At 41.9% G+C, this 72,089-nt stretch overlaps 1 long non-coding RNA gene across 1 annotated transcript; it reads left to right on the plus strand.

Moving 5' to 3' along the window:
- The first annotated feature begins 8,176 nt into the window (after positions 1–8,176).
- LOC134294084 (uncharacterized) lies at positions 8,177–56,103 on the plus strand. Its single transcript, XR_010001067.1, has 4 exons — positions 8,177–8,893; positions 11,585–11,644; positions 48,745–48,988; positions 50,104–56,103. It is a non-coding gene; the product is annotated as an uncharacterized LOC134294084 (long non-coding RNA).
- Positions 56,104–72,089: the final 15,986 nt, after the last annotated feature.

Below are 72,089 nucleotides of genomic sequence, written 5' to 3' on the forward strand. Positions count from 1 at the left end.
GAAGGCAGCTATTATTCATTGTTTTCTCAAATTTTTAGTAATTGCTTATTGTTTGTTTATTCAACACTGACTCATTAGTATTGTGCCCTTTTTGTTATATATTATTTTTAAAAAACTTTAAGGATCCCACCTTTTTCTAAATGACCCTCAAAAAACATTTTAGAAACCGTTATATGATATCTGCAAAAACAAAAAAGAATGGGTGTTGTGTGATTTCCAGGCTGTATAGCCTGGTTCTAACAGTATTTTCTCCTGATATTTCACCTACAACTGTGGTTGGCATCTTCATGTGAAACATCAGGAGAAAATGCAGCTAGAAGACAGCCATACAGCCTGGAAACTACAGAACACCCCAGTAATTCCTGCTGTGAAAGTCTTTGACAATACAAGAAAAAAGATAATCAGTCAGACTCATATATACTACATCAATGTCTCATATTATGCATAGATGTCACATCTTAAGTATAGTTGCCAGTAGAGTTACGTTCCATTTCCACCTGCAATTCCTATAATGCATAGCAATGTTGGATAACAAATACATATTTGAAAACAGTGTTCATGGCTGCCATTGTGTAATACAATGGTCATTTGCACACTATTTTTAGTAATACCACAGTGTAGCTGTATGTACAATGATTCTGTCTATAGAACTGAGTTTGTTACTGTCAGCTGAATCATTGCACATTTCACTCCAGAAAAAATCCCACATTGGTAGCACATCTTATGCCTGTGTGTTATAGATGTACCATACGTGCAAACTGACCTCAAGTATAGGTCCAGGAAAGGACTGGAGGTCAATATTATGGATTTTTATGGGGCATATGGCTCCTCCAAGATGACAAGATGGCAGCAGTCTTGGACATCAGTGGCTCCCAAAGTGACCTGTTTAAGGTGGAATCAGGTGTCAAACAGGGATGTGTTATCGCCCCAAACTTATTTTTCATCTTCATTGCTATGATACTTCATCTTGTTGATGGGAAGCTTCCCACCAGAGTGAAAATCATCTATCGGACAGATGACAAGCTATTTAACCTCAGCAGACTGAAAGCCAAAACCAAGGTCACAATAACTACTGTTATAGAATTCCAATATGCTGATGATAATGTTGTCTGTCCGCATTCAGGAGAAGACCTAAAAGCCACTCTAAACACCTTTGCAGAAGCATATGAGAAGCTCGGTCTCTCATTGAACATGGAGAAAGCTAAAGTGTTCTTCCAGCAGTCGTCAGCCAATCCCTCTGTAATGCCAGGAATACAGCTTATTGGTGTAACATTAGAAAATGTTGATCCTTTTCGCTACCTTGGCAGCCACCTCTCCACATTGATGCTGAAATACAACACTCCCTGAGCTCTGCGAGTGCAGCATTTCTCTGAATGAAGCAGAGAGTGTTTGAGGATTGGGACATCTGTAGGGTTACCAAGGTGCTTGTTTATAAAGCTGTTGTCCTCCCAACCCTGCTCTACGCCTGTGAAACATGGACTGTCTACAGACGTCACACTCAACTCCTGGAAAGATTCCATCAGTGTTGCCTCCAAAATAAATGCATCAAATCTCCTGGGAAGACAGGCAGACAAATGTCAGAATACTAGAAGAAGCAAAGACCACCAGCACTGAAGTGATACTCCTATGCCATCAACTCCATTGGACTGGCGATGTTGTCCGAATGCCTGATTGCCCATCTCCCAAAGCAGTTACTATATTCCCAAGAACGGGAAACACAATGTTGGTGGACAGGAAAAGAGATTTAAAGATGGGCTTAAAGCTAACCTTAAAAACTGTGGCATAGACACCGAGAACTAGGAAGTCCTGGCCCTTGAGTGCTCTAACTGGAGGTCAGCTGTTACCAACAGTGCTGCAGAATTCGAAGAGGCACAAATGGAGGGCTTAAGGGAGGAATGTGCCAAGAGGAAGGCGCATCAAGCCAACCCTGGCCAGGACCGCCTTCCATCTGGAAACCAATGTCTTCACTGCGGAAGAACATGCGGTTCAAGAATAGGTCTCCCCAGCCACCTATGCATCCACCACCAAGACACTACACTTGGAGGACCATCATCCTTGAGCTACAAGGGATCGCCTAAGTAAGTAATGTGGTATGTGAATAAGTTAAGGGTCATTCTGCAAAGATTGTGCCAGTGCTGCCACAGGGAACCAGACATCTCTAGCATTTGGTACAACCATTTTCCTGCTCATTCAGACATTCATTTTTACCATTTTACTTGGAGGTGATGGTAGTGGTGATTCCTTTTTGATAAAAATATAGGTACAGTAGTCACTTTTACCAGAAAGGGACCATATCCTTCTCTGAATAGAACAGTAAAAGGTGAGAACTTAGTCCATTCCAGGACACCTTAAAAGAAGCACTGATTTCTTCCCTACTCCCTTAAAGCCCCTTTGAGAGGATGCACAGTAGAGTCACTGCCACAAGGGGATAGTTTGCATGGAAAACAGCAATTTGGGGCAGAAAACTACCTCTCTGTGTGAATATTATTTTTATTTTATTTTCTCTGCATGAAAAGTTGTTTTCAGTGTAAATCAATCACATGTCAACTGCAATATTTTCTTTGTAGCAAACAGATTTCTTTCTGCTTAGGAAAAATATTTTCTGTGCAGAATACACTGGGATGTGATTCAGGGTAAACTTGGTTAAGATTCCACCATGAATTGAAATATTTTCCTGCTGGAAACATTGCTCTTTGCCTCTGTAGCACAACTGATTGGCCAGGAGAGTGAATGTCTATGGTATATGCCTACCTATGCAGATCTCAGAAGCAAGCTATGGCAGTATATCCGTTTTCATCCATCTGGTTAGTTTAATTGCTTGAGATTTACTAATACTGTACTTAGGAATAGAGCTATTGCAAATACAGCAATTTAAAAGAACTGTGATTTATGGCCTAGAGGTTAAGAAACACCCACTTTGTTCTATACTGTCAAATTCAGATCCTTAAAAATTGTATGTCTGTAGCTTAAATTTAATCAGTAATTTGATCAGGGTGATTAATCAGTTTTACCACAGGTTCACAGATGTATACTCCAGTTAATTGAGAAGGCTATAAGGAAGGTTTCCCAAGCATGCCTTCTTCCTTCCTCTGGCATTTCTTTCTATTTCCCAAACAATGTAGTAATTATCTTGCCTTTCATAATAAGCTCAGTTTCACTGTAAATTTCAAAGATTTTTTTAAAAATTCTAAAGCCACAACACTCAGTCAAATCACTTTTGATGGATATGCCTATCCTCTTTCAAATGTGCAGTAGGCATAATGGTATGGCCCATCACTTATTATAGTTATTTCTTCCATGAACTCAAGGCAGCATACATAGTTCTTGTCCTCTGTATTTTATCCTCGCAATTACTCTCTGTAGTAGGTCAAAGAGAACAGGGATACAATTGCTTCCAGAGCAAGGGGAGATAAACCTGGATCTTTCAAGTTCTTGCCCAGTTTTTAAAACACTTTAACTACTGGCACTGAGGTGCAAAGTAAACATGCAAAGAGGGGAAAGTCAATGAATGCAAATACTTCTAAATGTCTTGTGGTATTTTACTATGACACAGTGGTTTGAACATTAGATTATGACAGAGTTTGATTCCCTAAGTGACTTGAAGGTACACTAAAGTAAAAGTAAAAGTTTCCCCTGACGTTAATGTCTGACTCTGGGGGTTGGTGCTCATCTCCATTTCTAAGCCGAACAGCCGCCGTTGTACACTACATAACAACAAAAATCTACTGAGATCTGTCTGTTTTCCCTATTTCTCTGTAGAAATAGTTTAGAGATGATAGTATAAAAGACAGTCAGACAGACAGACGGACAGATAGATAATCAATAGATAGTAGACATATGTGATCCATAAAAAATGATTCTAAAGTACGAGGGTTGAATGAAAAGTAATCCCTCCACCTTTGTTACTTGGGTTTGGATGAGAATATTTTAATAAATCAAATGCAGAAATAATACTTAGAATGTGCTCTTTAACTACCACTATTCACTGTTCCACATAATCACCAGACAATTGGATACATTTCTGCCAACAATGAACAAGTTTTCTGAAGCCATCCCGGAGGAAGTCGACACTCTGTTTCCTCAACCAGCGTCTCACAGTTCTCTCAACGTCTTCATCAGAAGCATAATGATGTCCCCGCAGATCTTCTTTCATTATCGGGAACAGATGGAAGTCAGATGGTGCTAAATCTGGACTGTATGGAGGATGCTGTATGGTGGTGATATCTAGTCTCTGAAGTTCTGCTGTTGTGGCATGTGAAGTGTGTGATCTGGCATTGTCATGCTGCAGGAAATCATTTCCCTTTTCCTTTCAGACCCTTGTTAGCCATCGTTTCAAAGTTTGCAGCGTTGTGATGTAACACTCTGAATTTATTGTTGTTCCACATTCAAGAAAATCAACAAGGATAACACCATCTGCATCCCAGAAATCTGTTTCCATGATTTTTCCAGCTGAGGGTGTGCCTTGAATTTCTTTTTCTGGGACGAGTCTTTGTGTCAATATTTCATAGACTGACACTTCATCTCTGGGTCATAATGGTGTACCCACATTTCGTCTCCTGTCACAATTGAATGGAGAAAGGCATCACCTTCATTCTTGTAATATGAGAGGAGTTCCTAGAAAATTTCAAGTCTGTGCACTTTCATTTCAGGCATCAGCATCCTGGGTACCCATCGTGCACAGATCTTGCTATAGCCAAGCAAAGCAATAATGTGACCCACATGTTCTTGTGAAATGCCAATTATTCTTGAAATTTCTCTCTGAGTGATACAACAATCATCCTGAATCAATCTGTCAACCTTTTGCTTGTGAAACTTGGTGGTTGCTGTCACAGGACGTCCAGCTCTTTGTCACACAAGTCAGTTGTTTCCACCTCAGCATCTTTAAACTTACTCGCCCAACGATGCACAGTACTCACATCAACACTATCACCATAAACAACTTGCATTCTGTGATGATCTCCTTTGGGGTGACACTTTCTGCTGCTTAAGTTGCATTGACCAACCGTCTGTGCAAGGTTCCATACTTTGCACTTTGACAACACAATCATTCAATGCTAAGACTTCCCACCAAATGGAACTGTAGAGGAGAGTCTACTGAACAAGCCAGTAACTGCCGTATACCAGTACTGCCATCTGTTGAGGAGTTACGAAAGTGGAGGCATTCAACCCTCATACTTACAAAACTAGGGGGTACTGGTACTTCATTTCTAAAGTGTTTCTGAATTTTGGGTAGTGAAAATTTCAGAATTCTAACAAAACCTACAAATCTTCGTAGTTACTTCATTAATGGCGGTTGCGAATGCGCAATAGGGAAAATATCACCGTTAGTGGGGAAACTTGAGGGGCTTCTCTCTTCCTCATTTTTTGAGCTATCCTGATGAAACTTTCTACAGTGGTAGAACACATTCACCACTGTTAACCCACTAAATTTCAGAACATTTGATCTATCCACAGAGTTTTGTCAAATTTTACTGCTATAAGAACCAGCATGGTATAGTACTTTGAACATTGGACTATGACACTGGTGACCAGGGTTTTAATCACCCTGCTTGGCCATGTTAACTCACTTGGTGACCTTGGGCAAATCAAACTTTTTCAGCCTCAAAGGAAGGCAAAGGAAAACCCATTAAACAAATATTGCTAATAAAACCCTATGATAGGTTTGCCTTATAGTAATAAGAAGTCAGGAATTACTTGAAGGTGCACAACAATGATATAATCGTATAAAGGAGAATCATTACATTGGTCAATGTTTCTATTCTCTGTTGGTGAGCAGAAATGGAGTTACATCTCCAGTATGGTAGTGCAAACAGAACCAACAATTGAGTCATAGATCCTGTTTCACAGTGGGTATTAGAGTGCTATGGAGCTTGTCGCACAATGGAACTTTCATTGTCCCACAGGACATTGCACAGAATGCTCCATTCAATTTGTTAGAATTTCTCAAAAGGGTTGGTGTTCTCTCAGGGACAGAGATCTGGCATCATAAAATTAGAAACCATAGCCTATAGCACAGGGCCTTAGCCAAGAAAAGCTTCTATATCTATAAGGGTTCTCCATTTCAGGACCCTGAAAAAACACAGTTTTGAACTGTGAGAAGAACTTCTGCTGATACAAGATATTCTCCTCTTCATATGCCTTGCTTTTGATTAAATAAAGCAACAATTGTGAAGGCCAAGACTACTGAGTTCCTCTCCTTATATGTTTTTGTAATCCAAAAAAGAATAACAACTGTTTAACTTTTTTTAGACACTAGCAATCAAATTCTTTCTCTCTTCTTCTAAACAAAGAAAAGGAGGACAGGAATCCATATGCTCTCATCCAGAAATCTTTTCACAAAGGAAAATGACACATTTTTAGAACGTGTGACTCATTGAACCAGAACATTTAATTTGATTTACAACATACGTTTTATATGTTTGTGTCATTCCAAAAATTCTCAAATTTGAGATCAGTTCTCCACTACAAAATCACGATTTAGCTAGATTCTGTCACACACTCAGCCTGAATATTGTGTCATATTTGATGGATTAGGTTTTTCATAGTCATTCCAGTGAAACCTATTGTTATACCCAGCCAGCCATGGCTTCAGAGCCTGATCAGGAGCTGAACTCTGACACAGATGAGGCTTATTATGACTTTTCACCCAGTTCGGAAAACCCTTTGCAGCTCCAGGTGCCTGGAGAAATCAGCCAGGAAGAGCAGTTAATTGGAAGGGAGTTTCCCTTGTCTGGGCCAGATGTTCCCAGTTCGCCTAAGAATGAGGGTTTTAATCGGAGAGAATTTTTGAATTGTGAGAGGAGTGTTAAACAAAATCTTTGTAGAAGTCAACGTCTGGCCTCCCGAGGGGGTAATGGTTAGAGTTCCCATGGGAACTTTTTGGGAGTATTGCTCTCCCTACTTGGGATTCAGTTTAGGATTCTTAAAAGCGTTTTGCACTGTAGAGTCTTTGCGGTGTCAATGTTGCTTTATTCGAGTGAGGTAACTCCATCTAGCTCCAGTTTCCAAGCCAAGTTTTTCCAGTTCCAGTTACAGTCGGGCCAAGCTGTGCCGCGACCCTCGAGAAGACCTTGATTTTACTCTGGTTGTTATTTACTTGTTCCTGTTTTGAGATTACCTCTGCTTTGACAACTTTGCTGCCTTGATCACTATGAGGATTGGACTCTGTTTTCTGTCAGCCTTGTTTCCTTGTTGCCATTCATGGACTTTGATTGCTTGGGAGAGCTAATGAGTTCTCGTTGTGGATTATAGTATTGGACCTTTCCTTTCACCCATCTAGGATCATATTTGACTTTTCAGAAAGAAGTATTTCCTCCTCAAACTCTTTAACTACTTTCTTTTGGATTTATATTTGCTTTAATAAAGATATTATATGTTATATTGATTCCTGTCTGGTTTTCGAGTGCTCACGCTGCCTTGGGGTGTAACACCTATTCACATGGGCCACTAATAATGTTATCTTATTCTGGCAGAACCACAATTAAAGAAACCTCCAATCCAATAATATAAGAAAAACTGTTAATCATTCCCTGAAATGAGTTTAATCTTAATCTAACCACCAATTGTACTGCAATGATAACAGAGATAAATGTCATTCAGTTTAATGGCAACAAGTTTTTTGGAAGGAATTTTCCTTTAGAGCAGTGGTTCTCAATCTTTTTTTGACCAGGGGCCACTCTGATTTTTCTTTTTTGTTATTGTTGTTAGCCGGGACCACAAGGTTCATGAATAATAAACTGTGTTAATCTAAAAATAAAATTTAATCAAAACTTTTAACATATTCATTACACTTAATAGTAACATGAATTAAGAGTGCTATTATAATATAAAAATACTATTTTAAATAAAAAATTACATTCAGTTTGCATCAATGTGGTTTTTGAGCTTGCATCTTCTTTACAAGTTGGGTAATCCTGGAGCTAATATTATTGCTCAAGCTACACACATATAGTCATTTACTTTAGATAAATACATTTGAAGGCTGTTGACTGTGGAGGAACCTGTACATTTGATGTAGACAAAACAGAAAATTCAATGAATATCTCATGATTCCTCATAGGGGTCAAAATATCCTGAGAAATAATCTGCCAGTTCCATTTTCATATAAAATTTCTTTCTCTCCATAGTGTTTTGCCCCTATTCCTCACATTCATTGTCATGGCTTTCTTTAACCATTGCCTAAATGTAAACTATTATGGCAGATAGTTTAGCGTGGTTCCTCATAAATTAAGCTATTTTCTTTAAAGTTTCAAGTTAAAATTTTGCCTCTGTCATGAAATGCCTAGGAAGCCTTAAAAACCTATGTCTTTCCCCTTCCTGTAGTGTGCAAAATAATAATGCTGACTTATTTCACAATGGCACAGTGTGTTAAAGTGCTGAGCTGCTGAACTTGCAGACCAAAAGATTGCAGGTTTGAATCCAGGGAACGGAATGAGTGTCCACTGTTAGCCCCAGCTTCTGCCAACTTAGCAGTTCAAAAAACATCCAAATGTGAGTAGATCAATAGATACCACTCCAGCGGGAAGGTAACGGCGCTCCATGTAGTCATGCCGGCCACATGACCTTGGAGGTGACTACAGACAATGCCGGCTCTTCGGCTTAGAAATTGAGATGAGCACCAACCTTTACCTTTACCTATCTCACAATACTGGACAAAGTACTGTCATGGTTAAAGATATCACTGAAGGCATTATGACATCACTGAAGGCATTGTGAGATCTACATCTGTAGAAAGAAAGAGAGTAAACTAAATGAATAAGCAAGCAGAAACAACAAACAACCTAAAACTAAAGCTACAGTAAGACCCCTGTAGCCACGTAACCCATATCTGCAGTTTCACTAACCTGCACCGGGAAGAAAAATGATCTCTATAGAAATGTACTAGATAAACCAGGTAATTCTACCTTATACTTCTCCCAGAAACAGAAAAATCTGGCAAATTCCTAGAGCAAATACATTTCTAGGTATTTCTAGGTCATCCAGTACAACTCTATGGTATTGGAAGTGAGGTTATTTAATGTGTATGTATGTAGTCATATCCTTGGTTTCTCATAACCTTAACCACAGTCTGGATAGGAATGTATCCCTTGTGGATATGAAGGTTTTACTGTAGTTTAATACTGACAAAAATATCTCATGATCAAGTAATGAATAATTTTTGTATCAGATAAAATTGGTATGTATTATCAGTCACTGTTTAAGTTGTCATTAGGTTGCTGTGAGTTTGACAACACATTAAGTTATCATTGTTTTCCATTCAGCTTCCCTGGACTGTTATCCTATGGCTAAAAGACCAACATTCTACCTTCTGCTCGATCCACACTGAGATACATACAAGGAATTTTAGTACATGCAAGCTTCCCTCATTCACTTTGGTGGAAAGAACAGCTCTTCATCACATTCAATAATGCATGCTGTTTTTACATCCAATAAAGTGAAATTCCAGTTCTATATGGTATACTATTATTGATAAGGGGCCACTGTTGAAGTCAGGGATGGGAGCGGGATGTGGTCCCCAAGATGCTGATGGATTCCAGTATTCTCTATTTTTGTAGTCTCTCAACAGAGCCATAGCCAGAGGGGAGAGTTCCCCCCCCCACCCCCCCCCCCCACCCCCAAAATGTGTCAGGTTAAAGAAAACTTGGTTTACTCATTGTAACGAAGTGTGAATTTTTTAGTTTACAGATGTCATGTTTAATTGTGTTTTAAAAGTCATGTTTAACTGTGTTTAAAAAAGGGTTAATATTTCAGTTACTGTGCACCATGAGTTGGTTGCCATGGAGAAGGGGGCAGAGCCAACTGGGTTAGCTGAAGAGAGAGCAGAATTTGGAGGGAAAACTCAGTCAGTCAGTCAGTATCTGTGGTCAGAGAACTACAGGGAAGGTCTGATTCTCAGTTGGAGGATCAGGGTGGCTCAAATGTGGGATTTGAGTCAATTCTAAAATAAGTTTGGTGACTTATTTTAGGTAGTCTGTGCCCTGATAAGGTACAGAGAAGTCTGATTCTCAGTTGAGAGGATCAGGGAGGCTCAAGAGCTTATTTGAGTCAATTCTAAAATAAGTTTGGTGACTTATTTTAGGTAGTCTGGGCTCTGTTGAAGCTCAGGGAAGGCTGATCCTGAGTTAGGGGATCAGGGATAAAATAAGTTTGGTGGCTTATTTTAGGGTAGTCTGTTAGTGGAAAAGGAACTGACATTTTAAGAAGTTTGGAACACCTCAACATAGCTTTGCAACCATTATCTACGTGCCTTTAAAGAAGTTACTGTAATCATCAAGCTTGTGCCTAAATAAATGTGATTTTTATTCCTTCAGATATCTCAGTCTCTGTCATACATACACACATCAAGAATAAACAAGAAGAAGAAAAATAAAAGTCTCCTCTCTAAGTAGCTAGTGGCTATGTATTCCTATAGTGGTGGCAAGAATTGATGATCCCCTTTGTAATTTGGTGGCAGCATTATAAAACCTCTATAATTTGGTGGCAGCTTTTAAATAAAAATATCTTTAATAACTGGTGGCAGCGGATATAAAATATATAATAATAACATCTTTACACTCATAAATTGGTTCACCCTTGAACCCTTAACCCCCCCCCCCCCCGGGCTATGGCCCTGCCTGGCAATATCTGAAAGGGACCCACAATCCCTATCCCTGTTTTAAGTTGTACCTCCTGCATGCAAATGTCATGGTTTAAAAGAAGTTTTGATGTTCTTGTAGCTTAGAGTGACCCTTTAGACCTAGCTCTTGAAGTGCAGTTTTCCAATGACTGAATTTCATTCTGGTGTTGCTGAGTAAAAATCAGAAAAGGGCTCCTATCCTGTAATGGTTGAGTGGAAGAAGAGATTTCAGCAAATAGAGTTTGTGTGACAAGCATAATCCCTAAAAGTCCTGCTTCTGCATCAGTATTAAAAATATAAGAACCTGGTCTGGTATTGTGCAGTGCAACCCTAGCCTCCAGGCAGTTTACTCCTTCTGCTTAATGGTGGTCCTGGTTATCTGGATTTGTAGGCCTTAATCCCTTACAGGCACCAAATTCTGTCTGATCTTGGAAGATAAGCAGGATCAATCCTGGTTAGTACTTGTGAGACACCAGCAAGGAATACTAGGTGCTGTAGGATATATTTCATAAGAAGAAACTGGCAGAACCACATCTGAGTATTCTTTGACCAAAATAACCCTATGAAATTAATGGGGTCACCATAAGTCAAAAGATAACCTGAAGGCACATATATACACACACAATTATTTCACTTACACTGCCTTCCACTGTCAGACATTTGATGAAGAACAAGGGTTTGATTATACTTAATCACACCTCTGGTGTTCCAGCCAAAATGAAATTGGCTTGGCTTCAGTTAGCTATTTCTGTTCTTCTATGTATTGCCAAGTGATAAGAACATGTCTCAACAATACAGGCAGGCAGGCAAATATTCTTATCCTCTTGCATCACAGAGGAAATTCACATTGGAAAGAGCCAATACGGCTCTGGAATCAGCATGATGTTAATTAAGTCCAGCCAAGAGATTTTCTGCCTGTTTGAACCCACCTGCCGTAATCTTTTCCTTGCCTTCTCCTTTCTTTTCCAGCACATGACTCAGACAGGTCGATTAGCAATGGACATGGATGACACAAAATCTCACAATGAGGTATTCACTTTATATTTTTTCTCATTCCAGACAATCTCTTTTAATTACTAGCAGGAAAAAAAATTGACGCTGTTATTTTCAGCGTGGGCAAGCAGACATGACTGATGACTGATGAAACTACCAAAAAGGGGTTTTAAGAATTTCTCCTCTTAATGATTTCAGCATGGATTTGATGGATGTCTGAATGAGTAGATAATAGGAACAAGTATGGTGGATGAGAACCAGTATGATGCAGTGATTTAAACATCAAACTACATCTCTAGAGACCGTTGCTAACAGATTTGATTGATTGGAAGGCAAACAGCAACAACAACAACAACAACAACAACAACAACAGCAGCAGCAGCAGCAGCAGCAGCAGCGGAATATTTATATTTGTAACTTTCAGTGCCTTGAATTTGTAATGTCATTTTGATTACTTCTTTAAAAATCCTAGGATTTCCTCCAGAATTCTGAGGCCTTTCTGTTTCCCATGGCTTTCTTTTACAACCTTTTCTCCTAATCTCTCTCCCATCACCTATTTTCATATCTGTGAATTTATCATAGAATCATAGTATCATAGAGTTGGGAGAGACCACTTGGTCCATCTAGTCCAACTCCCTTCTGCCAATTGCTCTGGTGCCACAGCCGACAGATATTAGCCATGTTGTGCCTAGTGGCTGCCACTATGATGAGAACAGGAAAGTGGCTCCTGGAGCACTAAATCAGGCTTAGCAACACTAGATAGTCAGGATTCCTTCCCACCTCCCCAATGGCCTAAGAGCTGATGCTCTAAAACATCCTGTGGCTGATCCAGATTGTAATACTCCAAACTGGCCCTGGGGTAAGGTGTTCATGGAGCCCCTTGTGGCACAGTAGATTAAACTGCTGAGCTGCTGAGCTTGTTGTCCAAAATGTCAGTGGTTTGAATCTGGGGAATGAGGTGAGCTCCTGCTGTTAGTCCCAGCTTCTGCTAACCTAGTAGTTTAAAAATATGCAAATGTGAGTAGATCAATAGGTACCCGCTTCAGTGGGAAGGTAACGGTGCTCCATGCAGTCATGCCAACCACATAACCTTGGAGGCGTCTATGCAAACGGCGGCTTTTCAGCTTAGACATGGAGATGAGCACCAACCTCCAGAGTTGAACACGATTAGACGTAATGTCAGGGGAAAACCTTTACCTTTACCTTAAAACCACTACACGTATCTGTAAACCGATTTTTTAATTTTTTTTTTAAATCAAGATATAGTGGGTGAATGGAATGGTCCTTGTTCACTTTGAAAGAGGGGGAGAACTTCACTTGATTTTTTAATCTTTCTTCAGAAGCAGGTTTATGTTTTCACATCTCACATGTGCTCAATAGAAAGATAAATTATGGAGCTCTTTGTTCTGCTTGCAGAAGACTTATTGAAAACAATAACAGAAGTGTATCTGTGATCAGAAGAGTTTTGCTTATTTCATTAAATGTTAAACTGGCTTTAAATTGAAGCACTCTTACTTCACAAACTGTCACCTGAACAAAGGAAATTTGACATATTTCCCTTTCAGAAGCATATGTAATAATAATAATAATAATAATAATAATAATAATAATAATAATAATAATAATAACAACAACAACTTTATTTTTATACCCCCGCCCCATCTCCCCGAAGGGACTCGGGGCGGCTTACATGGGGCCTTGCCCGACACAACAGTATAATAACAATGTATGTAGTCATGCCAGCCACATGACCTTGGAGGTGTCTATGGATAATACGGGCTCTTCTAGTTTTAAGACACCAATTCTAATAATGTAATCTAAAATAGTAATATGATAATAATAATTTTATTTTTATACCTCGCCGCCATCTCCCCAGAGGGACTCGGGGCGGCTCACAGATATAAAACAAGCATACAATGGTATCAAATACAAAAAACACACAAATAAAATTAAAAGACATAAAATAAAATCACAGTCATTATAAAACACATGATAAAACACAGCAATAAAATCATACAATGGACTGGGCAAAGTGCACTGAGTGAAACTTGTAAGAGAACACTCTTTTTCCTTTAAGAGGTGTGTTTTGTTCAAGATGGTTAAATTAATTTATGAAACAAGATGTTCTATGTAACCTGGAGTACTTAAAATATGTGCAACAAAAATATCACCTGGCAAAGCAGAAATGGAACAAAAAAGGTCTGAATGCAAAAGAAAAACTTTGACATTTCCAAAAGGTATGGAAAATTTGGGTTAGAAATGCAAAGTTTTCAGATTGAAAATTCTGGTTTCCTAACTTTTAAGGAGATCTGATTTGATTTTAATTCAAGATTTGAATGGAATGAAGAAATGAACATTATCTTTTATCGGGAGGAGAATGTGAATGACAAATGTCTCATTTCGGTGAAAAGTAGCAATCAAAATCTGATGTAAAAATTACATGCTTCCACACAGATGTCTATCATTCTGGTATAAATAACATTTCTGATAATAGTGGAAAGGTTATACCTGTATCAATTCCTTGCCATGGGAGTGACTGAAAGATCATGTAACTTTCTCACCCCAATTCAAAGCTCTGGAATCCTGGGAGTAATCATTTTACAAGGTCTTTATTCTTCTCTGCCTCACCAAATTACAAATTCCAGGATTCCAGAGCACTGAGTTTGGTAGTTACTATGTTGTCAGTGCAATTATTCTAAGTTTAGATGCCTCCAGATATTTTGGACAATGAGCACATCTACACTGCCCACCTGATGTGGAATGAAGGCATCTTGACATGGTGTTTTAATGACACATGGCAAGAACACACCCGGGAGCACATGTAAGAGGGCTTAAATTGGGATAAGCAAAATTGTGGGGTATTCTGAAATAATCTCTGTAATATGTATCAGTGCATGTAGGTAATCAGATTGCATGGCAAAAGCAATTAAGGGACAGGTGCTCTGGTGATCCACACATGCATACTGGAGTGGGGGGCATGGGTGAGGGATCAGAATCCTCCATGGCTGTGGTCAGCCTCACGTCAATACCAGACAAGATTCTGGAAAAGATCATTAAGGAAGTGGTCTGCAAACACTTAGAAATGAATGCAGTCATTGCTAATAGTCAACACGGATTTACCAAAAACAAGTCATGCCAGACTAATCTGATCTCTTTTTTCGATAGAGTTACGAGTTGGGGCGATACAGGGAATGCCATGGATTTCATGGATACCTGGATTTCAGTAAGGTCTTCGACAAAGTCCCTCACGACCTTCTGGCAAATAAACTAGTAAAATGTGGGCTAGACAAAACTACGGTTAGGTGGATCTGTAATTGGCTAAGCAAACGAACCCAAAGGGTGCTCACCAATGCGTCGTCTTCATCTTGGAAAGAAGTCACGAGTGGAGTGCTGCAGGGCTCCGTCCTGGGCCGTTCTGTTCAACATCTTTATTAATGACTTAGACGAAGGGTTAGAAGGTACGATCATCAAGTTTGCAGACGACACCAAACTGGGAGGGATAGCCAACACTCCAGAAGAAAGGAGCAGAATTCAAAACGATCTTGACAGACTAGAGAGATGGGCCGAAACTAACAAAATGAAGTTCAACAGGGATAAATGCAAGATACTTCACTTCGGCAGAAAAAATGGAATGCAAAGATACAGAATGGAGGATGCCTGGTTAGACAGCAGTACATGTGAAAAAGATCTTGGAGTCCTTGTGGACAACAAGTTAAACATGAGCCTACAATGTGATGTGGCTGCTAAGAAAGCCAACGGGATTCTGGCCTGCATCAATAGGGGTATAGCGTCTAGATCCAGGGAAGTCATGCTCCCCCTCTATTCTGCCTTGGTCAGACCACACCTGGAATACTGTGTCCAATTCTGGGCACCGCAGTTAAAGGGAGATGTTGACAAGCTGGAATGTGTCCAGAGGAGAGCAACTAAAATGATCAATGATTGTCTGGAGAACAAGCCCTATGAGGAACGGCTTAAAGAACTGGGCATGTTTAGTAGGCTTGCTCAAATAATTCGTTTTCCCCGTTTACCGTTATTGATTCGTTATTTTCGGATTTTTTGAAGCAATATTGAATCTTGGCTGTCCACACGCCTGGATATCGCGGTTTCGAACCGCGATTGGCCGTTTTCCGTAATGGCGCCTTTTTTTTCGTTTTTAAAAAATGCTTTGTCAAATCATCCAAACTTTTTTAAGTCCACTGGGGCAATCTAGTGTGTTGTTTGCACCTTGTAGCCAATCAGAGAGCACGTTTAACCAGGGGGAGGGGCTGGTAGGACGTGCTTAATGAAAACAGCGTGCACACGCCTCGTGGCTCAGTCGCACTGGGACTTTTGGAGAGGGTGGAAGGGTAGATTGGTGCAGGCAGGCAGGAAACATTGCTGCGTCACAGCATGGCTGTGTGAAGACCAGGGACAGGAGAAAAGGTGGGGTGGTCTGTGGCTGAGTTTGGTGGTGTGGGTCTTAGGTCTTTCTATTTCTTTTGTTGTTGCAAACTTGCAAAGGGCTGTCCTGTGGGTGTTTTTCCTGTTCAAAATACAACTCCTTCGGGGAAAATAAAAGCTTGCCTTTGTGCCTTGCCTTCCCCTGGGCTACGTGTGTGTGTGTGTCTGCCAGGGACGCTTTGGGAAAGAGTTGCATATCCCATCCTGTTCAAAATACAACTCCTTTTGGGGAAAGAAAAGGTTCCCTTTGTGCCTTGCCTTGTGTGTGTGTCTGCCAGGAACGCTTTGGGAAAGAGTTGCATATCCCATCCTGTTCAAAATACAACTCCTTTCGGGAAAATAAAAGCTTGCCTTTGTGCCTTGCCTTCCCCTGGGCTACGGGTGTGTGTGTGTCTGCCAGGGACGCTTTGGGAAAGAGTTGCATATCCCATCCTGTTCAAAATACAACTCCTTTCGGGAAAATAAAAGCTTGCCTTTGTGCCTTGCCTTCCCCTGGGCTACGGGTGTGTGTGTGTCTGCCAGGGACGCTTTGGGAAAGAGTTGCATATCCCATCCTGTTCAAAATACAACTCCTTTCGGGAAAATAAAAGCTTGCCTTTGTGCCTTGCCTTCCCCTGGGCTACGGGTGTGTGTGTGTCTGCCAGGGACGCTTTGGGAAAGAGTTGCATATCCCATCCTGTTCAAAATACAACTCCTTCGGGGAAAATAAAAGCTTGCCTTTGTGCCTTGCCTTCCCCTGGGCTACGGGTGTGTGTGTGTCTGCCAGGGACGCTTTGGGAAAGAGTTGCATATCCCATCCTGTTCAAAATACAACTCCTTTTGGGGAAAGAAAAGGTTCCCTTTGTGCCTTGCCTTGTGTGTGTGTCTGCCAGGAACGCTTTGGGAAAGAGTTGCATATCCCATCCTGTTCAAAATACAACTCCTTTTGGGGAAAGAAAAGGTTCCCTTTGTGCCTTGCCTTGTGTGTGTGTCTGCCAGGAACGCTTTGGGAAAGAGTTGCATATCCCATCCTGTTCAAAATACAACTCCTTTCGGGGAAAGAAAAGGTTCCCTTTGTGCCTTGCCTTGTGTGTGTGTCTGCCAGGAACGCTTTGGGAAAGAGTTGCATATCCCATCCTGTTCAAAATACAACTCCTTTTGGGGAAAGAAAAGGTTCCCTTTGTGCCTTGCCTTGTGTGTGTGTCTGCCAGGAACGCTTTGGGAAAGAGTTGCATATCCCATCCTGTTCAAAATACAACTCCTTTCGGGGAAAGAAAAGGTTCCCTTTGTGCCTTGCCTTGTGTGTGTGTCTGCCAGGAACGCTTTGGGAAAGAGTTGCATATCCCATCCTGTTCAAAATACAACTCCTTTTGGGGAAAGAAAAGGTTCCCTTTGTGCCTTGCCTTGTGTGTGTGTCTGCCAGGAACGCTTTGGGAAAGAGTTGCATATCCCATCCTGTTCAAAATACAACTCCTTTTGGGGAAAGAAAAGGTTCCCTTTGTGCCTTGCCTTGTGTGTGTGTCTGCCAGGAACGCTTTGGGAAAGAGTTGCATATCCCATCCTGTTCAAAATACAACTCCTTTCGGGGAAAGAAAAGGTTCCCTTTGTGCCTTGCCTTGTGTGTGTGTCTGCCAGGAACGCTTTGGGAAAGAGTTGCATATCCCATCCTGTTCAAAATACAACTCCTTTCGGGGAAAGAAAAGGTTCCCTTTGTGCCTTGCCTTGTGTGTGTGTCTGCCAGGAACGCTTTGGGAAAGAGTTGCATATCCCATCCTGTTCAAAATACAACTCCTTTTGGGGAAAGAAAAGGTTCCCTTTGTGCCTTGCCTTGTGTGTGTGTCTGCCAGGGACGCTTTGGGAAAGAGTTGCATATCCCATCCTGTTCAAAATACAACTCCTTTTGGGGAAAGAAAAGGTTCCCTTTGTGCCTTGCCTTGTGTGTGTGTCTGCCAGGGACGCTTTGGGAAAGAGTTGCATATCCCATCCTGTTCAAAATACAACTCCTTTGGGGAAAATAAAAGCTTGCCTTTGTGCCTTGCCTTCCCCTGGGCTACGGGTGTGTGTGTGTCTGCCAGGGACGCTTTGGGAAAGAGTTGCATATCCCATCCTGTTCAAAATACAACTCCTTTGGGGAAAATAAAAGCTTGCCTTTGTGCCTTGCCTTCCCCTGGGCTACGGGTGTGTGTGTGTCTGCCAGGGACGCTTTGGGAAAGAGTTGCATATCCCATCCTGTTCAAAATACAACTCCTTTCGGGAAAATAAAAGCTTGCCTTTGTGCCTTGCCTTCCCCTGGGCTACGGGTGTGTGTGTGTCTGCCAGGGACGCTTTGGGAAAGAGTTGCATATCCCATCCTGTTCAAAATACAACTCCTTCGGGGAAAATAAAAGCTTGCCTTTGTGCCTTGCCTTCCCCTGGGCTACGGGTGTGTGTGTGTCTGCCAGGGACGCTTTGGGAAAGAGTTGCATATCCCATCCTGTTCAAAATACAACTCCTTTTGGGGAAAGAAAAGGTTCCCTTTGTGCCTTGCCTTGTGTGTGTGTCTGCCAGGAACGCTTTGGGAAAGAGTTGCATATCCCATCCTGTTCAAAATACAACTCCTTTTGGGGAAAGAAAAGGTTCCCTTTGTGCCTTGCCTTGTGTGTGTGTCTGCCAGGAACGCTTTGGGAAAGAGTTGCATATCCCATCCTGTTCAAAATACAACTCCTTTTGGGGAAAGAAAAGGTTCCCTTTGTGCCTTGCCTTGTGTGTGTGTCTGCCAGGAACGCTTTGGGAAAGAGTTGCATATCCCATCCTGTTCAAAATACAACTCCTTTTGGGGAAAGAAAAGGTTCCCTTTGTGCCTTGCCTTGTGTGTGTGTCTGCCAGGGACGCTTTGGGAAAGAGTTGCATATCCCATCCTGTTCAAAATACAACTCCTTTTGGGGAAAGAAAAGGTTCCCTTTGTGCCTTGCCTTGTGTGTGTGTCTGCCAGGAACGCTTTGGGAAAGAGTTGCATATCCCATCCTGTTCAAAATACAACTCCTTTCGGGAAAATAAAAGCTTGCCTTTGTGCCTTGCCTTCCCCTGGGCTACGGGTGTGTGTGTGTCTGCCAGGGACGCTTTGGGAAAGAGTTGCATATCCCATCCTGTTCAAAATACAACTCCTTTCGGGAAAATAAAAGCTTGCCTTTGTGCCTTGCCTTCCCCTGGGCTACGGGTGTGTGTGTGTCTGCCAGGGACGCTTTGGGAAAGAGTTGCATATCCCATCCTGTTCAAAATACAACTCCTTTCGGGAAAATAAAAGCTTGCCTTTGTGCCTTGCCTTCCCCTGGGCTACGGGTGTGTGTGTGTCTGCCAGGGACGCTTTGGGAAAGAGTTGCATATCCCATCCTGTTCAAAATACAACTCCTTTCGGGAAAATAAAAGCTTGCCTTTGTGCCTTGCCTTTCCCAGTCTCAAACACCTCCAGGGCTGCGTGGGTGTGTGTCTGCCAGGGACGCTTCCTGATTTTCCCAAGCCAACTTTGGGAAAGAGTTGCATATCCCATACTTTCCTGTAGAACTGGAAAGTACAGGTATCCCCTTGTAAATAAATAAAACTAACTAAATGTTATAGACTACGCTTTTGCAACAGTAAATTGGCCAGAATATAACACGTTGCCAATCAAGATTCAACAAATATTTCCCACCAGTAACACAACACCTTACCATCATCCCTTCTGTTACCTGAAAACACTCCCCTTGACATGAAGCGCTCAGCTGTACGCGGGTCTGGGGGAGCAAGTCCTAGTAGTGGTCAAGCCACGGCCAGGACACTGTGGGGGGCCAAAAAAGTTAAGGTGGGTCCCATACGTCTGGAACGCCGAACTATGGGAGTGGGTGGACTTGATGAAGAACCAGGCTGTTCTAATGCAGACAGTTCACAGGCATCCACCCGGAGCCGGCTGTCGCATGGAGCTGAGACAACTGGACGATCATTGGAACATACAGGTGTTGCCGTCCTGGAACTACAGGTGGTGGATAGTGAGGATATAGATAACCCCACCCCTCCCCCAGCTACTGACAGTGAGGAGGAGGTAGAGGAGGTACTACCATCAAAACGTAGACTTTCTCATGCTGCTGAAAGGGTGCCCACGACTCCCATCTCTGAGGGCGTCGCCACAGTGGCTGTGGGGAGGCCAAGGTCATTTATTTGGGACCATTTCCATGTCCACTCTCAGAGTTCTACTTTGGCAGTTTGTAGACACTGTGGGGCAAATATCAGCAGAGGCAGAGACACGAGACATCTTGCGACCTCGGGGTTGAGCTCTCACATGAAGCGACACCATCCCTCCATTTCGCTGGGAGGGGGAACTGCAAGCCCTTCCAGTGGCAGCCTTAGCACGCAAAGTTCACCAGGTGAAGATAGTGGAAGGCGGACACAGTCCACCTTGGAGGATTGGGCCATTCCATTACACAGAAAGAAAACGGGGGAAACATTGCTCACACCCCAGCAGATAACCCAAACTGTGGGAGAGATGATTGCCCTAGATCACCATCCCTTCCGCCTGGTAGAACAAGAAGGCTTTGTACGCCTTATGAAACGACTGTGCCCCCGCTACAAAATCCCCTCCCGTCACACCTTTTCCAGAAAAGTAATCCCCGGCTTGTACGAGGGCTGTAAGGAACGCATTATCCAGATGTTGCGTACCGCCATGGGAGGACACATCCATTTTACCTCTGATATTTGGTCAAGCTTGGGAGGAGGCCACTCCTACCTCTCTCTCACGGCACATTGGTGGGAGAAGGAAGGCACTGTGGATACATCCCATCGTTGGGCACTCCTCGCATTGGAGGTAGTTGATCGTGATCACAAGGCAGAGACCATCTGCAACTATCTGGAAAACATGATGGGGGAATGGATGCAGTGTAGGCCGGAAGAAATGAGGAGGGGCTTTATGGTGACGGACGCAGGGAAAAATATGATCAAAGCGGTTGAAAGTGCCGGGTTTCAGAATGTGTCCTGCATGGCCCACTTGCTTCACAATACCGTCAAGGAAGGTTTAAAGAGCCAGGAAGAGCAGTCGGGCAGCAACACAAACATCTCCCTGCTGATCGAGCGCTGTAGAAAGATCGCGGGCTACTTCCACCGGAGCATCAAGGCAGCCCGGCAGCTGAGAGACAGGCAGAGCCTTGAAGGCCTCCCGCAGCACAAGCTGCTCCAGGACGTCTCGACTCGGTGGAATTCAACCTTAAAAATGCTCGAACGCATGGTCGAGCAGCAGAAGGCGGTACACGGCATCTCCCTCACTTTGGTTGCGCCTGTTAGCAAGCTTGTTCCAACTAAGCAAGAGTGGGACACCATCTCCCAGCTAGTAGACGTACTAAAGCCATTCAAACATGCCACTGAGACACTTTCGGAATCAAAAGCTCTTCTGAGCCAGGCAGTGCCCATGGTCTTGAGGCTAAGGAGGCACCTAGAAAGGCTTGGGGCCGGTCGAACAATGGACTCCCTGGCTGGACCGCTGACACCGCCGGTCCAGGAGGTGGTGAGGAGGTTGTCCTTTGCTGTACGGAAACGGCTAGAGCCACTTCTTTCCAGCAAGGTCCATATGCTGGCGGCCTTGTGTGATCCACGGCTAAAGTACAACGTCTGCCCAAAAGACTTTACCATGTGGAAGGCCCAACTTGTTGACCTTGTGAGGGAGGTCTTTGCTGCCAGGGTGGAGGAAACGGGCACAGCGGCCCCTCTTCCAGAACTGCCTGTCACCCCAAGCACTAGCGCTAGTGGCGAGACGGAAAGTCCCGCGGAGCCGGTAGGGGGTTGCCGTAGGGATACGGATCTCCAGCCGCGAACAGGAAACGTTTTCTTTGCAGAGACGGTGGCCATACTTGCCTGCTCTGAAGAATCCTCTTTGCTGGCTTCTGCTCAAAAGGTAGACTCGGCCGAATGCTCGGTCAACAGGTACTTTGAGGAGCCTCCTGAGATAATTTCTTGTGATCCATTGTCCTATTGGGCTTCACGCGAACACATGTGGCCGGATCTGTCGCACGTAGCCCGCCAGTTCCTCAGCTGTCCTCCCACCAGCGTCCAGAGCGAAAGGGTCTTCAGCCTAGCGGGAGATGTAGTCACGCCCCACCGCAGCTTGCTGGACCCTCAAACAGTTGAGAAACTTGTTTTCCTGAAGGCCAACCTTCCTGTGTTGAATTTCCCAGATTTGGATTTTGAGACCGACTGCTCCTAGAGCAACAGTTCTCCTCCTTTAACCAACTCTGCTTCAGAGTAACTTTGGCCAATTTTTTGGGCGTCCGGGCGGGGGGGTGGCCCCTTTGGACTCTGTCCAACAACTCTCTCCTCTATCCTACAATGCTTTCCTCTCTCTTTTCCCTTCCTTTCTCCTCTTTTTCATCACTCAACGTTGCCCCACTCAACGTTGCCCCACTGACGTTTTTGGGTTCATCCATCTCAAGGGGCCGTTTCACGAATCATGTAATCATGGAATCATAGAAAAGTAGAGTTGGAATAGAACTCATGGGCCATCGAGTTCTCCCCCAAGAAAGACGCAGGAAGTATCATTCAAAGCATCCCCGACAGATGGCCATCGAGCCTATGCTTAAAAGCTTCAAAAGAAGGGGCCTCCAACACAGTCCGGGGGAGACAGTTCCACTCCCGAACAACCATCGCGGAGAGAAGTACTATCTTTCATTTGTCCCTGTTGAACTTAATATACTTTTGGCCCATCTCTGTATTCGGAAGTTACAAAACGTTTTCTCTCATGTAATACTGGCTCTGTAGAGGTTGAAGGATATTCTGTCGAAAATTAGACCATAAAAGCCAAGGTAGATAATGCTTCCTCTTTGTGTTCTGTTCGGATTTCATTCAATTCCCTTTTTATTTGGGGGGGGGGGGGAAATATTACCATCACGAGCCATGACTGTTTGGTCTTCTACAGATCCTCGCAGCTCCTGTACAGAAAGAGCACTGTTATATTTGATGTGGATACTTCAGATAATCATTTCAGGTGTAGGAATACGCCAGACTCTCACTTTACAGAGGTATACTATCTGTCCATCTGAACCTTTGAGGATGTCTTTATCCACTGGAATTACTACACCTCGACTTGGGACAGAACTTCTCTAAATTGTCATCTTTCAGTGTCCCATTGTCTAGAGCGGGTGTGGTTGCCGCAGTGGTCATGGGACGGCCGCCTTTGGGTCCCCTAGCCCTCTGCCCGCTTACGCGGAGGGTGCCTTTATAACTCGGAGGGGGGAATCATCAAAGACAGTGGTACTCCTCCGCCTTTGCCAGCATTTCTCCAAATGGTTGTCTAGTGTCCCTTCTCCTTTATATGCCGTGGTCTACGCTGTGGTCGTTAAACGGCCGCTTTTGGGTCCCCTCCCCCTTTGACCTGGCACGCAGAGGGTGCCGTTCCCCCTTCAGGACGTGTGCCTTGCGGCTGCTTTAGATGTTTGGGCGCAGGTTACGCCGAGTGGGAATTGCCTTTTGCTGGCTTGTTGGGAAAATGATAGAAGAGGTACACGGCCTTCCCCTTGGGTGGTGGGGTGTTGCTGTGGGTTGAGGCTTAAGTCGCAAAAACAAAAAACTTTGTGGGAGGGCCGTGCCGAATTCTCCGGGATGCATGCCGGCCAACTGTGGCCGGCTGGCTCAGGGTGGGGTCTTTGCTGCCCTTTGTTTTTTTCCCTTTCTTTTCTTTTCTTTTTGCTGCCTCTCGGACTACGTGACGCCACACTCTAGAGGTATATGCCCTTCCCCCTTCAGGGCGTGTTCCTTTGCGGCTGCTTGCAATGTGTGGGCGCAGGTTACCCAGAGTGGGAACTGCCTTTTGCTGGCTTGTTGGCAGGACGATAGAAGAGGTACACGGCCTTCCCCTGGGGTGGTGGAGTGTTGCTGTGGGTAGAGGCTTAAGTCGCAAAAACAAAAAACTTTGTGGGAGGGCCGTGCCGAATTCTCCGGGATGCATGCCGGCCAACTGTGGCCGGCTGGCTCAGGGTGGGGTCTTTGCTGCCCTTTGTTTTTTTCCCTTACTTTTCTTTTCTTTTTGCTGCCTCTCGGACTACGTGACGCCACACTCTACAGGTATATGTCCTTCCCCCTTCAGGGCGTGTTCCTTTGCGGCTGCTTGCAATGTGTGGGCGCAGGTTACCCAGAGTGGGAACTGCCTTTTGCTGGCTTGTTGGCAGGACGATAGAAGAGGTACACGGCCTTCCCCTGGGGTGGTGGAGTGTTGCTGTGGGTAGAGGCTTAAGTCGCAAAAACAAAAAACTTTGTGGGAGGGCCGTGCCGAATTCTCCGGGATGCATGCCGGCCAACTGTGGCCGGCTGGCTCAGGGTGGGGTCTTTGCTGCCCTTTGTTTTTTTCCCTTACTTTTCTTTTCTTTTTGCTGCCTCTCGGACTACGTGACGCCACACTCTACAGGTATATGCCCTTCCCCCTTCAGGGCGTGTTCCTTTGCGGCTGCTTGCAATGTGTGGGCGCAGGTTACCCAGAGTGGGAACTGCCTTTTGCTGGCTTGTTGGCAGGACGATAGAAGAGGTACACGGCCTTCCCCTGGGGTGGTGGAGTGTTGCTGTGGGTAGAGGCTTAAGTCGCAAAAACAAAAAACTTTGTGGGAGGGCCGTGCCGAATTCTCCGGGATGCATGCCGGCCAACTGTGGCCGGCTGGCTCAGGGTGGGGTCTTTGCTGCCCTTTGTTTTTTTCCCTTTCTTTTCTTTTCTTTTTGCTGCCTCTCGGACTACGTGACGCCACACTCTAGAGGTATATGCCCTTCCCCCTTCAGGGCGTGTTCCTTTGCGGCTGCTTGCAATGTGTGGGCGCAGGTTACCCAGAGTGGGAACTGCCTTTTGCTGGCCTTTGGGTAAAACGATAGAAGAGGGTGGAACGATCAAAGACAGTGGTACAGTCTCCCATCACCCTGAGAGGTTGTGATTGACGCTGTTGCTGCGGAACGGCCGCCTTTGGTTCCCCTTGCCCACTGTCCGCGCACACGGACGTTGCCGATTGCCCGTCAGGGCGTGTGCCTTTGCGGCTGCTTTCAAGGAGTGGGCGCAAGTTCCGTCTCGTGGAAACTGTTTCTTGCTGGTCTGTTGGTAATAACGAGGGTGGAGTGATCACAGACTGTGGGACAGTGTCCCATTCACCTTAAAAGGAAGTGTACTCAACGATGTGGCGGGAGAACGGCCGCCTTTGGTTCCCCTCGCCCTCTGGCCGCGCACGCGGAATCACTGAAAGAAGTGGGACACCTTGGCCTTTACCACTTCTCAAAATTGTCTTCTTTTACTGTACCATTGCCTTGTGCGGGTGTAGTCGAGAGCATGTGATGATAATCTTACGCAGAGTAAGAAGTAGAGAATCAATCCACTCAGAATCTCTTTTGCTATTAAAAACAATTACTTAATAATGCCTTCATGTTTCCTTTGGAATCAACATTTCTGCTTTGTTTCTACTTTGAATTACTTTCTACTACATTACACACTATATCTTTCATAATTGTACTTCCTCAAGTTTACTTAAACTGTATGTATACCAACTGAAGTCATTTCCCTCTATCCAGGTCATCTGCAGGAGAACTTTAATAACCCCTGAAGAACACACTAGTCTTACCTGCAGTGGAACTGCATGGAAACATGTGCCTAACATCAGAGCCTTAAAACCTTCCTCCTCCAAAAAGCATTATAGGTCTGTGTGGTCGTTTGTAGCCTATTTAAGAATAGCTTGACAGGCCAATAGTATTTCGCACTGTATAGTTTTTTAACTGTCAAACTACCTCCTCTTCAGTCCTCGGACTAGAGCCGTGTTTTTACACCACTGTTTTTTAAGCTGGTAATGCTGTATGCTGACTGTGACTTCAGTTATATCTTATGTCTTATTGACCCAACATGAACACAGAAGAGTCTCACTGATCAAAGCCGAACGGGCCTACCAGTGCTGAAATAAGCAAATTTCTTGGATTGGACTGGTTGAAGAAAAGCATATAACACATCATATCAGGTTATTATTTTCCAAATAAAGCACCATAAATGCATGTTATACAACCAAGGAGACATAAGAAGTCGTTCTATATGCTGAAATGATATGTTGCTATTGCTTACTTTATGAATTTAGCTGCAAAATATCACAATATAATGGAATCATTGACTACAGAAATGGCTAGATTTTTCCAGAGGCTAGACGGTTTGCTGTTATGGAGTGTATCTTTGTGTCATGGGTTGTGGTGTGTGGGCGTGGGGCCGGCCAACGGTGGCCGGCCCCCCGGGTCTGATGGGCTTGGGCCCACATTTTGAAAGCAGACGTGAAGAAAGCATGCCCTTCCCCCTGTGGGTTCAGCGGTGTGGGCGTGGGGCCGGCCAACGGTGGCCGGCCCCCCGGGTCTGAGGGGCTTGGGCCCACATTTTGCAAGCAGACGTGAAGAAAGCCTGCCCTTCCCCGTGGGTTGCGGCGTGTGGGCGTGGGGCCGGCCAACGGTGGCCGGCCCCCCCGGGTCTGAGGGGCTTGGGCCCACATTTTGCAAGCAGACGTGAAGAAAGCCTGCCCTTCCCCGTGGGTTGCGGCGTGTGGGCGTGGGGCCGGCCAACGGTGGCCGGCCCCCCGGGTCTGAGGGGCTTGGGCCCACATTTTGCAAGCAGACGTGAAGAAAGCCTGCCCTTCCCCGTGGGTTGCGGCGTGTGGGCGTGGGGCCGGCCAACGGTGGCCGGCCCCCCGGGTCTGAGGGGCTTGGGCCCACATTTCCTTTTTTTTGTTCTTCTCTCTCTTTCTCTGGGAAGGGTGCCGGCCAACGGTGGCCGGCCTAGTATTTTAAAGTGTAGGCCTTTTTGGCGGTGGCTTTTTCTGTCTTTTCTTTGGTCTTTGCTGCCTCTCGGCCTACGTGGCCGAGTTTCCCCCGATGCACCGCCTCTCTCTTCTCTCTCGGCTGTCGTTCTTTACCCCTTTATGCGAGTTTGCACCGAAGCCTCCTTTGGGGCGGCGGCCCCTCTTTCTTCCTGTCTGGGAATCGTGCCGGCCAACGGTGGCCGGCCTAGTATTTTATAGTGTGGGCCTTTTTGGCGGTGGCTTTTTCTGTCTTTTCTTTGGTCTTTGCTGCCTCTCGGCCTACGTGGCCGAGTTTCCCCGATGTACCGCCTCTCTCTTCTCTCGCCGGCTGTCGTTCTTTAGCCCTTTATGCTATTTTGCACAGAAGCCTCCTTTGGGGCGGTGTCCTCTGGTTTTTTTTCTCTCTCTCTCTCTCAGGGATGCGTGCCGGCAAACAGTGGCCGGCCCGGCTTAATGTATGGGCCTTGTCGCCTGTGGCTTTTTTCTTTCTTTTCTTTTCTTTTCTTTTCTTTTTGCTGCCTCTCGGCCTACGTGGCCGAGTTTCCCCCGATGCACCGCCTCTCTCTTCTCTCTCGGCTGTCGTTCTTTACCCCTTTATGCGAGTTTGCACCGAAGCCTCCTTTGGGGCGGCGGCCCCTCTTTCTTCCTGTCTGGGAATCGTGCCGGCCAACGGTGGCCGGCCTAGTATTTTATAGTGTGGGCCTTTTTGGCGGTGGCTTTTTCTGTCTTTTCTTTGGTCTTTGCTGCCTCTCGGCCTACGTGGCCGAGTTTCCCCGATGTACCGCCTCTCTCTTCTCTCGCCGGCTGTCGTTCTTTAGCCCTTTATGCTATTTTGCACAGAAGCCTCCTTTGGGGCGGTGTCCTCTGGTTTTTTTTCTCTCTCTCTCTCTCAGGGATGCGTGCCGGCAAACAGTGGCCGGCCCGGCTTAATGTATGGGCCTTGTCGCCTGTGGCTTTTTTCTTTCTTTTCTTTTCTTTTCTTTTCTTTTTGCTGCCTCTCGGCCTACGTGGCCGAGTTTCCCCCGATGCACCGCCTCTCTCTTCTCTCTCGGCTGTCGTTCTTTACCCCTTTATGCGAGTTTGCACCGAAGCCTCCTTTGGGGCGGCGGCCCCTCTTTCTTCCTGTCTGGGAATCGTGCCGGCCAACGGTGGCCGGCCTAGTATTTTATAGTGTGGGCCTTTTTGGCGGTGGCTTTTTCTGTCTTTTCTTTGGTCTTTGCTGCCTCTCGGCCTACGTGGCCGAGTTTCCCCCGATGCACCGCCTCTCTCTTCTCTCTCGGCTGTCGTTCTTTACCCCTTTATGCGAGTTTGCACCGAAGCCTCCTTTGGGGCGGCGGCCCCTCTTTCTTCCTGTCTGGGAATCGTGCCGGCCAACGGTGGCCGGCCTAGTATTTTATAGTGTGGGCCTTTTTGGCGGTGGCTTTTTCTGTCTTTTCTTTGGTCTTTGCTGCCTCTCGGCCTACGTGGCCGAGTTTCCCCGATGTACCGCCTCTCTCTTCTCTCGCCGGCTGTCGTTCTTTAGCCCTTTATGCTATTTTGCACAGAAGCCTCCTTTGGGGCGGTGTCCTCTGGTTTTTTTTCTCTCTCTCTCTCTCTCTCAGGGATGCGTGCCGGCAAACAGTGGCCGGCCCGGCTTAATGTATGGGCCTTGTCGCCTGTGGCTTTTTTCTTTCTTTTCTTTTCTTTTCTTTTCTTTTTGCTGCCTCTCGGCCTACGTGGCCGAGTTTCCCCCGATGCACCGCCTCTCTCTTCTCTCTCGGCTGTCGTTCTTTACCCCTTTATGCGAGTTTGCACCGAAGCCTCCTTTGGGGCGGCGGCCCCTCTTTCTTCCTGTCTGGGAATCGTGCCGGCCAACGGTGGCCGGCCTAGTATTTTATAGTGTGGGCCTTTTTGGCGGTGGCTTTTTCTGTCTTTTCTTTGGTCTTTGCTGCCTCTCGGCCTACGTGGCCGAGTTTCCCCCGATGCACCGCCTCTCTCTTCTCTCTCGGCTGTCGTTCTTTACCCCTTTATGCGAGTTTGCACCGAAGCCTCCTTTGGGGCGGCGGCCCCTCTTTCTTCCTGTCTGGGAATCGTGCCGGCCAACGGTGGCCGGCCTAGTATTTTATAGTGTGGGCCTTTTTGGCGGTGGCTTTTTCTGTCTTTTCTTTGGTCTTTGCTGCCTCTCGGCCTACGTGGCCGAGTTTCCCCGATGTACCGCCTCTCTCTTCTCTCGCCGGCTGTCGTTCTTTAGCCCTTTATGCTATTTTGCACAGAAGCCTCCTTTGGGGCGGTGTCCTCTGGTTTTTTTTCTCTCTCTCTCTCTCAGGGATGCGTGCCGGCAAACAGTGGCCGGCCCGGCTTAATGTATGGGCCTTGTCGCCTGTGGCTTTTTTCTTTCTTTTCTTTTCTTTTCTTTTCTTTTTGCTGCCTCTCGGCCTACGTGGTCGGGTTTCCCACGATGCACCGCCTCTCTCTTCTCTCGCCGGCTGTCGTTCTTTACCCCTTTATGCGATTTTGCACAGAAGCCTCCTTTGGGGCGGCGGCCCCTCTTTCTTCCTCACAGGGAAGCGTGCCGGCCCACGGTGGCACGCCTAGTATTTCAACGTGTGGGCCTTGTCGGCCTACGTGGTCGACGTGTTTCCCACGATGCACCGCCTCTGTCTTCTCTCGCGGCTGTCGTTCTTTACCCCTTGGTGCAATCTTGCACAGAACCCTTCTTTGGGGCGGCGGCCTCTATTTCTTCCAGTCAGGGAAGCTTGCCGGCCAACGATGGCCGGCCTAGTATTTCAGTGTGTGGGCCTTGCCGGATGTGGCTTATTCTTTCTTTTCTTTTATTTTCATGAAATCAGCGGGGGAGGATGGGCGGGTTGTGTTTCCACAGAACACCACTCAAGGAAACAGTTAGCGGTATCCTATACTGTTCTAAATTGCTCGACAACAAAATGATAGAATCATAGAAACATGGCACCAAACATCATATAATCATAAAGCTAGAAGAGACCATCCAGTCCAACGCCATTCTGCCATGCAAAAACAATATACAGTAGAGTCTCACTTATCCAACACTCACTTATCCAATGTTCTGGATTATCCAACTTATTTTTGTAGTCAATGTTTTCAATATATTGTGATATTTTGTTGCTAAATTCGTAATTACTACGTAATATTACTGCGTATTGAACTACCTTTTCTGTCTAATTTGCTGTTAAACAAGATTTTTTGGGGCTTAATTTGTAAAATAACCTAATTTGCTGTTCAAAAGGCTTTTCCTTAATGTCTCCTTATCATCCAACATATTTGCTTATCCAACGTTCTGCTGGCCCGTTAATGTTGGATAAGCGAGACTCTACTGTATCCAGAAATATCTGATGCTGTAACCGATATATCATTTACCGTCCCGGAATACTAGCCAGATGGCCCATGAATGGTCACAAAAGTCATAGAAATATGGTCACAGAAGTCATTGAATAATAGAAACATGGTCCCTAAAGTCATAGACTCAAAGAACCAAGTAACAGAATCATCCCAAAAGTCCTAGAATCCTAAAATGATAGAATCATAGAGTCATGGCGCCAAACATCATAGAATCATAAAGGTAGAAGAGACCATCCAGTCCAATGCTATTCTGCCATGCAAAAGCAATATAACACTCTTGCAGGCTTCATCATTACTGGATCCGTCCTTCAGGACTTTGGCAAACGTTGGATGTGCAATGTTGCTATTTCATCCAAGGCAGAAATTCAACTCATTCTTGGATGGACAAACAGAACCACAACTGCTAACGTTCCCTTAAGGCAGTGTTTCTCAACCTGTGGATCTCCAGGTGTTTTTACCTACAAGTCCCAGAAATCCCAGCCATTTTACCAGCTGTTAGGATTTCTGGGAGTTGAAGGCCAAAACATCTGGGGACCCACAAGTCGAGAACCACTGCCTCAAGGGAGAAACTGTGGCATTACCTCCGAAGTTAAAAAATTGGAAAAACCAAACTCTTCCTTGAAAAGCTGTGATTGTCTAGACATGTGGGGGTTAAATCTAGGGCAAAGGAGGGTAAAAATAGATGGGAGGGTCCAATGTGAAAGGTTTGGAACCCCTCCCCTTATATATAAAACAAAGACTCCGCCTCCAATATGTGGGATTCAGTGTGTGTCCACACCAGGGTAGAATTGGCACCATGCTCTCCAGATCAGCCATGCACGTGCCACATTATGCCCCTTCCATGTTCAGGGAGTTTGACAGATGGAAGGGCTATCTGAGCCTTGCGAAAGTGGTTACGGAGATCATCGCGGAACGCAAGAAGGTCCCATTTCCATCTCAGAGTTGGGACACAATGGAGTACGACATGCAGCTAGTCCTCAACGAGGACAACTTTGAAACAGCATCACAATGGGTTAATGGAAGCAGTTCCAGCAGCAAGAGCTCCAAAGGTAGTGCCAATGGCCAGGCTTCCCAAAACAAGGAGATTTGCAATTTCTGCAAACACAACGGGGAATCCAAGCAGGTCTATTCGTCCCACCGGCTGAAGGGGATGGACGGCACCGTGGAGTGCCCCATCTTGCGCAAATACACCTGTCCGCTCTGCGGTGCCACGGGCGAAAAGGCCCATACTTTAAAATACTGCCCACTGAGCCAAGGGAAGAGGTCGCTGTATCGCAAGTGCGGACGTAACTCGGCTGGACGCAAGGTGAGGAGATAAGAAGATCAGGAGAAGACCGAAGCATTTATTCTTAGTTTTAGTTTGACTTTGTAAAAGAACAACATTTGATTTCGAGCATCATTAACACTCTTTACATTTCCTCCCACTTTGTTTCAGGTTTGGAGAATGGAAGCCCAATTCTCTTAGACTACATTTGTGAGTCCAGAAATGTTTTTTTATGTATATTGTTGCCTTCTTTCACATTTGTTGTACCTAGGTTAATTATATTGTGTTTCTTTTAGATGTGTCAGTTGCCTAGTGTGATGACTCATGGGCCCTGCAGTCCTATTCCTGACAGTATTGTGGCAGATGAGGAGGAAAATATGGAGTTTTCCCCAGATTTCCGGTCGGAGTCAGAGCCTTGGCAGCTGCCTGAAGTTCTAGTCCAAGAACCAATTAAACCTGACCTTGGTGGGAACTCTCCCCCTTATGGGAGAAAACAGGCTTACACGACTGATAGAGGATCGAGAGAAAAATTTAGAAGTAGTGCTCGCCTTGCTGCCAAATATGCCACTGATTAGAAGTATTTCCCCTGAGAAAATACGGGGAGTCTTGCACCTGCAAGCTGGTTTCCTTCGCTCCCTGTTCTCTAGGGAAAGTGATTGTTGTTTGGGGAAACGAGACCCAATATAGGGAAATTGCGCGAAGGATTCCTTGCGGAGTCAATTCGTCAGCTCCTGGAGAGAGGTCATGTGTGTGTGGACTTCGAATCCTGTTCCTTGCCTCCTGAATCTAGTTCCAAGCCTTGTCCTCGTCTCACGGATTTACCACAGATCTTGTTCCATGCTTCAAGTTGCTTTGCCTTTAGCCACAGCTCCAGCCACGTTCCAAGTAACTTTCAGCCTTGTGTCAAGCTTCATTGGATTCAAGACTTTTTCTGTTTTCCCAACGCTTTGCTTGGCAAAGCGTGTGTTGCGGTTATTGGATTATAATCTTTGGACTCTAATATTTCATATTGGACAATAATCTGCTGGACTATATTTGGCCTCATTTGAAAGGTCTGCTTCTGAACTTTATTCTACACTTGTTTTTATTGACTTTATATATTCCTTTAATAAAGATATTAGATAGAATCTGGCCTCAGTGTATGGTTATTGGTGCCCAGCAGCCTAGATCCTGACACCTTGTATCATGCTTTTTTATACATATAATCATGTTTTTTACATATGTAATATCACGTTCCTTTGACATCTGTAATTGCCTTATATCATATTTTATATTGTGCTTTATATATGCAGTTACTTTACATGTTTCTTTTATGTATGGATGTATAATTTTTACATGTTTAATTATATTATTTGCAACTATAATTGCCTAATATCATGCTTCTTTTATATATGCAATGACATCATGTTTATTTAACGTATATAAGTGCCTTATATCATGTCCGGGTTATCATGTGTGTCTCCAGAGGGATGCAGCCCTATCCTTTGCAGGGAAAATATAGAAATATCTTCTAAATGGCTACTGTCTAGAATTTTGTTTTGTAAAGAAAGGAAAAGTTTATATGCTATTGGAAAGAAAGATACTATTTTATGTTTAAATTTTGGAAAGGAATAGAATTGGTTATTATTACTGTGGTCTAACCTTCAATTGTTTGCAAGTTGTTCTAAAGTTTGGATCGTAGAGTTTAATAAACAGAGTTTATGGTTTTGGCATCAAAACTGTTCATGTTGTGCTTAAATGGGATTGAATTTTCTTTAATTTGTGGCCCATAATAGGCTGGTTATAAGCCTGATCTGGAAGGCAGCCAAGGCAAAGACCATTGAGCTGCTGAACTTGCAGACTGAAAGGTCCCAGGTTCAAATCCCGGGAGCAGAGTGAGCGCCCGCTGTTAGCTCCAGCTTCTGCCAACCTAGCAGCTTGAAAACATGCCAATGTGAGTAGATGAATAGGTATCGCTGTGGCGGGAAGGTAATGGCACTCCATGTAGTCATGCCGACCACATGACCTTGGAGGTGTCTATGGACAACACTGGCTCTTGGGCTTAGAAATGGAGGTGAGCACAACCCCCAGAGTCAGACATGACTGAACTTAACGTCAAGGGATACCTTTACACACACACATATGCAGGGACTACACCAATTTAACAAAGTTTCAGCCACAAAAACAAAGTTTCTAAAGTAGAGCAATGACTTTCACAGTAAAGACAACCCAATTTAACAGGAAATAAGACTTTCAAACCAGGAACAGATTTCTGCAATTATTAAAAAATGGTTTATTATAAAAGCTATGAAAATTTGCCAAAAATCAGAGGATAAGGGAAACGTTCCACATTTTGGTGAGCTATCAGTGTTAAATGTGTTCTACCACTGTACCAAGTTTGAAGAAGATCACTCAAAAAATGAGGGCGGGAGAGCCCCCTAAGTCCCCCCCCCCTTCGGGCTGTTTTTGGGCCACCGCGCATGCGCGTCCGCCATTAACGAATTAATTTAGAAAATAACGAATTTTCGTTAATTTCAAAAAATTTTGGGGGCCAAATTCGTTATTAGCAACAAAAACGAAAAACTGCCCCCTCTAGTTTTGAAACGAGTTTAGAATCAAATTTTTCATGGATCGATCAAGCCTAATGTTTAGCCTGCAGAAGAGAAGGATGAGAGGAGACATGATAGCCATGTACAAATATGTGAGGGGAAGTCATAGGGAGGAGGGAGCAAGCTTGTTTTCTGCTGCCCTGCAGACGCGGAACAATGGCTTCAAACTACAGGAAAGGAGATTCTACCTGAACATCAGGAAGAACTTCCTCACTGTGAGAGCTGTTCGACAGTGGAACTCTCTCCCCCGGGCCGTGGTGGAGGCTCCTTCTTTGGAAGCTTTTAAACAGAGGCTGGATGGCCATCTGTCGGGGGTGCTTTGAATGCGATTTCCTGCTTCTTGGCAGGGGGTTGGACTGGATGGCCCATGAGGTCTCTTCCAACTCTACTATTCTATGATTCTATTATCATGGAATTAGGTTAAAGGTGAACGATCTGGTGGATATCAGCACCTTCCGATACTCAACCTAGTTCCTGCACTTTACATATGATCTGCAGCTCATTAGCTTTGCTTCCTCTTTTGCTGTTTTCATTCTGCATTACTTGGCCAATGTAGATGTGCTCATTGTCTCCCAGCACTGATGAATGGTAAGGAATTCTTTCTAAGCTATTTTCTCAATAGAGGGGTTAGCATTGTGACTGTGATTTCCACAGGGCTTTGTTTTGTCTTGTTTTAACCTGCTGCACCTAAGTGGTGGAGCGGTTTAAACCACTGAGCTGCTGAACTTGCTGACTGAAAGGACAGTGGTTTGAATTAGGGAGGTGGGCTTCTGCTGTTAGCCCCAGCTTCTGCCAACCTAGCAGTTTGAAGACATGGAAATGGGAGTAGATCAATGGGTACTGCTCTGGAGGGAAGGTAATGGCGCTCCATGTAGTCATGGAGATTTCTATGGACAACGCTGGCTCTTCAGCTTAGAAATAGAGATGAGCACCAACCCCCAGAGTTGGACATGACTAGACTTTATGTCAGGGGAAAAACTTTACCTTTACCCGTAGTTTTGGGCATCCTCAGGTCTCAGGTTGGCAGCATGCATGTCTTCATTGAACATGTCTATTTTTTTCTTGAATGAATGGTAAGGAATTGCAGAAGTTTTATTCTAAAACTTATAGAGGATCCTGAAATATGTGCAGTACAAAGTTTCCCCATTCTGACATAAGTAGCAGTTAAAATAAAGATATTTAGTCTTTTTTTCTAACTGAAAAAATGGAAAATGCACGGGTTTCCAGATTTTGTTTGATTACGAGTCCTATCATAGATCAGTAGTCTGAGTTACAGGCAAATCATTAGTTTACAGCCAGAAATACAGATTTTTTCCCCACGATACTGTTAAAGATGAAAATTCAAGACACATTAAAAAAAAGTTAAGAGGGAAAAAAGCAGATCCCCATGGGTATTGACTTGTATTAACCTATACAAAAATCTATAACCTTCTTGTGATACATGTCATTACAGTTAAAAGAGATTGCAAAATCTATTTTAACTTGCAATCAGGTTCACCTCTCCAGTAGAAATGAAATAATAATAAAAAATACCAAATATTAGGCAAATAATTTTTTGCTACAGTGTGCACTCTGAGAAGTACATTTTATTTTTATTTTTCTCCCGAGGAGATTGCTCTGTGAGGTCACACAGAGATCACCCAGGATGAAAGAAGACATTTATTTGGAGAACTTTCTTATGTCCAGAGAGAGCATCTCCATAGCCAAAAGAGATATTCTAATGCTTTAAATTGAGTACTAAATGAAGATACCACGAAACATTTAAAGCTTTTTAAAGCCTTTTAGGGCTGCTGCTAGCTCTAAAATGAGCTTGTTAAAATAAAACCTCTCTTCTTTTTTTCCCGTTGTCTGAGGCAGAATCATTCACATGCTTCCAATTCAGTTTTCCCCTTTTTGTCGCTTCAGGTTTTAGATGTTATTAAAAATATGAAGAAATTGATGAAATTGCAAAAGGGAGTGTGGGAATAGATGTGTAGGATAGTAGAATGTTCACAAACCCAAGGAAATATGGAGGTTAAAGTAGAATAACTTCAGCCCATGAATGGTGAAGCTGTCGCTTTCCAGAGATTGTTGGACTCTGACAAACTCATATCATTCCCAGGTGGCACAGTCAACATTGGGGTTATAATTCAACTATCTTTGGTCGATCACATATTCTGTACTTCCATTTTAAATTAAAACAACGTTTGAGGTGTGACCAATGTGGTATTATCTTGTAATTACAAAGGTCTCGTGTCAGAAGCTGGTGAAGGAGAAATCTCACATGGTTCATGTTTTGCTGATCGTATTGTTACGTAATGATCTGTTGTATGCTTTGAGGGAATGAAGAAGTGGACAGGAGGAAATATCTATATAAGTCAAAGGATGTAGTATATTTATGTATTTATTTACTACATTTATACCCCACCCTATTTATGTTGGTACACATTTTCAGTATTGTACAATGGTTTGAATGTTGAACCAGGACTCAGAAAGGCCAGGGTTTGAAGCCCCATTCATTAACTGAAACCCATTGGGTAACTCTGACCAAGCTTCATTCTATCTGCCTTAGAGAAAAGCAAGGGAAAATCTCCTTTGATTAAATCTTTCAAGGAGTTTTGGCAATGCTTCATCTTCATAGCTCCAAAAGTCAGAAATGACTAGAAGGTACACAACAGCAACAACAATTATTTGCAAGCAGTCAGACAAACAAAATTTAACCAGTATTTCCCAATAGATTATATTATACTCAAAAACATATATGGATTGATTTTCTGTTTTATATTGCCTTGGAGGCCCTGGTGGGCTGAGGAGTGACAAATAAATGTTTCAAATAAACACATTTTATGTAAAACTTTGTCATTCTGTCATGTATAAATATGAAGCACTGTTATATAAAGTAGTTATCTTGTTGTCTAGCTTCTAGGATGAACCATACAGTGGTAGCCAAGTCCCATATTGAAAAATTCAGTTTCATAATTGTTGGAGAAAAGGAATCCATTTTCAACCTAGTTATTAACATTTCTGTAACAGGAGTCAATTTAATTCCACATATTCTTATTCCATTATCCTGTTTACAAAATACTCATAATAATGGATTCAATGGCAAATCATGTGTCATTATTTCAAATGTCCTCCAAAATTGCTAATGCCAAAATATTATCAAAAAGCATGAGCAAAATTTGCACTAAATATTTACATCTGTTGCCCCACATTTTCAGTAATTATCCGTAACCCTTGAGTGAATAATATCTAACCTTTTTGAAGTCTAATATCATATGCACTATGGTTTATACGGAGCCCCGGTGGCGAAGTGTGTTAAAGTGCTGAGCTGCTGAACTTGCAGACTGAAAGGTCCCAGGTTCAAATCCCGGGAGCAGAGTGAACGCCCACTGTTAGCTCCAGCTTCTGCCAACCTAACAGTTCGAAAACATGCCCAATGTGAGTAGATCAATAGGTACCGCTCTGGTGGGAAGGTAACGGCGCTCCATGCAGTCATGCCGGCCACATGACCTTGGAGGTGTCTACGGACAACGCCGGCTCTTCAGCTTAGAAATGGAGATGAGTTGCACCGCTGGTATATGACTCCAGCAAAATTGGGAAGAATGTACCACAATATGGACAACAAATGTTGGAAATGTAAGACAAATGAAGGTACTTTCTTCCATCTATGGTGGTCATGCAAAAAAACAGCAGATTTTTGGAAAAATATCCATGCCGAATGTCAAAACATTCTTAAAAAATCTTTCCCTATGAAACCGGAATATTACCTATTGGGCATGTTTGATTTGGGATTACAGTAGAGTCTCACTTATCCAACACTCACTTATCCAATGTTCTGGATTATCCAACGCATTTTTGTAGTCAATGTTTTCAATAAATCGTGATATTTTGGTGCAAAATTCATAAACACAGTAATTACTACATAGCATTATTTCGTATTGAACTTCTTTTTCTGTCAAATGTGTTGTATAACATGATGTTTTGGTGCTTAATTTGTAAAATCATAACCTAATTTGATGTTTAATAGGCTTTTCCTTAATCCCTCCTTATTATCCAACATATCCGCTTATCCAACGTTCTGCCAGCCCATTTATGTTGGATAACTGAGACTCTACTGTATTTGCAGATCAAAATTTGGACAAAATATTTACTTTTTTGACAACAGCAGCGAGAATAGTCTTTGCCAAAAGATGGAAGCTGGACACTACTCCTGAAATGAAGGATTGGATCATCAAGATCATGGATTTAAAAGATATGGATAAGTTAACATTCCTATTGAAAGAAAATTGTGGCAGTGGATTGAAAAAAACAGACTGGTCATTATTAGAAAACTATCTTAAGAAATATTAAAGATGTAAGGGGGAAAGAACTTATACTTGCTTTTATAATGACTTTAATAAATTGTTGTGTCACAGGAGGAGTAAGAACACCCCTTCTTTTCTTTTTTTTCTCTACTATTGTATTTCATACCTTCCTATACATTTATTGTTCTCCCACTTTTATGTAATATAATGGGTTTTTTTGGGGGTTTTTTATTTATGTCTTCTTGCTTCTTTTTTCTTTCTTCCTACTTTCCTATATTTTATATTGTTCCCTCACTTTTTATGTATTGTATAATATCTTTCTTGTTTAATAAAAATTAGATTAAAAAAAGAAAAAAAAGAAATGGAGATGAGCACCAACCTGCAGAGTCAGACATGACCGGACTTAACGTCAGGGGAAAACCTTTACCTTTACCTATGGTTTATACATTCTTTCCCTTCAGTTTTTCTTAAGTTTAGCTACAATGTAGTTTTAGGTATATACTTCCTAATCCATTCCTGCCTGATTTGGGAGTTTTGTATTTTGTTGCATGGCCAACAAAACTACCCAGCTGGTAAACTGGCTGGGATTTCTGGGAGTTGTAGGCCAAAACACCTGGGGACTTACAGGTTGAGAACCACTGCTTTAGACCTTTAGTTTTAATAAGTTGCCACTGCATATGAGCTCATCTCTGCTGCACATTCTCTTTGAATTTAACAAGTTGTGGCCCTGATTTAGCAAATCTTTGCCTCTAACTTCATTCTCTCTATAAGGTTCTTATTCCACTTTCCCTCAAAATATAAGGATACTGATTTGACCTTAATGCTCCTCTATTCTGTAATTTATTGCTGGGATCTCTTTAGAGATCACTTTCAAGTAGGCTTGTGCATTTCGGGTGAATTGCTATCCATTTCTGCTTGCCAGATAACTAAGCCCTTCATATCTGTTTTCCAGTTCCTCTCTAAAATAGGCGCACTACCAAATGGGGTTTTCATTCTGCATCAGAAAAAAAACCGTTCTTTTCGGCCCATTGGCAGCAATGGGGAACTTTCCCCTGGGAGCCTTTCCTTTCTTCCCTTCAATGGAACCTGGTGTCAGCAATGGGGTTAAGAAATACCTTATCCAGCCCATTGTCTGGGGGACTTCCCACAGGCTCCCCTTTCATATCCTTCATTAAGACCTGGATTTGAAAAGCAATAGTGTTACCACTCTTTCTGGATACTTTCCCTTTATAGAGGAGGAGACTGGGTTTAATGCTTCTTAAAGCTGTTCTACTCTAGAGGAGAGGCAGGCACGCACACACTTTCTCTCCCAGGCCAGCAACAAAGCAGGAAGACATGCAGATTTCCAAGGCATTTTAAGGAGGTCCATTGAAGGAAGAGTGATAACCAGGAATTCAGTGGAGCTATCCTCCCTGGACTACCTTAAAAATCCCCTCTCTTGCCTGAAATCTCCTTTCTGCTTGGGGATTTGTTTCCAGTGTTTCTACTTTTTATTCTAAAGGAGAGGTAGGCTTATCTTTTCATTTGTATTTTCTAAAGAAGAGGAAGGGAAGGAGAAAAAGAAGCAATAAGGGTGAAAGCCCCCAAATGCACATGTACAAACTCCACCCACTGTCCCTCAGGTCCCCAACTCCGAGTCAGTCCTACTAAATAAAAAGAATCAGGAAAATAAAGGAAAATAAAAAAAAAATCAACTATGATGCCGAATAGGGGAGGAGGAGTCAAGATTGGCTCCTGCTTGCTTTTGTTGTGGGCAGGTTTTCGTACCAGGAGGGCCCTTACCGTTATGAGCTCTCAAAGGTACCAAAGGTACTGAAAAAGAAACAGATCTGTGCACAACTCTACCCTCAAGGATCTTGAACCTCCTGGGTGGCATCTACAGGTGCATCTACCATGTAGAATTCATGAAACTTGATGCCACTTTAGCTGCCATGGCTTAATGCTATGAGATCCTGGGATTTGTAGTGTGATAACACACCTGCACTTTCTGGCAGAGAAGGTTAAAGACCTTGTAAAACTACAACTCTGTGATTCCAAAGCATTTAGCCATGGCAATTAAAGTGGTGTAAAACAGCATTAACTCTACAGTGAACTCTTTTTCTATAGAATATAATTTTCCTTTTTATTAATAATAAGAAAACTGCAACAACTGTGATTCATTTGCACTTAGTAAATACAACATCAGTTAATGAAAAGGTGACATGATCTACACTTATCTAAACACAAGTATTTAATCTAATTTAGGACCAATATGCATACTCACTTGAGAAGTTACAGGTTGACTGCCAAAAATGCACAAAGCACATGGAATATGCTCAAATTACTTGTTGTGAGCATCAACCCACATTTTGAATGTCGTAGACCTACATTCCTAATAAGGCTTGAGTATTGATGCTCAAGACAGCTGTACAATACTGTTCACCATCAGTATAAGCTACAATTTTGAGTCGTAGCATCAACATTCTGTCTTTTTTTTCCATCATGAGGAACTGTTCGGATAAATCATCTGTCATGCCCATAATGAAATCTCGAGCAAAGATGAGAAATGTGTGAGGAATATGATTGCTATCAGTCCATACTTACTCAATTGTCCGGCAGGCAGAAACAAATTGGCAGTCTGGATGGCAGTGGATGCATCTGGGGAGATTGTGCACATTTGAAAAACAAGCAAGAAAAAGTGACACATTTGAAATCGACTCAACATATTACTTAACCTTTTTTTGAACAAAGGAATGTTTTCAAAACAATGCATACAATTTAAAACATGCTCCCAAACCCCCACAAATTTGGCATAAATAAGACAAGCAATAGACAGATTTTACTTCTTATCTTTAAAAAATTGAGAGCAGTAAAACTGCTGTATACACACTACTAAATTATAGCAGTTTAACACCACATTAATTGTCATAGTTCAATGCTATGTAATTCTGGGATTTGTAGTTTTGTGACATAGTTATTAATTTCTATCAGAGAGGTCCCGCAACAGACTACAAATCGCAGGATTAAATAGAATGGTGCCATAGTAGTTAAAGTGATGCCAAAGTGCTATAACTTTGCAGTGTGGATGGGATGGAATTTACATTCTAATCATAATTGGAAAAGTTTCCCTTGGTGGGATTGCATGTAACAGTACCTGCTCCTGAAAAGGTGTTTCTAAATTTTGGTTCTGGTAGTTCTTTATGAACCAGGAGGAGCAAAGAGATTCATGGTTATTGCCTTTGGTGGCAACCATATGTTTCCTGTCAAATATAATTTGGCCTTCAGCTGTTTCACTTTTCAAGTTCATCTGCTCATTTGGGTAGTGAATCTGGCTGAAAATGCAGGGAGGCCCATGTATTTTTGGCTTAGATATATTTAGTATAGTTATTTTCCTTCCTGCCTTATGCAAGTTTCAAGGCAGAAAAGAATGTAGATATGCACATGAAAAGGCATAAATTGTCATATTTTTTCTCTTCCTGAGTTACACATGTCAATTCCATAAGCCTTGAGTGCTATTTTTAATTACCACCCTACAGAAAGAAAGAGGGAATAATTCTGTTGTAAATGTTTGATGTAATTCTTCATATTGCTATGATTATTTCTTTACTCATAAAGAAAAGGACTTGATTTGAAAATTATGTGCGAAAAACATGCATTAATTCTACATTCTTTTTATTTAGATAATATTCCAAATGAAAATAAAAATGTTGCTTATATAAAGATAAGAAGAAGCAGCTAATCTAATTTCCATTGGAGCAACTCTTAAGCAGACCTTCTTTGAGGTCTTTCATAAAGTAGTGAAACAAAGGCCCCATCTACACTGACACATAATTCAGTTTCTCAATGAAAATTAACAGCATTTAATTGATTATATGGCAGTCTAGATTCATATAATCCAGTTCAAAGCAGTTAAACTGCATTCCCAAACTGGATTATATGGTAGTGTAGATCCAGCCTAAGAGAGGAACCTCTTGCAGATCACAAAGCCTTGGAAGTCTTGTATGAGACAAAATGAACTCTTGTAAAGTTTGGAACCAGTTTGATCCAAACTACCACCAATAGTCTGTTGCATGTTTCCCTACATATAGGAATGACTTACTGCTGTCTTGACTTTGTTTTCTAGAATTTATTTACTATTTATGCATAACAACACACTTTGTTGTCCATTATGACATTCATTTGTAGATAGAAATACATAGATATACATTCATTGCTCATTTCCAATTAATACCATGTTCACAAGGGCTGCATTCGTGGATGGATTGCCTTTATGTCATATACCTGGGACATATACAAAAGAAGACTGGATCCTTGATTCATCTTGAGAAATTATTGAATTTTAAGGCTAAAAACCATCTTGAGCATTTTATGGAACAGCAAGGTCTATGGACTTCATCACATGCAAGTCCCACCCTCCCCCCATTTCTAACACTTTTACAGATTGATATGTTTTTTTTAATTTTCAACTTACATATTCATAAAAAACAGCTACTGAAGATGGAAATGAAAACAGAACTTATAAAGGATTGCATGATTAAATGGGCACAAAATGTCTGGCACAACACAGAAGTAGATAAATCGGAAATTGTGGACTATTGGCTTAAAGAAAATTCAATGCTACAATCTTAGATTTTTTTAAATTTTTTTTGTAAAATGATGAACAGGCGGTACCTGACCTCAGCAAAACTAGCGAAAATGTATAAGGGAAGAAACAATGAGTGCTGGAAATGTAAAGAACAGGAAGGAACTTCCACGTGTGGTGGTCTTGTAAAAAAGCAAGAGAATTCCATACAGTTTTAAAACAGTTCATAGATGAAGTACCATGGAGCCCATCATAAGATGCATACAGACTTCTGGCTGTAATGTGTAGTGTTCTGGAAGTTAGCTATGTCAGAAGTATGGAGAGAAACCATCTTCTGAGCTCCTGATGCTCCAGCAAATTGGAGGTAAAGGTAAAGGTAAAGGTTTCCTCTGACGTTAAATCCAGTCGTGACCAACTCTGGGGGTTGGTGCTCATCTCCATTTCTAAGCTGAAGAGCTGGCATTGTCCATAGACATCTCCAGGTCATGTGGCATGGAGCACCGTTACCTTCCTGCCGGAGCGGTACCTATTGGCATGTTTTCGAACTGCTAGGTTGGCAGAAGCTGGAGCTAACAGTGGCCACTCACATTGCCAGGTTGGAACCTGGGACCTTTCGGTCTGCAAGTTCAGCAGCTCAGTGCTTTAACACACTTCGCCACCGGAGCTCCTTAGCAAATGGGAGAAAGCACTTCAAAACATGTGGGATAGGATCTGTCAGATTTGCCCATTTTGAATCATTTCAGTGCAGTGATGTAGAGGAATGGGCATTCTTAGGAACTGTGAGTTGGGTCTCCTCTAGAGTAATGAGATTGAAAGGGAAAGTAAAGTATCCCAGAAGTGGAGTCTGTTTTACGAACAGTGTCTTGGGTCACCTCTAAGTGGATGGCTGAAGCAAGAGGAGGTGATCCTGTGTGATGGGGGTAAATAAATTCTCCATCTTCTTTAAAAACGGAAACCCATGCAAAGATGATGATTCTACATGCAAAAAGATGATTTCCCCCACTTTCCCCCAGCTCCATCTGATGAAGTCCTAAATCTTGATAACAAATGAGCTATTGGGCTGGGTTAACATTTTGGAGATTTTACTTATGTTGGAGAAAGTGTATCTTTCTCCTCTCTACAATACCCTACACTGCTTCAAATGCTCTTCTGGACAGCTGCAGAGAAGTAGAATTAGCAGATATCTCCTTACCTTTTCTTTCTTCCATCTAAATCAGTGGTTCTCAACCTGTGGGTTCTCAAATGTTTTGGCTTTCAACTCCAGAAATCCTAAAGCTGGTAAACTGGCTGTGAATTCTGGGAGTTGCAAGCCTAAATACCTGAGGACCCACAGGTTGAGAACCACTGTCCTAAATACTCATGCCTTCAAAATGGTTCCTTTGTTCATGAAAGGCTAATCTGGACCCAATACATTTCTTGATTAACACTATCTGAGAAGTGTAATACATTATATTCTTTCTGGAACTGATTAAGTATGAACAACTCCATGCTTGTAAGAACTTCATGTTGTTGTTTGCTTTAGAAAGTGATATTTGAAAATTTAGTTAATTTGAAGCCAAAAATAAGTTTGCAGTGTGATCATGATAGCCTAAAAGTATCCAGTCACATACATCCAGTAGGAAAACAAACAAACAAAAATACCTATGAAAAACAAATCCAAAGTACCACTTTGCCACTTCAGAATCTGAGCTTTCAGGTAACATTTCTATTAGATTTGGCACTGTTGTGTTATTTTTGGAGCAACTGCATTAATTTCTGAGAAACATTTCTAACACCCCTCTATTTAGAAGTAAGTGCTGATTATTTCAGTGGCACCTACCCAGTACCCACATATAAGTGTATGTAAGATTGCAGCAAACCAGGATAATCCTTGGGGGTTATGGTGGGAGTATAGTTACAATGTGTAGTTGGCTGAATAGTACATACTGATATTTAAATCTTGCTCATCACTACACAGAAAATAATGTGCCTTTGAGTTTTTCCTCCTCCTAAACCAGCTCTGGAAGATGTCTATAGAACAACTATTTAAGGTAAATTTTGGCTATATGGTAAAGAGGGGAGATTGCTGATGGGAACACCCATTGGAATTAGGATTCAGACCATTCCGGTTAAATAAATAACTTTCAAATAGCAATGATTTTAATAGTAATTAAATATTAATTTTGCAGAACATTCACCTTCTTCATTTATTCACTAGGTAAATGTATTTCACCTTTCTTCAAATGATATGAAGGTAACATACACGGTCTCTCTTCCTCACCATTTTATTACTTCCCAAACGCCTTGGGTAGATGAAGCTGGAAAGAGTCATGGTCCCAAGGTGTTTCAGGACTAAGTGAGGACTTCTACACTGAAAAATAAAATCCATATTATCTGCATTGAACTGAATTATATGGCAGTGTAGACTCGGATAATTAAGTTCAAAGTAGATAATGTGGATTACCTGCTTTAATAATCTGGATTATATGTTGGTGTAGAAGGGGTCTGGTTCTTCCAAATCCCAGAACAACACTGTCACAATATACAGTAGTGTCTCACTTATCCAACATAAATGGGCCAGCAGAATGTTGGATAAGCGAATATGTTGGATAATAAGGAGCGATTAAGGAAACGCCTATTAAACATCAAATTGGGTTATGATTTTACAAATTAAACACCAAAACATCATGTTATACAACAAATTTGACAGAAAAAGTAGTTCAATATGCAGTAATGCTACGTAGTAATTACTGTATTTACGAATTTAGCACCAAAATATCACGATATATTGAAAACATTGACTACAAAAATGTGTTGGATAATCCAGAATGTTGGATACGCGAGTGTTGGATAAGTGAGACTCTACTGTAATTTGTAGGCCACATATGTTTGTTCTTTTTTCAAATGCTCTCCTTGGTTCTCTTTCCATGGTTGCATCATCGTAAAACCTGCTAGAATAATTTAATGATGGAGATTTAATAAAATCCTTTTAAAAAAAGTGCAATATATAAAATAGCTCTGAAAATTCTCATTGGGACAATGATCACCTTTCAATGCATTTATTAGTACAAAGTTGAAACAGATGGTTTTGTCATCATGCCTATATGACACCCATTTTTTTTAAAAGAAAGCATTGTAGTATGGTCACCACCCATTATAGTAACCACCCATTATTATTCACAACCATAGGAATTTTCACACATATTCCCACCTACTTGCTGAGTCAGAGGGAGAACTGTAGATTCAGAACAGATTGGCTGAGCTCCATGAAGATTTTCCAAGATAGAGATAATAGAAAAGTCACGGGCCAGATGGTAACTGGCCACCATCTGGCATGAAGGCTCCACTTGGAATAATTGTCTTAGAAATAGATGAACAATCAACTGGTAACATTTCCCTTTGACTAAACCATCACAGGTTGGTTTTGAGACAAACAATGGATAAGAACATATACAAATGTCCTGGTTGGCAGACGCCTAACTGCAAATACGTGACCAGAGTTAAATGAAAAACTGGAGACTCAGGGCAGAGAGCAAAAATACATGCTCAGATGACACAAGATATTGTAGCACAAATGGGGAAGTTCACAGTTGTGGATGAATCTCTTGCATTTCACCATTTTGCCAAGAAAAGGTAACTTTTCCTTTTAAAAAAAAGAGTTAAGGTGCAGTACTCACAGTTGTCTCGTGTTTTTTCTTTTCTTTTTGGAATATAATTTCTAGTTTCACACATAAGTTGCAAGCATAGCAGTATTCCTAGACTCAAAAGCTATGCCAGTCCAAGAGCTTACTGACCTTCCCTTTCCTTCCAAATACCCTATAAATAAATATTTAAATACCTTCCAGGAAGTTATTCGGGTGGCATCAATTTCTTAGTTTAGAATAGAGCCAGAAAATACTTGCTCTTTTGCTTCAAAATTCATTTCAGGATCCTTTTGTGATATATAAGAAAACATTAATCTACCAGAATTATTTCTTTGACTTTTTTTTTTTTAAAAAAATACGAAACCCTCTAAGCATTAAACAGAAGAACATACAGATCATAATTAGTTTATATAATCACTTCCCCTCTGTAAGACTGCTTACGTTTTATTATGCTAATGAAGTCTGGGTGGAAGATTTTCAAACCTTACTTTCTGTAAAAGAAGTGAACATTCATTTGGCCGAAACACAAACCGTAATAATGATTCTATTACCCTATTTTGTACAGACAAATGAGGACAGATCACATCCTGTAGAAACTGAAACATGTTTGTTACTATAAAGAAATTTTAACATAGATCCTGAATACTGGCTAGCCTAAGGAAATGGTCAAGGAATCATTGTGTCTGATATTTTGCACCCAGGAATACAGGCAATTATAAATACAATGTATGAGGGGAAAAATAATACAAGTATGTCAACTTCTTCAAAACCTTCATGATTTTTCCACTTTCACATTTTCCTATCTATCATCTATTTATCTATTTATCTATCTATCCATCTATCTATGCATCTTGTTAATTTAATAATTATCACCTTGAATCACTCCCCACATCTTTACATGTATGTCAGGCAGATTAACCAAATAAGTTTCAATAGGATCTTTTTCTCACCTTTCCCTGATCCATCAACTTTTTGTACCCCATAAACACTGTAATTTTCTTTGCATCTCCTGTGTTAGTTTGGGAACCTGGAAAATGAAAAATAATTGCTTCTCAATTTATGGTCCTCCAGATGGCCTGTATCTCAGTTTATAGACTCCCTGACCATTGCCTATGCTGGCAAGGGATTGTGTGAGTTGACGTGTAAAATCTCAGAAGGAGCAAAGGCTGAGAAATGTTGCTTCCTGTATTGCTTGACTACAACTCTTATGCTGACCATGGTTGAAATGATCTGGAATCCAGATACCTTTGGAGGGGTCCACATATTCCTCACTAGGCTTGTGCAATCCAGGTAAACTGTGATCTGTTTCAGTGTTCCAGATTTCAGTGGGGTTCCCAATCTGTTTTTTTTTTTGGGAGCCTCCTGAGTTCAGGAGGACAGAAATCAATTTTTGATCTGGGATACCCAAAGATTCATTTTGCTGACCTTGGTGGGTGTAAACATCTATTTAGAGCATGCTATTTGTAGCTTCCTCGTGGATAACTCAGAGGATGACTATGACTTGACGGTAAGACTTTGCAATAAGAGAGAGGCAGAGCTTGGAAAAGCTACTACTCTGGATGAGAATTTTAAAAAACCAGAAAGCTCAAAGCCATTGATGGGGGACTGGTTTTTAAAAAAAAATATTAAGAGGGAAAATGATAGTAGCATCCTTTACAGATTGAAAATTACTTGTTACTTTAGAAACATAACATGTATTATATGAATACTATGATACTGATATATAATATTGTTTGGCATAAAATTATGATCTTGGATATATTATTGCATATTGCTAATTTATTTAACTGTTTTTAACTACTTACGTTTTATTATTTTGTATTGTTGTGTATTGGCATTAAATTCTGCCAGTTTTGTAAGCCATCCTGAGTCCCTTCGGGTGGGAAGGGCGGGATAGAAATGATGGAAATAAATAATAAATATTCATCCCATTATGGGGGACTTCCCAGGCGCCCCTTCCTGTCATTTTAGGCATCGTTTGTCCTTATATCCTTCATTAAGACCTGGATTAAAAACATCAGAGTTAAGATACCACTCTTTCGGTGATCCTTTCCTTTCTGTCTGTAGAGGAGACTAGGTTTAATATTTAGTTACAGCTGTTTCTACACTCATGGTGCTCTCTTCCTGCAGCACGCAGCTTTCCAAGACATTTTAAGGAGGCTTCCCCACTTCTCAGGGAGGGAAGAGCGATCAACCTGAAGCTATCCTACCCTGGCCTTCCTTTAAATGCCCTCTCCTTTCTCTTGATTTGTAGGCCCTGGAGCAGTGCCTCCCCCCTGCTTTTCCTTGTAGCAGCTGCCTCCCTCCTGCACTCCACTTGTAACTAAAGGCAGCCAGTTTTTTACAGCCACTGTTCTGTTGTGGCCAGAAAAAAACATGGAGGCTGAGACCTTGCCGTTATGGTCATCCAAGCAAGCTGAACAAGCCGTATTGTCCAACGGGAACTGATCAATCCGAATCCATGCACAAGCCTATTCCTCACCCTTTGGCTGACCCAGGTAATTTGCTTCAATTCATTGAGAGTGAGGCTAGAATTATGGTCCCATGGAGTGTAAAGTGTTATGAAAATGATTTTTAAAAGACTTGATATCAGTATATCAAAAATAATTCGACCTTCTTAGGCTGTTAGGCAAAAATTGGTTTCCATTGTGTTGTACAGGATCCAAAACTAAACTGATTTCTTTTTTTCTCCCTGTCATTGCCATAGCAACATTTCTTCTTGTAAAACTGAACACAATAAAGTAGGAAGGGAACCCTACTTTTTGTGATATTCCCTTTGTATTTTCCACAATAAAATTCAAAAAAACTTCATATTTATTTGCAGCATTGGGGGATAAAGTTTGACCCAAAGTTAAGTGTGTGTTAGGAATGATTGACAATGTGGTTCTATTGTATTTTACTTAAGAATGAGAACCTGTTTGCTCAAAGGGCTTATCCCTAGTGATGTAAGTTTGCAAAGAATTATAGTCTTACCTAAGAAAAGAGAGATAGACAGAGAACATTGAATACATAAGGATATTTTCCCTGCTTGTAGAGATGTTCTGGACTTTGTGTAACAACCAGGGGAATCATTTAGAAATGTGCATTTTAATTTAATAGATTCCACGTCGATATCTGAATCAGAAATGGTTTTTATGCAAATGGTGGCATATGTTGCCTATATCAGCTCAAACAAATCTGGGCTCCATTCAAAGCTCTGAGATCAGTTTGGAGAAACAATTTGCACCAAGCTCTATCTACAAGGAAAACATAAAAAACATTGGGAAGGGGAAGGAGAGTTTGAGAGAAGGTGTGGTTATGCAATTGACAAGACACGTTTCCAACTACAGGAAAGTTTTATCAGGGTTTTGATTTCACTTCAATCACTAGATTTTGGGCAAGGTGATGAGAATACAGGAGGAAGTTATTTGAAAATGACCCTGTAGTTACATTTCATTTTGTGATGCTGTGTCTGTGAACACAGCAGCATCTAGAACTCCCAGGAATGGCTTGAGAGGCAGTACTGCTTGAGAGATGTGTATGTATCTATTGTTGACACTGAACTTCCAAACCAGGGACTCTTTTACATTATAGCATCATGATTGCATTTTATTTGACACGACAACAATTCTAGGAATTCTAGGACTGGCAATTGCAAGAGGGCCTCAGCTAGACAACTCTTCCTATGCATCTGGGCAAACTGCAAATTTCAAGATTCAACAGAAGGCAGCCATGAAAGTTAAAATAGAATCAGAAGGCTATGTGATGCTAAAGGAGCAAGGGGCTCCAAAGAAACCGGACACAGAGCAGCCCCTCCAGTATAACCCTCAGGAAGCTTGTTTCCAGGCTCAGTAAGATTTGTGCATCTACCTATGGGGGAACAAGGCACTATCCCACTCAGCGGGCAGAACATGAGGCACTGGTCCAGGCACGAACAGTAAGAGGGTTCTCAGAAGAAAGTGATGCAAACACAGGATGCTAGACATCTAAGTGATTCAGACGATCAAGACACGAACAGCGGGATAGCAGTTGAAGTGCCAGTGAGCTATGGTTGTGAGCTATGCCTTGTGGGCAGGGGGATGCCCTCGTGCATGCTGCTGGTTTGGATTTATTGGGCTGCAATGGTTCAGAGTTGGCAAGAGGGGTCACCCCCCTTTTGTGGTGTGTGGCATGGGCCCTGGATTCGGTTTGCATACCTTCCTGCATACCAGGAAGGGGAAGTGTCTTGGTGGTGTAGGGGTGTGGCAGTACCAGTGTCCTAGACCAGAAGTGGTCGGCTCACTGCTTGCTCTCCCATAAGCAACATCAGTCAGCAGTGGGCTGTCTGATTCTTGATCCAGGATCCATGCATGACTGCCAACCCTTCTTCATTGTAACCAATAAACAAACTGTGGTTTCTGGTTATCCCAACTCCTTATATTTTCTTTTTCTTGTGGGTTCCTGGTGGGAGGAAGATGGTTGCTTGCCACTGTCCACACAAAGGACTCCAGTATGTATAGTTCTAGCAGGTTCTGCAATCTAAGTGAAGCTTCCTATTTTCTTTTCTCTCGCTATTGATAGATGAGGGGGCTTGCGTGTTCCAATGAACCTGAGGGCACAACCACTGGAGTCACACACTCCCAGGAGTGGCCACAGGGGAGGATCCAGACCAAGAACAATCCGAAGACCCTAAGACCTCAACGGCAGAGCAGGTGGAGGATAACATGGTGCATGTTACAACAGCTGTGAAGGCGGAAGAAGGCTGCAACAGACTGAGAAGCCACTCTCGTTGTGTTAACCACAACACTGCTGGGACCTCACTCTGTGAAGACTATGTGTTGACCGGCCGTGCACCGACCTCCACACATTAAAAAAAAAATCATGCATGGGCGTCTTCCAAGAAATGGAGGACCATCATCCTCGAACTACGAGGGATCGCCTAAGTAAGTAAGAGCCAGTATGGGATAGTGGTTTGAAAACTGGATTATGAACTTTATCACACCAGCCTGCTGTTTTGTCATAATCACATTCATGTAAGTAATGGAAACATACACATTCTAGAACATCCCATATTGTACCTTCCCAGAATTGTGAAATAGCATTGCTTCAACAATCTGTAGACCTGCGGCTTGTATTCCACAAAGCATCCATAACCTACTCTATGTATGCCCTATCAGTGTGCCTTTCCATTTTTGTATTTTTATTTTATCATAAATTTTCCAAGTAAGACAATATTAAAGAAGAAGGTCAGGAAAAAACAGGGGGGAGTAAAGAGAGGAGGAGAATAACTTCCACTGATGCCACATGACTGCTGGCATATCAGAACACAAGAGGGAGAGACCTATCATACTGAAGTAAGTAATGTGAATGTGTGATATGGAGAACCATTAATGCATTTTACCTCTCAATGAAAAGAGGAGCATTACAGTAATAGAGGGAAGACAACAGGATGAACATGACATTGTGTCATAACTAATGACAACAGATGTTATTATCTTGCTGTAATACTGCTTTATCAGCCTCGTGTAAAAAAAAAAAAAGACCTTAAAAAAAAGGCTTCAAATTTCCACTCTGCCATGGAGGTCTATTCAGTTACGTTGGGCGAGGCATAGCAAACTCAATCTGAGGAAATATTGCCAGGAAAACCCTGTAACAGGTTTGCCTTAGGGTCACTGTAGGTCTGAAATAACTTGAAGGCACATGACAATAAATTGATAGAAAGACAATGAGACAGCACATTGTAGTTTTTGAGAAAATCCAGTTATCTTCATTAGGATCCTGGAACCAATACTGCTGAATCTTACATTCTAAAGTTATATGGGCTCATTTGGATCAATTTAGACCAGATCCAGAGAGAATTAGATTAGCCTTACATGATTCTGTAATGAAGCATCATTATCTGTGATTCAGTCCACTTTAGAGATGTTGACATCAAAAGTTAGTGCTGAAAACACCAGATTGTCTGTCTCCAACATCACCAAATAAGAAAAATGCCAAAAGATTTCCCCCCGCTCACTAAATAAAAATGGAGGGCATGGGGCTTTCTTTTTACTAGCAGAAAAATTGTGTGCATTATCAACAAAATGGTCACAGCTTCTGCAAATATGAAAAGCTTTCGATCAACAACTATGCTGGGAGACTTAAGAATATAACTGCATCTTACAACTTTTTAAAAATGTCCAAACTTGGCAACTACTTTCACAATAAAATATACAATACAATTAAAAAGCAATAAAATAACACATCCCCTAACAGCAAATTGGAATAGTATATATCTGCAATTTTACAAAAAAAAACCCTAAATATGACAGATCAATTTGAAGAGATAGATCCAAATAGAGTAGAGAGGGAAAATGAAAAATCTCTCTGCATTTTGACTGTTTACCAATAACAACTTCAAAAACAGAACAGCACAGAAGCAAGACTTTCGTGTAGTTCACAAAACCATCTTTTAAAATTTAAAGCATCCCTTGTGTAGGGAGACAAACTTTTTGGGAGCAAAAGGTTGGGCAAAGTGAATTCAAATAGAACTGGTTAAAAATTGCCTGGCATGGAAGACTGAGCATTCAGTGTTCCTTTATTCATTCTTGGAATTGGCTTCATACATCAATGAACTTTTCTTGGTGTTTTAGAAAATTTGAATACTACCCCTGAGAGTGTACCTGTATCTTTAGAAACAGAATGTCACTCAAGAGGGTATTTGTGATTTGCTAAATAGGAGCCATAATTGCAACAACATGTTTAGTGCTTGCTCAAAAGTGGGGCAGGAGGAAAACAGTGGCAATGTTTTCTTTATACAGTAAAGGAACTAAAACTGGGATTACAAGAAGGTCCACTATGACAAAACATGTTGCAATTTAGGGTAAAAATTGATCTATTCAGTTTACCTTCCTCTAGAAAAAATCTATTTTGCACCATATAAAACTGGTATTCATTTTAAAGATACCTAACAAATTTAAAACAGTGTAAACAACGGGATAAAATAATGCTTGAAGGCCATAACATATTAAACTATTTAGTAAGTTAATAGCTTAAGATTAAGCAGATTAAACAGTTTTAAAAGATTAAAACCAAGTGAAGGTGTGTATAAGACCAACTGATAATGGAGTGTGACTCCTCTTGCCTCAGAAATCCATACATTGCTGAGGGTTGTGATGGGTTTTAATGAAGACAAAAATATGAAAAATGTTTCCAACATTACAAAAGTACTCCATTGAAATGTAAGTATTTGAAAAAGGCACACCATGAGTACGTACAAAATGAAAAATTAGAAAAATGTGCCCCTCTAAAGAAAATCTCTATAGGGTAAAATGATTATCATCATCATCATCATCATCATTTAATTACTTATTAATCGCCCTCCATCCAAGATGCTCTAGGCGATTTACAAGATAAAATTGTAAAGGATAAAAATACATACATATAAATATTGATAAAATTAACATAGATTAAAAGCTCTAGTAAAGAGCCAGGTCTTGAGTGCTAGAGTAAAAGGCCCTAACTCACGCATGGCTCTCATATAGGGCGGCAAGGCATTCCATAAGGCAGGGGCAGAAATAGAAAAAGCTCTGCATCTGGTCCTTTCCAAATGCACTTCTCTAGGACCCGGTATGTAAAGTAAGTCGCGTTGAGATGGTCGTTGCGACTTCCGATGATGGAAGAAGGAGAGACGGTCCCTAAGGTACAATGGGCCCTGGCCGTAAAGAATTTTAAAGGTCAGAACTAGCATCTTATATAGACCACGGTAATCAGTTGGAAGCCAATGCAGATGGTGCAGCACTGGTGTTATATGGCATTTCATGGGTGTTCTTGTGAGTAGCCTGGCTGCCGCATTCTGAACAATACGGAGCTTTCGGGTCGTGGACATCGGAAGGCCAACATACAGGGCGTTGCAATAGTCCAGCCTAGACGTGACCGTGGCATGGATGACTGTTGCCAGAGCCTCATCAGATAGATAAGGTGCCAGTTGCCTCGCTTGTCGTAGATGGAAAAAGGCCTGTTTGCTAGCAGCAGCGACCTGAGCTTCCATTGTCAGCTGCGAATCCAAAACGACACCCAGGCTCTTAACGGTAGGCGAAGGAGATAGAGCAGCACCATCGAAGGTGGGTAGCAAATGGGTCAGACCAGTCGAGCGGCCATGCCAGAGAATCTCAGTCTTTGTGATGACTCATGGGCCATGTAGTCCCGTTCCTAGTACTATTGTGGCAGATGAAGAGGAAAACTTGGGTTTCCCACCATTTCAGCTAGAATTGGAGCCCTTGCACCTGCAAGATGTTTGCCCACAAGAAGTCAGCCAAACAAGCCTTGAGCAGAAATCTCCCCCATTTTCTCGCCGGGATAATTATAATCGAGATAGAGGCGCTAGGGAGGCGAATCGCAGGAGCGCCAGGATTGCTGCCAGACAATTAGCTGATTAAGCCTGTTTCCCTTGGGAAATCTTAAGGAGTCATGCATCTGGACACAGTATGGGTTTCGTTTCTTGTTCCCCAGGGAAAGTGTTCCTTGGCGGGAAAACAAGATCCTATATAGGTGTTTACCCACAAAGAAATCCTTGCAGAGTCAATTCGTCAGCTTCGGGAGTAAGATCGTGTGTGGACTACGCTACTCCAGTTCCCTCGGACCTTGTTCTAGTTCCAAGCCTGCCTTGTCCCCGGATCTTGCCACGGACCTCGTTCTTGCTTCTTGCCTCTTGTTGCCATGTATCAAGCCTTGTTTGCCAAGAATCTAGTTTGCTTCCAGCCTTGTTGTCAAGCTCCATTGGACTAAAGGACCCTGTCATTTCCCCACACTTTGCTTGGCAAAGTGTGTGTTTCGGTTTTTGGATTATAACTTTGGACTCTAATATCACATATTGGACATTGTTTTCCTGGACTATATTTGACCTTTCCTGAAAGGACTACTTCTGAACTATATTCTTCACTTGTTTTTATTGACTTTATATATTCCTTTAATAAAGATATTAGATAGTTTCTGGCCTCTGCGCATGGTTATTGGTGCTCCGCAGCCTGGGTCTTGACAGTCTTCGCCGGGTTCACCTTCAGTCTACTAGCACGTAGCCAGTTCGACAAAGCCTCCAGACATAAGGTGAAATTGTCTGGTATTGACGTTGCTCCAGGCTCCAAGCGCAGAAGGAGTTGGGTGTCGTCTGCATATTGATCGCAATCTAGGCCGAAACTCCGAGCCAAACTAGCAAGGGGTCTAACGTAGATGTTGAAGAGAAGCAGGGAGAGAATTGCACCTTGGGGTACCCCACATAGGAGGGGAGATCTGTCAGAGACTTGATCCATATACTCCACGCATTGGCTCCGGTTTCGGAGAAATGAGTTGAACCAATTGAGGGCCTGACCGCGAACTCCGGACATGGCGAGACGGTGAATCATTAGGTCATAGTCAACGGTGTCAAATGCTGCGGTAAGGTCGAGAAGTACCAGAAGCGCTGATCCGCCGCTATCAGAATGACAACGGAGTTCATCTGTGATGGCAACCAGGACTGTCTCCGTCCCATGGCCAGGGCGGAAGCCTGACTGGAAAGGGTCCAGGCTGGTTGTATCATCCAAAAATTGTTGCAATTGTCCCAGTACAGCCCGCTCTATCATCTTACCTAAGAATGGAAGGTTAGAGATTGGACGATAATTGGCAATGGTCATGGGATCCAAGCTAGGCTTCTTTAGCAAGGGACGAACCCTTGCCTCTTTTATATTGTCCGGGAAGACCCCTTGTTCAAGAGAGCCATTGATTATATTGCTCAACGGATCGAGTAGACCTTCCAGGCAGCTCTTCACCAACCAAGAGGGGCATGGATCAAGGGAACAGGTGGTTGGTTTTGCAACAGCTAGGATTCTAGCGACATCTTCCCTGTCAAGCAGAGTAAATCGGTCAAAGATAGGCCCACTAAGCGGCCACAAAGTGTCGAACTCTCTCAAGGTATCAACTGTAGGGGGCAGCTCTTGCCGAAGCACGGTGATTTTATCAGTGAAAAACTTCTGGAATGCCACTGCTGTGAGAGCCATGGTTGCTGGGTTTTGGACTAAGGGAGCCGGAGTGGTCAGAGCACGAAAAATTTTGAATACTTGCACTGGGCGCGATCTAGCAGAGGCTATTAAGGAGGAATTGTAAGATTTTTTAGCGTCCTTGACGGCTGATTCGTAGGACCTGCAAAAAGCCTTGAAAGCGGACAGTGACACCTCATCGGGTTTCCATCGCCACCAATGTTCCAGCCGCTTTCGTGCTTGCTTCATCATCCGTAGCTCGTTAGTGTACCAGGGGGAGCGATTCCGGTGAGGGCGAAGGAGGCGTCTGGGGGCAATCTCATCCAAGGCAGCCAACAAACTGACATTCCAGTTGTCGACTAGCTCATTGAGAGTGGCACACACAGTTCCCAGGCCCTTAAGGGCATTCAAGAACCTAGCAGGTTCCATGAGTCTCCTGGGCCGAGCAAAGATTGGTTTGGCAAGATGGAGAGGAGGAGATGGAATCTCAATCCGGGCCTTCAGGACAGCGTGATCAGACCAGGGAACATCAATTACCGCAGATAGAGATCTTTGTACTCCGATATTAAAAATCAAGTCTAGAGTGTGACCAGCCCGATGAGTAGGGCGAGTCTTGAGTAATGAGAGCCCCAAAACTTCATTATATGACTGTCTTATCCACAGATTTGATTTCTATGGTTTTACTTACGAATGTCCAGAAAACGTGTCTCCTAGAAGTGTTTGTGGACATCTCTAGGCCCTCTAGTGTAGTTCTATGGTGTTCTTCTGGCTTAAGTATAGTCAAAATATAGGGTTTTGCCATTATCCACAATTTCAGGTATCCATAGGGATCTTGGAATGCATACTCTGTGGATATGTGGAGAGGGGGAGTCATTTTCTAAAATGGATACATCTTTCTTCATTTAAATTTTCAATGAATCAACATATTTCTCTTTTAGGATATAAACAGCCCATCTATTGAATATCTCTATTAAACAAATTCATTCATTGTCTGACTAAGCAAAGAATGGAAACATGAGAATTAGGGAAGACTCAGGGCTTTGAATGGGTTTAACATTTTCTTATCTCCCGGAGAAAAGAATGGGCACAAACACAATTTGTAGTCAAAATCTGGGTTTGTGAAGTGTTCAAAAACAAATACAAACTGTAGGTACTCCATACAATAACAAATCTGTTGATGTATCCAATCAAAAATGCACATGAAAATATGTAGAGTAGAGTCTCACTTATCCAACACTCGCTTATCCAACGTTCTGGAAAAGTATGGAACTGCACGTCAGCTGCACTCCACAATGCAGATGCTGTTCCAGATGGCACATGTTCAGAATTATAAGGCAATACAGTAGAGTCTCGTTTATCCAAGGTTCTGGATTATCCAAGGCATTTTTGTAGTCAATGTTTTCAATATATCATGATATTTTGATGCTAAATTCGTAAATAGAGTAATTACAACATAACATTACTGCGTACTGAACTACTTTTTCTGTCAAATTTGTTGTAAAACATGATGTTTTGGTGCTTAATTTTTAAAATCATAACCTATTTTGATGTTTAATAGGCTTTTCCTTAATCCCTCCTTATTATCCAACATATTCACTTATCCAACATTCTGCCGGCCCGTTTATGTTGGATAAGTGAGACTCTACTGTACATTCATATTTTATTTTATTTGTTTTTGAAATGTCTACATAGGAATGGTATACAATGAACTTAGAAAAGAAAGTCATGGAAATGACACACTGCCCTTGATTCAATAGTGATTAGAAGAGCAGATAGGCGTGAATGACGAAATATAACAATAAAACATAGCGGCAACGGATGGCATCCATGGCAATGGGCTAGTATATCTGTTTTGGTTTTTACTCCACATTTAGTCCAATGAGTTGAATCTATTTTGGCTTAGTGGTCCAACTTTTAACAGATCCTTTACATTTCAGGCTAAAACTCAGATTGGATTTGCCACCCATTAACATGAAAGTTAAAAACTGCCATGGTGAGAGTATATACTTAGGACAACATTGTACAATTGAAACTAGTTTAATGCTGATCAGAAATCACACATCCATAGCCAGGGAAGATCAACTCCGTGAGTTAATTGTGAGCAGGATTATTGAAATAATATAAAAGAAATAATCAGTTGAGCTAATAAATAATAAAACTAATATTAGCATAATAAAAAGATTGAGAAATTAAACGGCCAAAACAGTCTCTGCATAATTAAAAGTCACATGTATTACCATAGCTGCCATTATAAAATGGCCTGGTTTAAATATGCAAATCCTTCTATTGATTTCTGCAACTTTGATTGAATTTTAAGAGAGAGAAAATCATGCAAGGAGGGGGAGCATGCTAGTTAATTTTCATTGTCCTCTATGTGCAGTGACTGAGGGCCCATCTACATGAGTCATTTGAGTCTGCTTGGAGGTGGATGGGGTGAATGGACTCTATAGTATTCACGTGATGCATATTGTCGATTTGTCATAACGCGGGAAAAGGCTACTTAATGTGGCCCTGTTCTGGATTAAGAAGACTTGTCAGATGCTCTCCAGCTTCCCTGAAGCCCCAAAGCTGATGTCTATTTTGGGCCAGTGTAAACATTTGTGCACTTCCTATTTGGGAAGGTTTTTTTTCGTGTCAGGAGCAACCGAAGTTGTTTCTGGAGTGAGAGAATTGGCTGTCTGCAAGGATGTTGCCCAGATGTTTTGATGTTTTTACCATCCTTGCGGGAGGCTTCTCTCATGTCCCGCATGGAGCTGGAGCTGATAGAGGGAGCTCATCCTCGATCTCCCTGGGTGGGATTCGAACCTGGCAGCCTTCAGGTCAGCAACCCAACCTTCAAGTCACAAGGCTTTTATCCTCTAGGCCACTGGAGGCTACTATTTGGGAAGTGGCTGTGACTGTTCATACTGCCATCCTTCTTTCCCCTGGCTTAGGCAGGGCAAGGGATGGAACTTATCTTGTCTCATCATTCTGGCTTGTGCCCACCAGGCATAAAAATGATGATGTTCACTGCTTGATGCCTGGAATGATGCTAACCAGAGTAGTCACTGGTTGTGACTAACAGACTAAAACCACTATGGAGCTCTTGGTGGTGCAGCAGAGTACACTGAGCTGTTGAACCTGCTGATCGAAAGGTCGATGGTTTGAATTCGGAAACGGGGTGAGCTTGTGCTGTTAGCTCCAGCTTCTGCTAATCTAGCAGTTCAAAAACATGCAAATATGAGTAGATGAATAGGTACCACTTCAGCAGGAAGGTAACGTGCTCCATACAGTCATGCCAGCCACATAACCTTGGAGGTGTCTACGGACAACGGCTTCTTTTCAGCTCAGACATGGAGATGAGCACCAACCTCCAGAGTTCGACACAATTAGACTTAATGTCAGGGGGAAACCTTTACCTTTATCTTAAAACCACTGCACATATCTGTAAATCTCCTTTTAATTTTTTTTAAAAATCAAGATATAGTGGGTGAATGGAATGGTCCTTGTTCACTTTGAAAGGGGGAGAACTTCACTTTATTTTTTTATCTTTCTTCAGAGGCAAGTTTATGTTTTCACATCTCACATGTGCTCAATAGAAAGATAAATTATGGAGCTCTTTGTTTGTTCTGCTTGCGGAAGACTTATTGAAAACAATAACAGAAGTGTATCTGTGATCAGAAGAGTTTTGCTTATTTCATTAAATGTTAAACTGGCTTTAAATTGAAGCACTCTTGCTTCACAACCTGTCACCTGAACAAAGGAACTTTGACATATCTCCCTTTCAGAAGCATTACAGGGATTTACATTTCACACTTTGTAATTATATCTGTATTAAAATAATTTAGCACATTGTGCATGGGGAAAAATGATTCATAATACCAGCGGTAAAAGCATTGTGAGTTTAGGGGATCAAGAAGAAAACAAAACAAAAATAAAATGTTGTGAAATGCAATAAGTAGTTTAAAATGAAGAGAGAAAACGAACAAGTGAGAATTTCTGTCTCAATCATTACTTTAAATCACAAGGTAAGTAGTGAGACTTTTAGATTTGCTTCATTCTTTTTTACAAAATACAAATAATTTGGGAGTTGTTTTCTTTTCATACATTCTGTAACATTTAAACTGACAGTTTTTTCCAACTGTTTAGTAGTATCTTTTGCCTCCCAACTTACTTTCTTCTAATGGTGTTTTTTCTGAGAACTTGGATCTTCGAAATAGCCTTTTAAACAAGAAATGGAAGAGTATATGAAAAGACTAAATTGCCTGGGAAGGGTCGACAAAATCAAGTACATGATCACATAGATTGCACATTGTTTCTTGAAATTAATCTTAGATGAACTTTAAGTTGAAATTAATCTAGATGAGTTTCAGCCTCCACAATCTTAAAAAGATCATTCACTCTTCTAGGTGAGAAAAATGATTCACTGTATTTCAGGTATATTTTCAGCTAGCAGAAATGTCCCTTACACTATCCACATGGTACTCTCACCTTTGTCTTTGTCACCCTCTTTGATTTTTACCACATGGATGCCTTTGACAAAGTGTTAATATATATCACCGGGCTTTCATCCTGATCCCTAAGGCTAACCTGAATAAAACCAGAATTCACCTCTTAGCACTAGAATCATAGAATTGGAAAAAACCCTCATTAGCCATCCAATCCAACCCCCTGCCAAGAAACAGGAAAATCATATTCAAAGCACACCCGACAGATATTCAAAGCACTCCCAACAGATGACCATCCAGCCTCAGCTTAAAAGCCTCCAAAGAAGGAGCCTCCACAACACTCCGTAGCAGAGAGTTCAACTACTGAACAGCTCTCACAGTGAGGAAGTTCTTTCTAATGTTCATGTGGAATCTCCTTTTCTGTAATTTGAAGCCATTGTCCTGTGTCCTACCACTTCATCACACTAGAGCTTGGATCCACTTTAAATCCACTTTAGCAAGGGGCCTTTAAACAGCTCAGTCAGACAGGTCCTGGGCCTCACCAAACTACAAACGTCAGAATTCTGTAGGAGGGAGAAACCAGATTTAGAGTGGATTCATGCTCTAGTGTGATGAGGCAGCAAGGACCACAGAAATCAAGCTTGCTCACAATTGCCTACAGAACAGTAAATTGCAGTTAAGATGAGTCAATGGTATACTGCTTCTTGAAGTTACTATAGAGTTTTTCTGGAGAACAGAGAAAATTTGTTGCACTCCAAGGCAGCACGAGCACTGGAAACCACGCAGAGACCAATAATCATATAATATATTTATTAAAACAATAATAAATTCAGGAATGAATAAGTGGAAAGGATGAGAGAGGAATAGTCCTTTATAATAAGGTATGAATTAGTCCAAAGGATTGAAGAGAAATGTCCAATATTATTGTCCAAAGTCCAGAAACCGAAACACGCTCAAAACTGTTTGAAAGTTCTTGAGCGGGGAAAACAACAAGGAAGCAAGAATAAATGACAAGATCCAAAAAGCAAGGTCCAAAGAACAAGGTCCAAGTCAATAGGTAATCTTGAATATCAAGGCAGGAACGATACGGAGTTAAACCCAATCTTGATTCATGAACAAGGCAAGGAAGTGAATTTACTCCGGTTTCAATCGGGAGTCACGGCTCGGCTTGGCCGCCAGGAACAGGAGGCTTGGCTTGGTGAAATCAGGGAACTGGAGTCGGTGAAGTGTTCTCAGAAAACGCTACGTTGACACTGCAAGATGTTTGCAGTGCAAGACACTTTTATGGAACCAAGATCAGATCCCAACGAAGGGAGACCAAACTCCCCAAAGGTTCCCAAGGGAATCTTCTTATCCACAATCCCTTCGAGATGCCAAGCGGCTACTCCTTCTAAGTTCCTGTTTCTCTGATCTCTGGTGAAACAAAAACTCCTTTCGGTTGAAGGGCACATTCTCTGGAGAACTCTGGACATCTGGCTCAGCCACGGGAGTAACATCTCCCGTATCTCTCCCAATTAAGGAAGCATCTGAACTATCAAGAGCTGGCAGCTGTAACCGAAAGGAGCTGGGAGAACTGGGCGAAAGGTCAAAATAAGCTCATCCTGGTCAAAGTTCATTTCTGAATCAGGTTCAGAACCCAAAGGTGGCTGGGGTATAACAAAATTCCTGGAGAGAACTTTTTTGGGGATGTGAGTAAACCATGGGTATTGTTCCCACAAATAAGGAGGCATATTGTACTTTTTATGTAGAACTTGCATTTTCCCCCCATATGGAACAATGTTTTCCTGGCAGAAAACCATGTACAATTTTTGTGCTGAATACATTTTTTTAATGCAAATTGCTTTTGAAAACTCATTTTTGAACCCTTTGAATGAGTGGGAAGAAAATTGCTAAATTTGCTTGTTGCTTCCTTCAAGAAGAAAATTACAAAATTATGTATTATGGATGTAATTCTTCAAGGAAAGAATTACATCCATAATATAGACATCTATAAAATGTTTTAAATTGTTTTTTGAACACTGGCAATTGACTGTGACAGTAAAGATTGATTTAGTTACAGAGCCATAATAAACAAGGAATGATACAAATATTTTACCAAGGAAATACTCCTTGCATTGAGGAGGACAACGATCCTCTTGCCATTGAGTGTCACTGGGAACAACCTCAAGTTATCCACTAATGGGGTTCCCAGAGCCATTGGTGCCATTGGTGCCTTGTGTTTGTTTAGGATTTTAAATAAGGCAAGAGAATAGCAGCAAATTATTAGGCCACCTTCTTAAATTATCTGTATCTTACCCATTTGCATTTTTGCGAAGTAATCAGAAACTCTGTGCAGAAATTCTAACCACAATATCTCTAGGAATGGGAATTGGGATGGTGTGCAAGTTACAAATTGTGAAGAACATCTACAGTATTACATGGCCTCAATGAAAGAGCACATTTCAACATGCTGAGACCATTTCTCTCATTGAGAGCATGTAATTTTGTAGATATTCTTCACATCTATAATCTGCAGATGATGCCAGCTTTCATTCCTAGAGCATGTTGAGACAACCTGATGAGAATTCATTAACCTCTGGGTGAGTCCTCCTTCTCTCTTCCAGAATGAAAATGAGAGAAAGAGCACTTTTTCCCATCAAGGCTTTCACAATTTGCACAAAAATAGATCTGCACAAAACTCCACATGTACAAACCCCACAGCACAAACTCCTGAAGCAAAACAAAAAGCAAAGGTCTTACTGATTGAAGGAAAGGCGCAAACAACCCATCTGGTCTTTCTGCTTGTGAAACATCCATATAACAAGGAAGCAGTTATCACGATTTTATGTTATTATGCAATGGGTTCAAAAATATTTCTGAAAACTCTCACAAAATAGGAAGGAAATCTCTTGCCAGCTTGCAGGTGAGAAGGATGATTATGCAGTTCCTAGCTTTTGTGTGCAAAAATGGGATAAGCAAAAATTTACATCTTCAGCGCAGCCTTGTATTTTTGTGCCTTCAAGTTGTTTGTTGACTTATTTATGCGAACTCTGTGAATTTCATAGGGTTTTCTTAGGCAAGGAATACTTTAAAGTGGTTTCGCCACTTCTTTCCTCTGAAATATAGTCTACAGTACCCGGTGTTCATTGGTAGTTTCCCATCTAAACACTAACCAGGGATGACCCATCTTAGCTTCCACGATCAGACAAGATATTATTATTATTATTATTATTATTATTATTATTATTATTATATTATCTGCATTTCTATACCGCTTTTCTCACTCCTGGGGGGACTCAAAGCGGTTTACAACATAATAAATTCAATGCCTTACAAATAGATAAAAAATATATTGCTGACTTGGTGCCTTTAGGGTATTTAGGCTCTACAGCTCTGCTCTAGAGTGGAAAACAATTAATAAAACTAAAGCCTATCAAAGTTCTACTTTTTTACCTCGAAAGCTAGTTCTGCCTCACGTCCATATTGACGCTCAATCTGCACTGCCATATAAATTAGATTATCAAAGCAAATAATCCAGATTATTTGCTTTGCACTGGATTATATGAGTCTACACTGCCATATAACCCAGTTCAAAGGAGATAATCCAGATTTTATATGGCAGTGTAGATGGGGGCTGAATGGTGGATGTTTTCCTGTTTCATTTCTACATATGTGTGCATACATTTTTTAAACGTTATACTTCTGTATGATTTTTTTCCAAATTACATGCTACCATACTGACTAAGTTCATTTTTGTGAATTTTGAAAAAAATGAACTTTCTGTTCATAATTTGCCATTGTACTAATTTTGAATGCACTTTAAATGTGAAAATTGCAATGGCGGCTCATTCATCTGTAGGGAACGATCACAAATTGCATTTTTATACATTTGGCTTCAGGACAGTGGCAAGGTTATAATTCATTCTTTGGAAAATCAAACTGAAAAGAATTTCCCCCCTCGTCCTACTTATAATACACTTTTGTTTTTCCCTCAGCTCCCTGGAATGATACTTTTCACTCTTAGATTGGCCATAAACCACATGGTTGTGAACTGAATTGTTCTAGATAAGTTATTCTATTGCTGTAAAGTCTTCCCTCAATATAAGAATGATTGCATCTTTTCCTATACTCTACTATCTAGGATGCCTTTTAAATATTTAAAAATCATCAATATACCTCCTTTCCTTCATTTCCTCTAGTTCTATCCAGCTCTTTCAGCCTTCCTGAAATTCTCTCAGGGGTCTCACTACAAAGACACACATACATCAAATGGTCTCAGAATGTGAATATATTGTTTATGAACTGAAAGCACTTTGTATGATCAGGGTGTACATGAAACCTAACCAAGGCAAAGACCTATAAAAAAGAAAAGAAGCAGAGCAGTCTGGTACAAGAGTGCAGCCTTTTTCTGTATATCATTTGGCTCTTGAATGACTATTTTCATTCTCACGTTTCTAAGATTATCAATAGGGCCTCCAGCAAAAAAGGAAGCCATTCAGTCTATGTGAACCTGGACACAGTTACATTTTTTGTTGCCTTTTGCCAGGACGTTTCAAAAAGAAGGAAGATAAGCAATGTTCTCAGTGATCAATTTTCCTTTAACAGGCTAACATCCTCATCCGGAGGCACATCTAGCCTTATTTGAATGTTTGAGAGACAAGCTAATGCATGTTTATTCAGAGGCAAATTCCACTATGTTCAATGCAAGTGAAGATAGGATTGTCATCCCAGAGTGGATTTCTATGCATGAGCACACATACACACCAGAGTCAGTGCTGCTAGGAATGCATCTCAATTATATAATTTAATAATAATAATAATAATAATAATAATAATAATAATAATAACTTTTTCTTATATCCTGCCCCATCTCCTCGAAGGGACACGGGGTGGCCTACATGGGACCAAGCCCAGTCGAACAAAATTAAAATACAATACCATAAAATACATATACATTGCAAAACATAACTGCTTATAAACATGTAAACCATAATTAAAAACATAAACTCAACAGCAACTGATACCAGTAGCCATTTGACGTTACTGTAACTGCCATGGTGTAGTGAACCTTACCTATTAGGCCGGGAATGAAGCCTTGGTAATAGTGAGTGAGGCAGGCATCCATTTTATAGAGGAATGCCAGGCAGCCATCTTGTGTGTGGTTAGAAAGGGGGAGGAGCTTAGAGAGAGACTCCTAGGATTGGCCAACCAGAGCAGATGGGAGGAGCCAAGTCTTAGAATCCAGAGGGAAAAAAGAGCTCCAGGCAGTTCTGTTTGAGGGTTTGAAGAGAGCAGTTTGGTTTTGGAGTTCAGAGAGAGAGTGTGTGTGAGAGAACTGAAAGCTGTGGAAACTGACAGGCTAAGTCAGGCAGTTTGGATCTCTTGAGGGGAAGATAACTCAAGGGATTGTCTCTTACTACTGGGCTGGTTAATAGAAGGACTCTAGGCTAGAGTTAATTAACAACCCAGGGGAACTCGTGTCTATTCTCAGCAAATAGAGTGAGGCTTTTTGTGACCAATAGATAGATTGGTTGGTTGAAACTGTTTGGAACTAAGTGAAGTAACCTGAAACATACAACTAAGTTAAGCTGAAGAACGTCTGTAACCAATTCTGCTTATGAACCTCTCTGAAGTAATTATTTGCCTGTTTTTAAGAAAATAAACTTTTATTTTATTTTCAACTTTCAAGAGCCTCCACAGTGTATATTTTCCATCAAGAAGCCTTAATAAAAGTTCCAGCAATATAACCATAAAATACCACAGAAAAGCCTCATAGTGAACATCAGTTTGGGAGCTAGGGTGGGAAACAGTGTGGGCAGGAAATGGGAGAAATTTATCTCAGACACATTTAACAACAAAAATCATAAAGACATTTTAGGTTGGTGGCAGCTACCATTTTAAAAGAAAATCTGTTATAATTAGCCTTTCTTCTCCCCGCTTTGCTCATTTCTTTTATATTGGTGGCAGCGGTGAGATAGTATAAAAAAGATTCCCCCCTGCCGCCATTCTTTTATACATGGCTTAATGATATGGAACTTGTGATTTATAGTTTTGCAAGGCACCAGCACTCTAAGATAAAGAAGGCTAAAGTCTTTCTAAAACCTACAGCTCCTACAGCACTGAGTCATAACAATTAAAGTGTTATCAAACAATTCTGCAGTGTAAATGCAGCCTAGATTTAGCTAAGTGTATAGGATTGAAAGAGTGAGCATTGTCTCCTATTGACATTGTTACTGCATTCCACACAACTTCTGACTCATGCTCCATTGCTGATATACTTGAGCAGTACGACTCTTTTCTGACACAGTTCACTTGCCTCCCTATCTTATTCTTACAAAACTCCTGGGAAATCAATTTGTCTGAGAGTTGGTAAGGCTATGTGTTTAATGGATGCAGGTTTTTGTAAGAGAGACAAAAACTGGAGAGCACCCAGTAGAATGCACAGAAAAAATGGAGTCAAAAATGTCTCAAAATCCAGGAAGCATAGTTGCTATATTCTAGGAAAAGCCCATCATGTTTTGATGTAGAAACATATTTTATTTTTATTATTCGAGAGAAACCTAGCCATCTATGTAGCACTTTGAGATTTTTCTTTGTTGTTTTTTTTTTTTTGTATCCAACTCAGTTACAGAGAAAAATGTATACAGGATTGGGTAAGTTACCACTTGTAAGGCCGGCTGACTATGTTATGTGCAGAAATGTGTCTTGCTGTTAAGAAATTGTAATAAATATGGATTTGAAAGATTGCTCCCATCCACGCACCCTATTCATAAAGAGGGCGGAGCCTCCAGCAAAACTTCATATCTTGTTTTTTAATTATTATTTTAAAAAACCCAAAACTACCACACAGTTTCGCCAAAGGCCAAGCAGATGTAATAACGGCAGCAAATCCATGCTTTGAAAAAAAAAATGATCTGATCTGAAAGTGTACAAATAAACTTGGACTATACCCAGATAACAAAAGGAGTTGAATCTCAACATACACATCTCTTACCTTTACAGATCTCTCACATTCTTATAGGAGAAGGAGGATAAGTGTTTACAAATGCAAGTGCTATTTCCAGTAATAGACTTATCGGAACTATGCCATGGCTATAGGTAATACATGCTTCTCTTTAAGGCTCCTCTTTTAATGAGTACTTCTTGGTGTCCAAAACAGATCCTCTTTCCATCTTTGCAATCCTGCATGGAAACACAACATTCCATCATTTAGCTTGTCTACAAAAGAAAAATCTAACCTACCTTCAATCTGATGCAAGAGGGAGACATGCCATACAGCCATTTCTGTTGATAAACTGCTTCTTTCAAGTTTTAGTCCATATTAAGTATACTTGCAGGTTACTCTGGATTTTCGAGGAAAATCTGAGGTTTTTGATGTGCAAAGATCTTGAATTGGACTCGATTTGTGAGCAGGGAGAGTTGGGATGGATTGGTCAGAGTGATGTGTCACTATTGTATTCAATGCATAATATTAAGTGCTCAAAAGGTGAAATAATGTGTTGGTTTCTTCTCAGGGCCACTACTGCTGGCAGGGCCATAGCCAGAAGAGGGGGGGGGGGTTAAGGGTTCAACCTCTCCCCTGAAATGTGTCAGGTTAAAAAAAACTGGTTTACTCATGAATTTTAACTGGTTAACCAATGTATGGGTAAATTAGTATTTTTAACCTGACACATTTTTTTGGGGGGGGGGGGGAGGGTTGAACTTTTAAACCCCCTCCCCTCTGGCTGTGGCCCTGACTGTTGGTAACATCACTCCCCCTGAAGTCCGAATGAGGTGAGTCATGTAGAATCATAGAATTATAGAGTTGGAAGAGACCTCATGGGCCATCCAGTCCAACCTCTAGCCAAGAAGCAGGAAAATCACATTCAAAGTATCCCCAACAGATGGCCATACAGCCTTTGCTTAAAAGCCTTCAAAGAAGGAGCCTCCATCACAGCCACTGCTGAACAGCTCTCACAGTGAGGAAGTTCTTCCTGATGTTCAGGTGGAATCTCTTTTCCTGTAGTTTGAAGCCATTGTTCTGTGTCCTAGTCTCCAGGGCAGCAGAAAACAAGCTTGCTCCCTCCTCCCTAACATTTCCCCTCGCATATTTGTACATGGCTAGCATGTCTCCTCTCAGCCTTCTCTTCTGCAGGCTAAACATGCCCAGCTGTTTAAGCCACTCCTCATAGGGCTTGTTCTCCAGATCCTTAATCATTTTAGTCGCCCTCCTCTGGACACATTCCAGCTTGTTAACATCTCCCTTCAATTGTGGTGCCCAGAATTAGACACAGTATTCCAGGTGTGGTCTGACCAAGGCGGAATAGAGGGGTAGCATGACTTCCCTGGATCTAGACACTATACTCTTATCTATGCAAGCCAAAATCCCATTGGTTTTTTTAGCTGTTGCATCACATTGTTGACTCATGTTTAACTTGTTGTGCATGAGGACTCCAATATCTTTTTTACACATACTGCTGTCGAGCCAGGTGTCCCCCATTCCGTATCTTTGCATTTCATTTTTTCTGCCTAAGTGGAGTATCTTGCATTTGTCCCTGTTGAACTTCATTTTGTTAGTTTTAGTTAGTCTCTCTAATCTGTTAAGATTGTTTTGAATTCTGCTCCTGTATTCTGGAATATTAGCTATCCCTCCCAATTTGGTGTCATCTGGAAACTTGATGATCATGCCGTCTAAGTCATTAATAAAGATGTTGAACCCAACCTGGCCCAGGACAGAACCCTGTGGCACTTCACTCATGACTTCTTTCCAGGATGAAGAAGATGCAGTGGTGAGAACCCTTTGGGTTCATTCGCTTAACCAATTACAGATCCACTTAACTGTAGTTTTGTGTGGCCCACAGTTGACTAGCTTGTTTGCCAGAAGGTCATGGGGTACCTTGTCGAAGGCATTACTGAAATCAAGATACGCTACATCAACAGTGTTTCCCACATCTACCCAACTCGTAACTCTATCGAAAAAAGAGATCAGATTAGTCTGGCATGACTTGTTTTTGGTAAATCCGTGTTGACTATTAGCAATGACCGCATTTGTTTCTAAGTGTTTGCAGACCATTTCCTTAATGATATTTTCCAGAATCTGGCTTGGTATCGACATGAGGCTGACTGGACGGTAATTGTTTGCATCGTCCTTGAAGATAGGGACCACATTTGCCCTCCTCCAATCTGCTGGGACTTCCCTTGTGACCAGGAATAGGTGGTGTTAATTGTTCTGATGCTAGAGCAAGCAACATCACCAGTGGATGTCCGAGGGAAGTGCTTTGCCAGTAGGTTAGCGTGGCAACCTTGAGAAGGAATCAACAGTGGCATCACCAGTGGGGCTTTGCCAGGAAGGCAGTAGCCATGGCTTTAAGGCAGAAGGTCATGGGAAACACTGTTGAGTATTTTTGTTGGTGGAAAAAAGCCCATAATCACATCAGGTTGAACATTCTACATCTGAGGAATGGTTTTTGCCTTTCAAGAGAGACCAAGAAGGAAAGAATTCAAGATCAACCATCCCTACTTTCCCTTCATTATGCTCACTTTGGGCATTTGGGCCTTCAAGTTTCCCATCGTGAAGTGCTCAATGTCAGACTTAGTTTTGCTTCTTGGTCTTCAGTTAAGGAGGTGAGACAGAGGTGAAAACACCTGTCAGTTCCACTTTGCCATGCAATTGAACAATATGAATGTTATGGAGGGATAAGAACACTTCATCAAATCCTTCAAAAATGAATGGCTGACATGACACACACACTCAAGTTGCACAGGCCAAATACAAAAAGGTATAGCCAATCTCCACATAGAGAAGGTCATCTTGTACCTGCCTGCAGTATAGATGTTAAAGATCAGGAGCCATTCAGAAGGGGAAGTATTTATACACATAAAATATGTAAACATGGCTAAATCTGTTGTTTCATGTTGACTCACATTCAGAGGTGTTTTTTGGGGGGGAGGGGGTGCAATGTCCTTTTTATCTCAAGAATTGAATGGTGGTAAAGTCTTATAAAAAAGGAACAAAGAAAGGATGGACTAAAATAGCTTTCACCTACTCCCAGATTTGAAGCAGGAGCACTAATAGAATGTACCAAATGTAGAAAGCTGTTATGCTCTTAGAAAAATAAGGAAAATCTGTATAGATAAATACTTTTTTCTCAGTTTTTGGTTATAGCAACGTTTTGCAAAACTTCTTGGTACAGCTTGCAAAATACTATGAGAAAATTAGGCACCAAAAATTGATAAAAGATAATGCACCATAAATCCATTTATCCGTCAGTCAGTTCCTTGTTGGATTTTTCTCTCATTTGTACTTATTTTCACTGCACATGAAAAGCCGCCTTTTCAATTCATTGGAGCATATTCATATTCCTTTGTAGTTGTACAGGGAAGATGATGAAGAATATAAAAAAAGATTAGAGAAACTAACACGCTGACTGGGAAGAAAAGGGGACTATAAATAAAAACACACAAATTTACAATGAAAATGCATTTGAATGATCACATTTTGTGTTCGTGGTGCAGGGCAGAGTGTTTAAGTGCTTCTGTAATTATTAGTGTGCTTTGTGTACATATTTTCCAATTACAACATAAACTAAAGCAGATGGAGATAAAGGTTTTTTTAAAGATTTGTCTATGTAATCAGACCAGGTCTGTGCTGTGGGATGTGTTGGCCTCTCAGTTCTTTGCATAAAATCCTTTTGTGAGAAGCAGATCCTGGGCCCAATCCTGTGCAATTACCTGGGTGCACACCATAGGGCACTGGATTTTCTAACTTGACTGAGTGTCAGTATGGTATCATGATTTGAGAGGTTACCTAACTGGGACTCTCTGGGCCCTTCCAGACAGGCACTGCCCACTGAGATCAGGCAAGCTCCCACTCTGTTAGCTTTTAGGAAAGATTTGAAAACATGGCTCTTCCGCTGTGCTTTCGGTGAGTAATTTTGCTATATATGTCTGTGTTACTCCCCCCTTAGCATTTATTTTCTAGACTGCCCACAATGGAGTACCCCCTCTGTCCCTCTCACTCCGAGTTTTATCCTTGTGTCCTTGCGGCCTGCCCTTGTTTAACTGGGTTTTTTTTTTTTTGGATTTCTTGATGTAATGTCTATTATCATCTATTGTATTGCTTTTAATTGTGTTATGATATGTTGTTTTTGTATGTTATTATATTGTATTGCTCTGGGCGTGGCCCCATGTTAGCCGCCCCGAGTCCCCGTTGGGGAGATGGTGGCGGGGTATAAATAAAGTATTATTATTATTATTATTATTATTAT

This window comes from Anolis carolinensis, chromosome 1, assembly GCF_035594765.1.
Source record: "Anolis carolinensis isolate JA03-04 chromosome 1, rAnoCar3.1.pri, whole genome shotgun sequence".
Lineage (NCBI taxonomy): Eukaryota > Metazoa > Chordata > Lepidosauria > Squamata > Dactyloidae > Anolis > Anolis carolinensis.